Source organism: Notolabrus celidotus, chromosome 10 (genome assembly GCF_009762535.1).
Source record: "Notolabrus celidotus isolate fNotCel1 chromosome 10, fNotCel1.pri, whole genome shotgun sequence".
Classification (NCBI taxonomy): domain Eukaryota; kingdom Metazoa; phylum Chordata; class Actinopteri; order Labriformes; family Labridae; genus Notolabrus; species Notolabrus celidotus.
In genome coordinates this window covers 11621096-11685209 of record NC_048281.1, presented here as the reverse complement: position 1 = coordinate 11685209, position 64114 = coordinate 11621096, and the positions used below count along the sequence as shown (strand labels likewise).

At 41.1% G+C, this 64114-nt stretch overlaps 4 protein-coding genes and 1 long non-coding RNA gene across 7 annotated transcripts in view; 3 read left to right on the top strand and 2 right to left on the bottom strand.

The window, feature by feature from the left end:
* Nucleotides 1–802, bottom strand: part of LOC117820005 (serine/threonine-protein kinase Nek5-like) — a 17564-nt gene extending 16762 nt beyond the window's left edge. For both annotated transcript variants that reach the window (XM_034693611.1, XM_034693612.1), the window contains exon 1: nucleotides 667–802. The gene's annotated coding sequence lies outside the window, so the exon portion shown is untranslated. The remainder of the gene's footprint in view (nucleotides 1–666) is intronic.
* A 3065-nt stretch (nucleotides 803–3867) lies between these two features.
* On the top strand, nucleotides 3868–7133 carry LOC117820008. Its single transcript, XR_004632669.1, has 2 exons — nucleotides 3868–6435; nucleotides 6609–7133. It is a non-coding gene; the product is annotated as an uncharacterized LOC117820008 (long non-coding RNA).
* Nucleotides 3974–23074, bottom strand: LOC117820007 (integral membrane protein 2B-like). 2 transcript variants are annotated; one of them, XM_034693615.1, is made up of 7 exons: nucleotides 22841–23074; nucleotides 7986–8159; nucleotides 7263–7334; nucleotides 6266–6415; nucleotides 6065–6175; nucleotides 5356–5506; nucleotides 3974–4730 (listed from the first exon to the last, which is right to left on the bottom strand). In XM_034693615.1, exons 1-7 carry the CDS (start codon nucleotides 22922–22924, stop codon nucleotides 4642–4644), a joined length of 831 nt encoding a protein of 276 aa, XP_034549506.1. In that variant the 5' UTR covers nucleotides 22925–23074; the 3' UTR covers nucleotides 3974–4641. The 2 variants fall into 2 exon arrangements, with proteins under 2 accessions (XP_034549506.1, XP_034549507.1); XM_034693616.1 differs by having other exon boundaries at nucleotides 4203–4730; nucleotides 8028–8159; nucleotides 22841–23048.
* A 6442-nt stretch (nucleotides 23075–29516) lies between these two features.
* med4 (mediator complex subunit 4) lies at nucleotides 29517–32329 on the top strand. Its single transcript, XM_034694001.1, is given in 10 exon segments — nucleotides 29517–29578; nucleotides 29889–29954; nucleotides 30162–30174; nucleotides 30297–30467; nucleotides 30558–30615; nucleotides 30695–30781; nucleotides 30856–30911; nucleotides 30913–30960; nucleotides 30962–30989; nucleotides 31130–32329. Coding segments are annotated over 10 exon segments (762 nt in total). The 3' UTR covers nucleotides 31303–32329.
* Nucleotides 32330–33328: 999 nt separating this feature from the next.
* sucla2 (succinate-CoA ligase ADP-forming subunit beta) lies at nucleotides 33329–50274 on the top strand. The gene is made up of 11 exons (XM_034693622.1): nucleotides 33329–33458; nucleotides 37521–37716; nucleotides 38711–38810; nucleotides 39583–39745; nucleotides 41726–41854; nucleotides 43114–43252; nucleotides 43419–43580; nucleotides 43816–43958; nucleotides 46282–46402; nucleotides 47243–47331; nucleotides 47804–50274. Exons 1-11 carry the CDS (start codon nucleotides 33375–33377, stop codon nucleotides 47876–47878), a joined length of 1401 nt encoding a protein of 466 aa, XP_034549513.1. The 5' UTR covers nucleotides 33329–33374; the 3' UTR covers nucleotides 47879–50274.
* Nucleotides 50275–64114: the final 13840 nt, after the last annotated feature.

Sequence of the window (64114 nt, the reverse complement as noted above, 5' to 3'; positions counted from 1 at the left end):
ACAGCAGGAGAAAATTAAGGCAATATGGCAGGTTTATGAAGAAAATTTCCACCAGTAAAAAAATAAGTATTTAAAATAAAAAGTTAAAATCAGAATGTAAAAAGTTTATTCTGAAGAAGTATTTTTCCTATAATTAAATTGTATTTCATAATTTAACTTTTTTGTCATAATTTAGACCTACTATCTGAATATTTGTTTTATCTTCTTTTCTTACTCATAATAATGAACATTATCTTACATTTCTGATATAAATAATAATCTTAGCTTATAAATAAATTAAGTTCTGTAACGTGTTAGTTTAAAGCTGCAGCAAATTTCAGATATTTCTCGTGCATGAAGCTCATACTAAACCACTGTTTGACAACATGTGAAGATTATTTTCAAGTTAATTAATTTTCTGAATATTTTCTTCTCTGATGGGTCGATTGTTTTGGTCGTACAAAGGTTTTAAAATTTAACTTTATTGTAGAAATGTTTTTTAAGTTTTCGCTGTTTGTAAGCTTCCACTGTTTACTGAGCCTGAGTGCCCGGATGGAAGAGCCCGTTGCTATGGAGACAGATACACAGGCCACTAGCTTCCAATTAGCATGCTAACAAAAGTTCACAAGTTCTGCCATAACAAGCAGACTTCTCTCTTTAGAGCAACTTAAATCAGTCTTCTCTTACCTTTCACACAGCTTCCTTCTCTTCAGGGGTTGAACATCATGAAACTATGAAGCGGTGAAGAGTTTAAAGAGGGGGAAGCGCGTGAATACTGTTAACTCAACCGTTCGTCAAAGCACGCAGGCGCGAGGAGGAAGCGCAGGGCATGCTGGGAGTTGTAGTAGGAGCATTTTTTCAGACTTTATTGGAGTATCGATGAATACACCATGGAAACAGGTACGACCATTTGATGATGACAATCCTTGCAAGCTATCCTTGTAATAGCTTAACAATATGAAACAGAAAATTAGTAACAACTTTAAGACACTTCGTTGAATATTTATTGAGCAAAAATAAAAATATGATTTAAGTTTCTTCTTGTTATACTGAAATAACTAATCTGCTATATTGGATTTTTGATTATTTTGAAATACCTATGCTCTGAATTTAATATTTATGACTCTGATTTTGCCAAATAAAATTTAAAAAATATTTTAAAAGTCCAAAGTGGGATTTTTGAGCAAATATTGATCAAATCAGGTAACAAATTACCTGAAAATTAGCAGCTTCTTGAATAGTATTGATGTAAAGAAATAGTTCACAAAGTTATATTTGAAAGAAAAACTCTCAACTGATATTTTTGGGTCATGAAAACATATATCTGCATTTTTGTAATTTTTCTGATGAAAAGATGATCAGAGACATGCACATGTAGACGTGAGGGTCAGTGCAGTGATGACACTGTGTGTGTGTGTGTGTGTGTGTGTGTGTGTGTCTCACCTGTCGGGTCTGTAATCAGAGACAGAGACTTCACTGAGAGTGTTAAGTCCAGACCCTTATTTAAATCCTCAGAATTTATTCACACACACTGATCAGGTTTCTGTTGTCAGATTTTAGAGATCACACCCCAGAGGGATATGTCAGGCAGCCGTGTGTGTGTGTGTGTGTGTGTGTGTGTGTGCGTGCGTGTGTGTGTGTGTGTGTGTGTGTGTGTTTATTCATAGTGTTTGCTACGAACAGAGAATGATGCAAATGTATTGAGAAATATTTCCACTCTATTCTTGAAGAAGTATTCAGCTCCCGAAGAGAACTTTACACCGAGGTGCAAAAATACTAAAAATAAAAGTCCATTCAGATTTTACAGATTGAGATTGATTGTTAATAACTTCCACAGTTTTATGATATCTGCTCTGCTCTGATCAACCTCCTCTCATCCCTCAAGGTGACACTCCCACCCCCGTAACCACCTGGCCCCTTTCCCATCATGCCCCTGGGCGACGTCCCTCTGATTAGTGCTTTAATCAAGGACGAATTTCCACTGTGATCAAATAACATGGAGGCCGAGCGCCCGCTGTGACACCTGATCTGGTGTCAGTCCTCTGAGGGGACGGCTGCAGACACAAAGTCACATGATGACACAGCACCGTGACCGGGTACAAATAAACACATCACACTACACATAAGTACTGACACTGTAAACATCGCTGTAAATACACTGATATTAGCTTTAATCCTGCTTTATTAGATATACTGAAGCTCAGAGGTATTTATAGCTTCATGTGTCAACAGTATGAAGGTGTCTGCGCAACACATGAAGGTTTAAGTGTGACGGACACATTTTCCATCACACCATAAAGTTTGAACACTGCTCTCATACAGTGTGGTCATGGTTTCAGACAGGAAGTGGTCATGTGATTCAACACCAGCCACTCTCTGAACATCAAACGTTTCACAGGACCTCAAGAGATTAAAGTTAAACCACAAGAAACCGGTTTGAGCTCTGAGCTGCAGCTCTGCGATAAATGCTTTCATCAGCATAACAACCTGCATGCACCAGGTGCCAGGTCTTATTGCTTGTTTTAACGCCTTTGAGTCTTTGTTGCATGTTTTCTCCACTGGAGGTGCCCTCTGAGAGTTATGTTTTACTTTTTCTCTACCTCAAAAGCATCCTAAAGGTCATTTATCAATATTTTCTCCACTGAAAGAGACAGCTGGAGAGAGCTTCATCTACTTTTCTCGCTGTAGACTTCCTCGAGAGAAGTTTACAATATTTTCTCCACTATATGAGCACCGTGGAAACCACTTGTTACAGATTTTCTCTGCTGGAAGGATCCCTTTATTATGAATTCTCTACTTGATCATGTTTTTTGTTTGTTTTCTGTCATTTAAAACATATTATTAAATTAGGGGCATCTTGGAAAGAACCCTTAGAGCAGTAAACTACACCGAATCGCACTTTCTCCACTGAAAGGGTGCATTTTTAGGTTGCTTCTCAGTTTATTTGTGTTCTCCTATGAGATAACACCCTGAGAAGCACTTTATCACATTTTCTCCACTTGCAGGGCCCCCTGTAAGGTTTAAACTTCTCATTTCTACTGAAACAGAATCTTGAAGCTTTCTGCGCTCCCAAGAGAAACCTGAAAGTCATCATTTCAGGTTCTCGTCAATAGGCAGATATTTATTAATAATTTCTCCATCTGTTTTCTCTACCAGATTAGCTATTTACTGTAACTCTACCTCTGGAGATGCATCCCATCGGACAGGTTATTTCAGGAGCACTCTTGGGGGGCACTTCTTGGCATTTTCTCCACTAGAAAGGCGCTTATAAGGGTATAATTAAGAGTAGCTTTTCTAGTTTTCTCCATCTTTCCTCGTTGTTTTCTCTTTTGCAAAAGCATTTAAAGGCTTTCGCAACTCTCATATGACGCATCAGGGCACATGACAGTTTTCTCCAACAGAGAGCACCTTAATGGTCAATAATGCAAATTTTCTCCACTGGTTACACATCCTAGAGGAAAGTCTATCTAGCTCTCCCCATTTTATGTGCACTTAAGAAGCACTATGTTGAGTTTTCACTTCTATTAGACCTCAGTGTGTCGAACTTTGTTGTACTTACATGTCTTTGTGGCATTTGAGGGGGTGCTCTCACAAAGTGCTTCACATAGTCAGAAAAAAAACAGGCAGTTCATAAAAACACACAAGTCTAGATAAAGAAATAAAACACATTTTAAGACATAAAATTCAAGAACTCTAGAGGAATACAATTATTTTAAAATATATTTCTTAAGATGGTTAAAATAAAATAAATAAATAAAATTCAGATAAAATCAGGAAAGGCTTTAAGATGTTTCAGAAGAGATTTAAAAGAGCTCACTGACTCAGTACTTGTATTAGCGAGAGTGGTAAATGTCTAATATTCAATATAAAATCATTTATAAAGGATAACCTGACATTATAGTTTTCATTTTCTCACAAAAAAGCAACAGAAATATTCTCCTTAAAGTTTGAAGAGAAGCTAACAACTGAACACAGATGAGAACAAAGACTGGTCTCAGTTTTTTCTTTGTTTATTGTGTTGGTCTGTTCATATCTTTAAAGAGATTATATACACAAATTAGTACAAGAAGAGTTATCCAAAAAATTACACATTCAAAAAAAGACAGACAACCCTTGTGAAAAAGATTTGAACCAGACTGTGAGCCGTCTCTGCTGTGGAGTTTAGATTCTCACATTCTCTATCTGTTTTAAAGCTAAAGAAGTCCACGCGCGTATAAAGATCATTTCCAGTTAAGAAAGAAACAGGAGCAGTGTTTTAATCGCTACAGCAGACAACATACAAAAACAGGAAGTGTCCCTCGTCTGTCACAAAAGTGTCATTTCCTCTGAAATCTTTGATGTTTGGACTAAAAGCAAACTAAAGCTAAATTTATCATGTGCTATTAAACAAACGTCCATGCTATAACTGAATCTGTGATTAAAATAACTTACTGACTTTTAGCTAGTTACGTCTGATTCCAAAGAGATCCCGATCAGAAAGTGAAAAAATACACGCCTCCTCCTTTTTGTCAAACAATCAACAAATATTCACCAAACGTTCACATTTCACTCCTCTCACTCACTCAGACTACCTGAAGTCACGATAGAAAAAGAGACAGGGTTAACAACACAGATCTCACTGCAGACTTTAAGAGCAGACGTGAGGCGCTGCTGGAGGTCTCCTTAAGGCTCGCAGATCTGAGTCTCCACCACGAACTCGCTCTCGAAGTGACGGATCTTGAAACAGTTCAGAGCTTCGCGCTTCTGCATCCCTGTGAAACAAAGAGAGGCGGTTAGAGCAACGTCACTGGGGGAGAGCGGCTCGGGCCTGAGTTAGAGAGCTCCTGTGAAGCTCAGCGGATAACACGTAAAGATTAGATTCTTCTGGAAACATCGAGGAGGAGCTGAGGATGAGTTAACTTCAGGGGACAATGATTCTGAGTTCAACACACTCTCACACAAATACATACAAATCATGTGTTAGCAGTAAACTCAGTTTTCAAATCCTGCCTTCTGAACGCTGCTGGAGCAAAATCACTCCTTCAGATTTTAGAGGAGCAATAAAACAAAACACTTTCAAAGAACATGTGATTTTCTGGCCAAAAATTGAGTCTCTCGTTAAAAGTTTAATATTTTCCATCAGTTCATTGAGAAAGTGTGATACTTTCTAGGCTCTAAAATGTTTGATGCATTGTTCCTTTTTTAATTTTCGTATTTTATGGACTACAGCTCAAAAAAGCGTAAAAATAAAGCTCTAATTTCTCTTATAATAAAAACACTTTAAAGTCTAATTAATTCAAAATGTAAGATTATTTCAGTTCACTGCATGTCACAAACTTTGTCACGATGTAATGATTGTTTGAGATAACGGTGGAATAACAACAGAGCCCCCCTTACCCAGGATCCGGTCTCTGCGCTGCAGCTTGTAGGTGTCTTTGCCGCTGCACAGGTTGTAGATGAAATACCCGAGCTGGTCCACATGCTCCAAACGCTCCGTCACGATCATCTCCTCGTGGATCAGGTAAGACTGAGGCAGGTAGGTGCCGGCCTGACAGAGAGAGAGAGAGACATGAATGTGAGATATAACACGTGACAATGACTTAGAAAATAGAAGTCTTGTGTATCTGATCCGGAGGGCTCTGACCTGCCGGATCAGAGACGCAGCCGGAACTCAACGGAGTGGATCCAGTGGAAATTAACACATTGAGTAGAATAGAAACCTATCAGAACATCCGGTGTGGATGTTTTCAGTGTTTCTGATCAGAACGTGATTGTAACTTGCAAAGCAGCCATCAGGAGCAAGTTATTCTGGATTATTGATCTCAGTTTAGGAAAATCCATGTCATGCATTGTTAATCTGAGGCTCTGAATACATGTAAAACACACTGACACTGCTTGATGTGTTTTTAAATAATTTAATTTCTTGTTCTTTTGTCTCTGCAGGAAAACAGAAACATTTATCCTCCAAAAATGTTGAATTATTCTTTCAAATTTCCTAAAGCACAAAGTCAAAGCAAGTTATCACACACATCATGTTAATCATTGATCATCGCTCTCAGTGAGCTTGACACTGAAAGGTCAGGACTATTTCGTCGTCATGTTTCACCTTGACGTTGACGATCAGCTCCAGGAAGTCTCTGGGCGGCATGACGATGGAGGTGTTGAGCGGGATGACGTAGCACTTGTTCAGACTGAGATCCAGGTAGGCGGTCAACCTCTGAGAGACAAAACAACGATCACATGATAATTAATAACTGAAACTGAGGATTGATGATGTCAGATTGTGGGTGTGGCTTCTCCGTCTCACCCTCTGGAAGTCGTGCACGATGTCAGCAGGGTCTCCATTCTCAAACTCAGGCACGGGGACATTGATGAGCTCCACCTGCTCCTTCTCCAGAACCCTGATCCGCTCCTCGATCTGCCGCAGGTGGAACTGGTTCGGCAGCTCCACCTCCACCTGGAAACCAGTTCAACCAGGTCAGCACACCAGTAACAGATAATCCAAACTTATAATTTTTACTGATTGAATAAACCTCTGTCCGTGCAGTTATCTTAAAATGAAAGAAGGGAATGATTCAGGATTAAATCATCTCTGCTGTAAGATCGTCTGATTTGAATGGGTGTGTATGTGGCTTCCTGTGTTTCTGCAGTCAGCCTCTAGTGGAACACTTGAGGAACTGCAGCTTTTAACACTTCAGCATCAGCTTCATTCCTGCAGACCGGAGGCCGCTGCTCTCACTGAACATTGTTATTATCACTCTATGAAGTATGCTGCGCCATATTTGTTTGAGCTTTGATAAAATAATGTATGATTAAAGAAGCAGCTTGTTTTTTATTCATTATTATTATTATCTTTTTATTTGTTTTTATTTTCTTATTTAAGAATTGTATTGTCTTATTTTTGTTGTTATATGACATTGTCAATTACAAGTGTTCAAAACGATGGTCAAATTCTGTCACAAAAGTGCTAATGAACAAAGTTCATAAAAAAGAAAGGAGAGCAGCTGATTCTCAAATGTACTGCTGCAGCTCTTAACTCAGAGAAGTTCAGGGATTAAGGAGTAACAATGACCAGAGAAATATCTGATCGAAGCCACATCTGAGTTACAAAACAAAAATATAAAGTTATCATGATTTAAAGTTCATCCAACAATAAAATCCGGCACATAAACAGATTTCAGGTTGTGTTGTGTGTGTTGTGTTCAGGTTATTGAGCAATCAGTGACGTGTGCTGAACTCAAATGCTTTTATTCTGAAGGGCAGCAGGAAGTGAGTGTTTGTGTTGTTTTAAAATGGTATCGTACCTCCTCTTCCTCTCGGATCATGTAGTCTTCCTCGCGGTAGTTCACCCCACAGAAGAACACCTCGTCCTCTGGCTGAAATAAAACAAGGACACAGAAACCGTTATTGATCCTGAGTCTTCATCACTGCACTAGATATGAGGGCGAGTTAAAGTCAGCGGTGACACTGGCGAGAGTATACATGCAGCTGCTTCAGAGGAAACAGCTTTGTTAGATATTCAGGAGGCTTGATGTGACGTATTTTAAAGAGAGAATATTTTGGATGAGTGAAGGAGAGACTGCAAACATCTTGGTTGTAAATAAACACCAAGATATCTGTCACAGTAATCTCTGAATGCTGCCCAGAGGAAACTCACTTTAGAAGAAGGGATCTCTCTCTGTCTCTCCTCCTCTGGTAGTTATCACCCTCCTTGTAGTTATAAGGTTTGTTCTGTTTACCTCACACAGCTTTAAGCCCCGCCCTTTAAAGGTGGAGTGAGCTCTGACATTAAAAAACAGCTCACAGCCTTCACCTGCTCACCTGTCGAGCCCTGAAACTGACATCTACACCTTTGTTCTCTTCCTCCTCTCTTTATGTGTTTTCTTCCTGAACAAGAGAGTCTTTATTGTCACGTTTTATTCATTAACTCTGATCCTCCTTCACAAACAGAGCCGCCTGTTTAATAATCTACCTGTAAACGCCTTTCACTCTCAGGTGTTCATGTGTGAGATTCTGGTTCAGTTTACCTCTGTCAGAGGCAGGACACTCCCACCCCGCTGCCTGCTCACCTCCATGATGTAATAGCGGTACAGGTACGCTCCTCCCACCACCACTCCTGACAGCATGAGGGCCACACCCAGACACATGCACCAGCACCAGGGCCGGGATTGATGACGCACCACCAGAGCTGCCTCTGCATCCTAAAGGACAAAGAAGAAGAGGAAGATGAGGATCAGATTAAAAATGAATAAACACATTTAAGATAAATAAATAAATAAATAATAAGTACAAATAAAATAATAAAGTCAAATCAATAAAAAATATAGTCCAAAAAGTATGTAGTCCAAAAAGAAAAGTAAAATTAAAATAAAAAATGAATAAATGGATACATAAAATAAATGATTAATCAATAAAAAACACAAAATAAACCCCAAGTAAATAAAAAAAAGAAATAAGTCCATAGTCTGAACGATAAAAGTAAAAATAAAAAAAAACGAATAAATCAATTAATGTTAAATAAATAAATACTAATAGAATAAGAAAGTTAAATAAATAATAAATAATTAATAATAATAATCAATAAATACAATCAAAGTTAAAAAGTGCATATTTTGAAAAATAATATATAAACAAAACAAAAAAAAACCCAAATAAACACATAAAATAAAAATAGAACATAAAAAATAAATAAAATAAAAACCAATATATTTAAAAATGATAATTGAAAGAAATAGATTCGATTTGAGGCTTTATCTTGACCTTTAATAGACAAGAAGGATTGTGGGTGAATATTTCAGAGCACAAAAGAGGGAGGCTTAAGTTCAGGAAAACATCATTAATGTGGACTTTAACCCAAAGGACAAAGACCTGAAACTCTCCAGACAAGTCCAGACACATCGGTTTTATCTCATCCTGCTGCAGACCAAACTGGACCGAGAAGAACAAGCTTTACACTCAATGACAAACTCTCAGACGCTCACAGGACTAGTGACGTTGAGCCGCTCTGTTGTTAGAGTCAGCTCTTCTGATCCGTCAGACTCTGTGGTTCATTTAGAAAAACTCTGATCAAGCACATTTCAACATTTCTCTTAAATCCACTTCTGTTTAAACCAATCAGACCAGAACGATCCCAAAACACCCTGAATAATTATTAAATATCTTTAAACCACAAACACAGCTTCACGAACAAAACAAGGCAGCTGTGTCCTTAAAGGAAGTCTCATAAACTGTCAGACTGTTGGGACCTACACGTCGGGGAATACGAGAAAAATGAGACACCACAGAAACAAACTGATAATTTTTCAGACCGTAAGAAAAACATGTTATTTTAGAAGGTGAAGAAGAAACCAAGCGTGTAGGAGCGTTAAGAAAAGAGGAAGCACAGGACGAGGAAGTGAAGCTTTGTTGGACAGTGTGTTTGACACTCGTCCGCTGCGAGCGAGTCACGCACACTTCTCTCTGAAAGGGAACATTTCCTTCGGCTCTCTACATCAGCTGAAAGCAGACGCATGTTCCGATCACTTCTTCGCCTTTTGACTTCCACAGAATAAAAGAGGAAGTAAACAAAGCAGAGGAGGGAGAGGGAGACTGCTCAGTGAACGACAACGTCAACAACTCTCACAGGAGAATATTAAACAGCTTCTATGATCAGAGTCAGGTTGAATAAAAACAATCAGGAGATCCAGAATAAAACACAGGGATTATTCTGGTTTTTGCATGATGTATACATGAGGCACCAAAGGAGACAGGCAGGCGGGAATCCTAATGAGCAACAACACAGTTAGCCTGTTAGCATGAAGGAGATTCCTTGTGCTGTTTCTGATCGTGCTTTATTGCAGATGGATTTACTGAATCAACTCTTGGAAGGAGACGAGCTCTCGAGACAAAGAGGATTCAACACAGATTTAAAAGCCATGTCAGAGATGGACCGGTGTTCCAGTTTAAAGAGCGACCCTGTTAACTGGAGACTCTCAGTCGGATGCATCCCTCACAAACGTCTTTAGATGATCATTAAATATCTGATGAGGATATTTGGACATTTGAATAAAAACTAAACTAGGATGCGTTCCCGAAGACTCCAGCTGTTGTAAACTCCACAAACACTGACACGTTCAGCTGAAGGTCTCTAGTTTACAGGGTCACTCTTAAGATTGTAACACCGGGAGCTGACAGAGACACATTCACACTATCAGGCTCAGAGAAGACCAATGTTCAGGAGGTATTAAACCGAGTGAATCACAGGTGTATTGTGGACGGAGGGGGAGATAAAAACACTGCGGGTACTCTACCAATCAGAGACGTCTAGCACTGCAGGTCCTGCTCCGTAAGTTCCTCAACCTTTGGACACTACTACCCAAAAGCAGGAACCTTTCAGGGGGAGATTAACTACCCAGGAACTTAATGTTGGACCCTGGTTCGTGCTGTTGGAACGTGCATAGTTCCTCAACAGGTTCCTGCTGTGAAAGCACCTTTGCATACCCACGTACAGAGGCTACCATCCTCGCCGCACTGGTCATAGGATCCCCTCGCCATGTTCCTCTTGGCTGTGGGAAACAGACCGCTCTACAGTCAGCAGAAGAGAGCTTCCTGTTTCAAAACAAGCTTCTAAAACTTCAGCAACAAGACCAGACAAGCTCCAGACCAACATTTCATAGCCACACACACTTTGTTAAACACACTGGTATGTCAACACAGTGAGGTATGCCAGTGTCACGGCAGGAACAACATGTTCTGTCAGAAACATTCACATAGGGAATAAAAGTCACAGAATAGGCATGAGGCCGTGTGCACATTCTCATGACCGCAGCTTTTTTTAATCTCTGCTGCTTCCATCTACTTCCTGTTTTTGTTCCACGACCACCTCTGTCCCACTTCAGTGTTTCTCCTGCACACATGCTCCTGAACGTTTCTAGGTAAGAGGTGGAGAGAGGAGTCTGAGGAGGAAGGACACGACGTCAGGATCACACTGTGGAAGCTGCAGAGGGATGTTTGTAGCCCGATGGAGGACGAATCTATAGAGAGCGTCACTATGAGGAGAGTTTAACATTTATAGCAGGGCTGTGTGAAAACACATCACTTCACTGGTCTCATCCTCCTTCTTCAATCCAAGATGTTTCTCTTCATTCTGTTGCGTGTCACTCCTCTGGGTTTCATGCACGTGTGAATAAAGCTTCTGTCAAACTTCTGGTTATGTTAGGAATGATTTAAGTCATCTAAAGATTCCTTTATATCTCATGTGCTTCATGCAATTCTTGAACCAACTACAAGGGATGAAAAGGAATTTGTCTCTTTTCATTTACAACCTTAAGGTGGAGGAGGGTAGAAGATTTGTATCACACATGTTTTCATGCTGTGGAGGGACATAAGACTGTTTTCAGGAGTTGAACTGAGGAGTGAGACATCTCAGATCCCTACTACATTAATAATAGTAACTATAATAAAAAATAAAAATATTACTATTATATATCATTACAAATGACAATAAACACTTCTAATAATAACTAATAATAATAATAAAATCATCATAATAACAATAACAAAACTAATAATAAATAATAAGACAAACACTTCTACTAATATATTATAATATAAGTAATAATAAAACACTAAAAATAATAAATATAACACTAATTATAATACTACTACTAATAATAAATAATAAAATAAAACTACTTATAAAAATACTACTTTTAATATTTAATCATAATAAAAATTATACTAAGAATAAAAATACTACTACTAATAATAAATAATATTAATTTTAAAACGATAAAACAATAAAAATACTAGGATTCCCTAGGCGGAAGAATAATAACCCTTAGGGTTACAATAGGGCCTTCGCCACCAGCGGTGCTCGGGCCCTAATTAGTAATAATAATAATAATAGTAATAATTGCCTTCAGAATGAGCTGATAAAAACTGAGTCTATGTAAAGTCAAATTAATTCATGAGGATGTTTCATGAGTTTCTGTTGAGCATCAGGTTGCTGTTTGTGACACATTCAGCTGTTTAATAATTTCAGTCACTTTGACCCTTCCTAAGTCTTGCTCCACATTCAGGTTGGATCTTACCCGAACAAAACATGACGTCTACCTGCAATTTAAAAATCTCTGACAGCGGATTTAAATACTTCAATGGTTACTATCAGGGAAAAAAGTGTATCACGGTTCAGGGTTCGGTGAAACGTCTTTAGTGGATCAGCCTGCAGAGTCCTGAGCACCTGTCCACCTGAGCAGCAGCCTGTGTTGCGTGTTGTGTGTGTGTGTGTGTGTGTGTGTGTGTGTGTGTGTGTGTGTGTGTGTGTGTGTGTGTGTGCGTGGACAGGTGGGTATCAGTGTCAGGACCAGCTTTAGTTTCAGTCTGTCAGAGGAGACACGTGAAACTCCATCTCCTGCCTCTGTGAGTCCAGCTCTCTGAGGAGTCCGACATACACCTGAACACACACCTGAACACCCTGCTAAGCTGAACCAGGCCGACTCTCTGAGCTTTCTTTTGGAGACACTTTAAAAATAAAGAATGTAATTTCTCTGAGCGAGTTTTCATGTAGGCTGTCAGACTTCTATATTTAAGTATTCAATCTTTCTTTTTAATCATTGAACGAGCTGGACCAGAAGTTTAAAACGTCCAATGCAAAAGTGAAACAGAGAGAAGAGTAACAGCTGAAGTGAAATCACTGAAACTGGATCTACTAGCACAAAACTTTATAACTCCTGAATATAAGCATCCCATAAATCTCTAAATGTTCAGCGTTATTTACCTACACAGAGCCTGTGACTGTGCTGTAGCCACAGATCTGTGAAACATATTTAAAGGGGACAAATTAACCTAAGACTTTCTCACAACTGCTGCTCGGCCCACTAATCCTCATTAACGTCGTCTGTGAGCAGCTCTCTGCTGTCTTTGCTTTGTCGCCTGTTTACGGCTGCAAACCTGCTGTCGCTCATTTGCCAGAGAGCATGAATTATATGAAATGCTTTTTATTTAATCCAATGTTATTTATTTGTATTAATTTATATTTATTTATTTGTCACACCAGTGATGTTTTATTCCATTTAAATTGATTTATATTTATTTATTGTCGGACCAGTGAGTTTTTTTTTTATTCAATTTAAATGTATTTATTTTTTAGGGGCTGCTTTTTTTTTTTTTGGTTGTACTTATTTATTTTTCACAAATTAATTTTTTTAAATTCTATTTATTTATTTATTTTCACACCTGTAATGTTTTTTTTATTTCAATTTAATTTAATTTATATTTAATTATTTTCACGTGATGTTTTTTTAATTTTGTTTGTATTTATTTATTTTTCACACCTGTAATGTTTTTTAAAATACAATTAATTATTTGTTTTATTTTTTATTTGAACATTTTAATTTTTCATTTTATTTGTTTTTCAAACATTACATTTCTTAATTTAATTATTACATTGTATTTATTTTTCACAACTGTAATGTTTTTTTAATCTAATTTAATTAAACCTGTGATGTTTCATGAAGTGGATTAGACGTATGAGGTGTTGATTTGCGCAGCATCTTTTATTGCAACTGTGATTTCCAACGTCCTGCATGGTTAAATAAAGATCAAACGTATTTCCAATCATTTCAAATGTTTGTTTTACAGAAATGTTTTTTGAAATCAATCGTTTTTAACCTGAAGATATTTTCTGACCCTTACGGAATACGGTTAATCCTGAAGTTTAAGATTCTGGGACCGGATAGAGACGGATATTCCTGATTGAAAAAGGTCGACAACTGCAAACAGACCATGACTGATACACTTCGCATTGTGCGTTAATGTTTACAGACGTGTTTAACTCACAACAGGTGTTCAGAAACTAGTTTGCTAAAAGTGTCTGAACTGATAACCTGGTTGTAAACTTGCTGATTAATTTTGAAGCAACATGTTGCAGCTTTAAATGCTGTAATATGAATCTGTGTTCCTGCGTTACGTTTCGGTCAAGTCGTACGTGTCTTCTCTGGGTAAAGGGAGTCAGCGGCGCAGCAGGGGAGGAGCTCGACCCTCCTGCCCGGTTAATCTTCCTTCTTGTTGAGTTTAAGCTGCCGGCGCCCTGCAGGAGGCTGTGTAAGCCCCCCGGCTGAATCCCTATCTGACTGATTAAAGCGTAATCCTCTCCAAGCAGCCGCATGCCGACAACGACCACGACGAGAAGAGGACACACAAGAGGAGAGAGAGACAGACAGACAGACAGAGAGAGAGAGGGGAGGACGGTAATCTAATGAGGGAGGGAGAGAGGTGTGTCTGAGGGGAGGAGAGTTACGGTCGCTGAGACATTATTGAGGAGGAGGAGAAGAAGAACGTCACAGAAGAAGCTCTGTGGTTTACACAGAAAGTTTACTGCAGCGGGAAATCCTCAACGTCATCTCTGTGTCTCCGAATGAATCAGCTGCTGCAGCTTATACACACCTACACACACACAATGCATGAAAACACACCATTATATCAATCAGACTTTCTTATGAATTCTTAAAGTGGCTGCTATTTCTACCCGCTTCCTTTAATCCTCTCTGTATTTGTATATGATGCACTTTGTAGTCTTGTAAAGTGTCATAAAAATGAACTTTAATCTGTTTAAAGTTAAAGATGATTAAGTCTCCGTCCGTCTCGTTGTAAACAGTCAGAAATCAACTCTACGCCGAACGTGCCGTCTTTAAATAAGTCCTTTTGTCTGACCCGCTGTCCTCGATCCAAAGCCCTGATTTCATTTAAACATTGGAGATAAAGGAATGTAAGTAATCCTCACAATTGATTGGCTGAAATGGGATCAATTAATGGAATAATGAAGTAACCAGCTCAGCTCTCTATCCCGTTACAGAGCGTGGAGCAGCTGCTGACAGAAATGTCTCGAGCAGAGAAACGATCTGAAAACTGAAATCTTTGTTCCTCTTTGGTCTGAAGTTCCACCTCGACTCCTGCTAACGATGACTCGAATACAACAACCAATAAACTTTGAGCACAACACAGACGCTCACACAGGTGTGGCAGCTCACTGTCAAAACATCTCCACCAAATGTTGATCTTTATTTCCGTCATGAAGGAGAGTAAACAAGATGCTCACCAGAATGCCAATGTCTTCTAAGGTCCCACACCATCTCAGATCATGTTAGCTTTTATCTGAAGGTGATGTTTGACTGAGTGAGCGAGAAATGAACGACATCAAGACACAGCTTCCTTTTCTGCCTTGTTTACAGTCCAACAGCAACGTGAGAAGAAAGTGTGTTCAAAATAAACTGTTATTTATATTTATTTGGATTGTGCGAGGCTGCGATAGGATTGTTGCATCATTACACGTCATGTCCACGTGGCCGACCCGTGCTTGTTCCGTGCATGAGCAACCGTGCCGAAGCTCACCTCTTCTAACCGTAACAGGGCCCAGAGGCACCGTACGGATCGCCCAGTGTGTATGGAAACCAGGGCTTTTTTTCAAACCTCCTACTATACGAGCAGTACGTCCTGATGTGGCTGAAGTTCAGTATGTAGTATGTGAACAAGAGAAAAATCTGCAGTATGCCAAAACTACCCGGCTGTCGTACTGATTCAGGAACATGTCTCAGTCTGCAGCGGACCAGTCTGCCTCACGTACTGTTTCCCACAATGCACAGCGCTAACTTTACACTTTCTTTTTCTCGTATATGACTGGGGCATTAGCACATCAGCTTGGTCGTTGTTTACTTCTGCTTTCTGAATCTGAAAATCCAGCGACGCTGACCCAGCATCCTGCAGATCAGATCCAACAGAACAGAGACTACAGACTACCTTCAAACCAAGCGGCAAACTCCGGTCTAAAAATATGAGTCCAATGCAGAAGTGCTAAAAACTGCAGTTCATTCGCTTGAGGCTGGCTCCGGAAGTACCGGAAACCACATACACACCAATTGAAAGAAGCCGATCTTTACAGCAGAAATAAACATGTTTACAGCCTGGTACAAAAGACGAGTGTATTCTGGATAGCTCATTTCTTGATCGGCACACACTGTACGGGGGGCAAATTTTTTCAGAACACGGCAATTTCATAGATATTAAGATTACGAGTCTTCCAATGAGAGGCACAGCTGACTTGATTGACAGGCGGGAACATTGTAGCTGTTGGCTAGGAGGCTCAAAGCCCGGCTCTTCACGTTACAATCGTTTGACAGCAGCAATATGGCTGCCGCCAACGATTGGCCTCAAATCAGCGCTCCAGAAACAGATGGGTGACGTCATGGATTCTACGTCCATATTTTATACAGTCTATGCTTCAAAACAGTATGCAGGTAGCACTTGGAGAGCGCACCTCTTCCTCCTCGCCTTATACATCTCCTTTATAGACATTTTGTCAAGTCTGCAGACGACTACGCTCACAATATTCATTCGTCTACCCTTGTGTATTTCAGCGAATCACAGAGCAGTTCATCGATCATGTGGCTTGACAACGCAGTAATCTTTTAAAACATGCATTCATCTCCGATTCTGACTCAACACTTTTTGGAGTAAAGTCCAAACCTCTGAGCACAAACTAGAGTACATTCGGAGTCATAATTCAGTCATATGACGAATAATGACGTCAAACATGTGATTAAATGTTACTTAAAGGTCATAAATGAACTGGTTTTCAATGTAAGAGGATGGAAGACGAATAGATCACAACAAAACTTATCTTCTACCGCCGGCAGCAACAAACTGATGATTTCATAACCATCCACCAAATATCTTCTTAATGAATCTATCAATCATCAAGATTACGCAACATCAGAAACATTTATTGTCTCTCTTAAAAAAAAGAAAAATCTACATAATTTATTTCCTGTTGTGATAAGGTGAAGAAAAATGGATGAAAATCACATTTAAGAAACTTAAAACATCTAATATTTGACAGAATTATTTTGTAAAGGACTCAAACTTGAGTTCAGCGCTAAGATTGGAGTGTTTAACCCTCTTTAAGTTAACTTATGGATTAATCTGACCACTAAATAAGTTAAACTGTGTCATTAAAATGCTGCACCTGAAGATGATATCAGTGATGAGTCAAAATCTAAACAACGTGATATGAAATATCTTAAAATATTTAGTTTAAGGACTGTTATGACGAAGGAAAGTAGTAAATTCTTAGTGTCCTGTTCACAGACATGATATTGGTTTATCTGTAATAATCAATAACTAGTGGAACACCTGACTCATGGACTCACCTGCCCTAAACTCTCAGATCACCACGCTGCTGCTGCTGCTTCATTCAGCTGACGTAAATAGAAAGCGTTGGACGCCTCAGACGTTCTCGGGTTCTTTTTGAGTCGTTGTCTCATGAATACTCGTATAAATTAAGTTTCAGTCTAACTTTAACGACACGGCGTGCGTCAGCATTTCTTAATAAAGTTTACTTCCTGTCTGAGCTCAAGCTGCAGACGGTCTCTGCATGACGGGTCATTTATAGAGCAACCTGCGTCTGCAGACTCAGGAAGTCTGAATCTGTAACTGGATTTACCGCCATCTAATTTTGATCATCTGTTATTAACACAAATAATCAATCAATAAATCAATTCAATAAATAAAGGTGAAGCTTCATTATGTACAAGTATTTTAATAAGATGTCACAGATTCAACTGATTTTTCTGGTCTAGTCATAATATCATCGAGGTAGAGGTGGGTGATAAATCAAGTCTATCGATTAGTTTGCGGTTCAGGACACTTTTAAATATGAATTTCTGGACTTTCTCTGCTCCCAGGGCCCAACAACCCCTACAAATACAACTACAACAACAAGACTTGTCAGTCTCAGATTTTGCGGTGTCAGACCTTGATCTAACTTAGTCAGCTGCAAAGTTTGTTTGAAGGCTGTTGCAGGTAACACAACATGACTACGTTATTTCAACATCTTAATGCAACCAAGTGTGTCACACTACGAGACGCACAAGACCACTACAACCGAGAAACACCTGCTAAATCATCACAGATGATAAGAAAGAAACATGGTGGGACACTGTCACTGATGCAGCTGCGCGTATTTTGTGTATGTCGTCTCATCTGTCCACGAGAAAGATGGAAAGAGACGTGTAGGAGACTTGCTGAGCTCATCATGCCGGGGCTAAAAACTTGTTTTGAGTCATTTCTTACTCATTTGGTTTTTTTTTTTCAGGAAGAAATAAAAAATTAAATTAAAACTGTAAAAAAATTAAGTTTGGTGTAAACGTATCAGAGACTGTATTTAGACCATATCGCCCAGCCCAGTGATGGATTACAATGAGAAGAGGCCGTGTGTTCACATTTAAAGAGGGGTGAATTTAGCCCCCTTTAGACATGTCTGCTAAAGAAACATGCCATCATTGCTTGGCTCATTAAGTCCCCTGAAAAGGAATCTCAGTTTTACTGTAAATTGTAAGATACTCAGAGGCTTTACTCGGCTTACTTTAGCGCTATGAACCTGTGAGAAAAGAGATTATATTTCCAAGTTATTATTTGAAAGTAAATCACTTTTAAAGTTGTTTATTTGACTGCAGAGTATTGACAAGTATCACAATATATTTGGTACCATTAAGTCTTCACTAAAATCCAGGATCAGAGCAGGAAACAAAGTCTTGGCTGGAAGTTGTTTAACCTTAAACACTGGCTATATTTGATACCAGAGGCATTAGGTTAGTTTTCTGTGGACTTTGATCGAGGTGATAATTCCACACTTTGTCCCAGGGTGTGTTGTTGATGAGCTGCAGGTGATTTCTGTATAACATCATAAACTCTAACAGAAATAGAGAGGGTTAAATTCAGAGAGTAATCCTGCAGGGAGCAGACTCAGCAGGAGAGGATCCGTCCGTTAGATAAAGTCTGATTCAGTAAATCAGATCAGATCCTGATTACAGATTAATGAATGTTTCTGAGATAATGGAGCTCAAACTAACCCAACGTTCCAATCTAAAATCAGGGCCCGTATGCACGTCCAGCCATTAGCGATGAAAACGGGCTGTTTGTACTAATGGTGAAACAAAAAAAGATTAGCGGTATGCATGAGCCAGGTTAACGCCCCAACAAAGCACTACATTTAATGGCGTTAGACCCCACCATTACAGGTGCTAACGGCAGGATTACCACCTGTTAGGCTGTTTAAAGGATGGCGGACATCGTGCTTATGCGTTACCGTTTAAGAAGAAATATACGAAGACATCGGAAATTTAGGGATTGATCGAATCCTTTGGAAAAGTACGACAATGTTGAAATTATGCAGCAAATTTAGATTTAGGAGACGCAACATCATTCTAACCTACCAGCAATACCGTGAAGTGAATCCTTCCCAAACAACTCTGTTAACAAGTCCTCATCCTTCAATGGGGGGACAGGTGGTCCTTCACCTGGACCACGTTAGTGGTGGTGCTTGTTGCGCAGAGCCACTTTCATGTTGTTTTTATTTTTTAGGTCTTTTACTGTGCGCTCAGAAACACCACAAGCATTAACCCGGTTCAAGATCTGAAGCCAAACTTTCCCTTTCTCCTTGTTTGTTATCTTTGAAGATTGACTTGCTGATAACAGATGTTTGTTCGTTCTACATTCTTGTAATAAAATGTCCATTTATTCTTCCGCTGAAAATTTGTTTTCTTGATCTTCTCTCAGTCACACTGGTACTGCTTGCCATGTTTATTGTTGTTTATGCGTAGTAGGCATGCACAATTGGAATTTGTTGGATAGGAGTTTTCCAGGAGGTTCCCTGGACATATGACGTTTTGCCGTTCCATAATGGTACGTTAAGACTAATGGTCCCGTTTGTGTAATGGCTGGACGTGCATACGGCCCTGGTCTTTAACTTGTAACAGTGAACTTCAGTTTTAACACTTCTCCTGAAGTTAATCTGAATAATGCTGTTAGTTATTATCATGAATAGAGGTCTAGAGGATTGTGTGAGAGAGAAGCTAAACATAGCATAAACGTTCCTCTGGTATGTTATTGTTGCTATAAACGGCGTAGGATTGAGCTGATTAGTCTCCTCCCAGTTTAACCCGTTAAAGACCGATGCACGGACCGGAGAGGAGGACATCACGTGGACTGATGGAGCTCATGAACACGGAGATGATTGATAACTGATGGAGTCAAATCAGACATCTTCAGGAGCGAGATATAGAAACAAGTCCTCTGCAGGTTCAGAGTGTTTCAGGTGATCCACGCTTCATTATGGCCGGATGAAGTGATTACACCATGAAGCGGTGTTTAGTCGTCCTCCTGTAGGTCAAACTGTTTCTGCAGATGCTCACTTTTCACGTCCTTCATGCTGACATGATGGTTTGTGTGTTTGTCCATGTGACATAAAACATGCAGGTCTTCTGTTTCTGCTCTTTGAGAGTGCACTCTGACCTCAAATCACTCTTATTCCATCAAACATGGTTCAGAGAGTTTGACTACAGGTGCACAGAATAATCCTGACATGTGTCACTGCAGCGCTGAGTCTAAGGCACAGTATTTAAAAATCAAACTGAAGTATCGCAATGTTACTGTGTCGTCACGATTCCCACCCTCGTAAAAGTAAAAGAAGAAGGTGTGACAGTACGAGTAGACCCAGATCAGAGCAGCTTGTGTGTGTGTGTGTGTGTGTGTGTGGTGTGTGTGTGTGTGTGTGGTGTTGTGTGTGTGTGTGTGTGTGTGTGCAGGAAAATCCCTCCAGATATAATAAAGTCCAGAATGTGCTGCGTTCACTTCCACATCCATCCCCGGGAGGAAACATGACGGCCGATTGAGGAGATAAGAGTCAAACTCAGAGAGAGAGGGAGGGGAGTGAAACCAAGAAAGGGGAACCATTTACAGTCTGCAAGAAGACAGGAAACACACACACACACACACCACATCACACCCACATCACAGAGATTACGACGTGCTGACACCAAAACGTGTACATGTGCAAACGCTCTTCTTGCTTTTCTCTCTATCTCTCTCTCTCTCTTCATCAGACTCTCTGCAGAGACGTGGGAGCATCCTGACCTCCGCAGAAACAAACTTCCTCCTCGCGCTGAGAGAGAGACGCTCCTCAGACGACAGGGCGGAGACGCTTCACCCAGAGACCGACAACAACACGCCTCAGCAGGCCGCTTCCAACGCTCCAATCATCTTCTTTATTACTGTCATTGACTCTGACACACACTCACAGCTGAGACACACAACTAAACAACACTTTACAGTTTAACCAGGAGGTCCAGGACTCCTTCAGGACTTAAACACAGCGCCAACGTCTGGCCTGGAATCTCCTCTCCCTCTGGAGGCCAGGCTGATCAGGAGGTTGCTTGTTTGCAGATAAGATAACAGCGGCCATCACAGGTTTTGCATATCTGTGTTGCGTTGGTGACGCACTTTCCACAGGTAGCAACAAGATCAGATGTTTTTGCCCTGCTCTCACTCAAACATTAAAGATATGAAGGTTCTGCTCCTTCAGGATCTCTGTGAGCTCGACTCGCCTGACTGTGGATTATTATATCAACATGGAAGATTATTAAACAGGATTACAGATCATTGCAGCAGAGGGGGCTCATGTTTCTGTTCATTCAAGTGTCTGAAAGGTGAATAAAGTCTAAAACATGTGTCTATTAGAAATGAGTATCTTAATGAGGATAATTCTACTTAAATTAAAGTTAAAATTAAATAGAAAGATTTGAGGAAGCTGATAAAATATAATTTTAAGGATGAATAATAATAAAAAAAGTTTGAAATGTTCATTCAAAGTTGAAATTGACAATAAATCAGCAGGAACTTATCTAATTTTAATATTCAACGGTCAATTTATGGAGTCCTAATTTTATGGCACGTTAAAATAATCAGGGATAATCACTTAAAGCTGTTTTATCCACTTTATTTTACACTAAAAATTACCTTTTTTCTCATTTAAAGTCACTAAAACACATTATCACCTGTTTTTAGAGCTTTTCCAAAAGGTACAGAATAATAAATTAACCATTTAAACATTGTTTCTGTGGCTGGGGGGTTCACTAAAGTGTCTTTAAACCTAATAAAGTTTAAAAAAAAGTGTTTCTGTTAGATAATCTTCATGGGGTTAAAGGGAGTGCATCTTAATAGGGATAATCAGGATAAATTACAGTTAAAATTAAAATAAAAAGGTATGAAGAAGCTGTTTAAATATAATTTAAAGAATCAATAAAAAAAAAAAAAACATTCAATTTAAAAGGTGTTAAATGATCATTACAAGTCAAAGGTGACGATAAATCAGCAGGAACTCATCCAAATTTAATATTTGAAAGTTGTTTTACAGAGTCCTTATTGTATAACATTAAAATAATTAGGAATAACCACTTCTAGCTGTTTTATCCACCCGATTTTACACTAAAAATAACCTTTTTTCTCATATAAAGTCACTCAAACACATTATCACCTGTTTTGTGAGGTGTTAAATTGTAAGAATAGATCCAAATTCAATATTTAAAAGTGTTCATTACAGACTCCTAATTTAATGGTACATTAAAATAAACAGGAATAATCACTTAAAGCTGTTTTATCCACCTTCTTTTTAACTAAACACGACCGTATTCTCATTTAAAGTCTCAAAAATACATTATCACCTGTTCTTAAAGCTTCACCAAAGGTACAGAATAATTAAAGAACCATTTAAACACCAATATTTAAAGGAAAGGGCTTGTTTTTCAAAATCTAAGTGTTATATACTTGTGTTTTTATAAGTGAAAGTGAATGTTGAACACACTGTGTACTAACTCTAATTATATTACGTCACCAAAAACACAGATAAAGAGTTAAAATAGGGCATGAATATGTGTTTACAGGGTGAAAAAGTAAGAGAAGTAGAGTCATTTACTCAGATTTCAGTTAAAGGCAGGTTTCTGTGTCTCCATGTTTGATCAAACTGCGTCTGTTCGCACCGAGCAGGAGCTCACTGTTAGCCATCTTTACTCACTTTGTCCTCCTCGGGAATCAGAGTTTCAGCGTCCTTTTTCACATCCTTCTGTCCCAACGCGGAGTTAAAAGAAACTTTAACCATCCTGGAGAAGACTCGGTCACACTTCACAACCAAGAAAAGACAATAAAAAAGCTTTAAAGCAGAAAAGGGACAGATGTAAGTCGCTCCGAAGTAAAGTACGCGCACTTCTTTCCAGCCGAACTGATCTGTTGTGATAGCAGCGGCCGTGAAGCCGGACACGACCCAAGGAAACACACTTCCGGTTTCAAAATAGAAGCGCAGACCAACAGACTTGGCAACTTCTGTTTAGCGCTCGATAATATATTAAGTTATAATTGCGATGATTTACTCTTACTGAGAAGATTTACTTAAAGGAACAGTGTGTAGTATTTTAAAAGTAAAGTTTGTAGTATTTAAAGGTACAGTGTGTAGTATTTTCAAAGTACAGTTTGTAGTATTTAAAGGTGAAGTGTGTAGTATTTAAAGGTACAGTGTGTAGAATCTAAAGGTACACTGTGTAGAATCTAAAGGTACAGTGTGTAGTATTTAAAGGTACAGTGTGTAGTATTTAAAGGTACACTGTGTACAATCTAAAGGTACAGTGTGTAGTATTTAAATGTACAGTGTGAAGAATCTAAAGGTACAGTGTTTAGTATTTAAAGGTAAAGTGTGTAATATTTTCATCTGAACTTGGTAGAAATGAATATAATATTTACAAGTCTGTTAAATTTGTGTATAGTCATCTGAATATAATTTTGTTTGTTTACATAGAATGAGACTTTTTTTTTTATCTACATAGGAGCAGGTCCTCTTTCACAGGGGCAATGACTCAACAGGAGCACAGAATGGACAAACTGATAAGATTATCTATTTCACATCAGCGGGTGGCCTAAAGAGACCAAAGAGAGTAGACTTCAGGAGGAGTGAGAGAGCAGCACACTGGACCACTTCTCATGAACAGTAAGGAAACACAGAGTCTCCAGATTTAAAGGTGACATATCATGCAAAATTGACTTTTTAACGGTTCTCTACCTGAAATATGTGTCCCTGGCATGTCTACAAACCCCCCAAAAATGAAAAAATCCATTCTGCCCCTGTTCTGATTTCTCCACCTTTCTGTAAATGTGTGCTGAAACGAGCCATTTCAGACTTCCGTGTTTTTGTTACGTCACAACAATATCCGGTCTTTAACTGAAGTCAGAGCTCGGAGCTTGTTCAGCTCATAGACTGTATAAAATACAACTCAACCCCTCCTCTGTTTTTCATTACCTGCACACAACAAGGAGCTTAGGAGGGAGGCATGCTAGTTGTAGGCTGTCTTAATAAACACAAAGGTCGGTTTTACTCCCAACGTCTGCGGATTTGAAGATCTAGTGGATGACTTTTATTTTTCATGGTAAAGTGCTAGCGCTAGTTAGCATAGCCACATAGCTACATGTTCGTGGCTGTACCAAGACCACGTCGACATACTGATAAATAAACAACAAGAACACTAAATAGATCCTGCTGCAGGCGCCTCTCCGTCAGATCAGATTCTGGATTAGATTCAGAGGGTTGAAGTAACGTGGGTCTGTGAGCAGCCGTGTATATTCAGCCAACATGTAAACTCAACGTGCTGGAGAGCCGAGGGCCCATCCACTACCCGAGGGGGGCGTGGTCAGAGAGAAAACAGACCGTTCTGAGCAGGGCTGAAAAAGAGGGTTTTAAAGGCATGCCAAAATCTGATTTCAAAGTGTTTTTTTGAGCAATAAACTTTTAAAGACATTATTTTGGGGACATCTTAGACCAATATCTTTTGATGAAAAAGAGCGTAATATGTCACCTTTAAAGCTTTCGGGGTTTACATCACAGAGGACCTCTACTGGACCACACAAACATCCTCTGTTGAAGACAGCCGGCTCTACAGGTGCAACTGTGGGGAGTTTCCTAACTTACATGAATTAAAATATAAAAGGCCAGAGCACTGCAAGGATCAACCAGGACAGATCAGATCATCATTCAGACCCAGCTCTTCCAGGCCCCTTTGCTAAAGTGCATTTTCATCCTATTTCAACCCTCTTTTTTACTCAATACAAACATGTGACATTTTCGCGCTTTTATTTGAAGTCGAACACTGGAGGTTCCGGGACCCACCTGGCTGACTTTAGGTAACTTGATCAGCCAGCCCGCACAGCTGCTCCAGCAGAACACCAACAGAACTAAACAGAGAACCGGACATGGTTGCCATTAACGGGCTGAATTCCCCCGATTTACCAAAGATAAAAGTGAAAGTATGAAGATTAGAAAGTAAAAGACCCTCCCTATAATTACACTTTCACTTATTATTTCGGTGAAAAAGTCACGGTGTAAAGTAACCAGGATCCTTTTCTTAATGTATTTCAGTATCTATAAAAATAAAGGTACTTCATGTACTCTGAGCTTCACAGTGCAATACTGGCTGTGTTTTTAATGTGCAACTTGAAGTATAAAGAAAGAAACTGAAACATAAAGCTACAAAATTGTCAAACTAAAGTAGTCAAACACAATAAGAGCAAGAACATAATAAGTTACATTAGATTACATTTACAACGGATACATCTGTATTGATATCAGAACAGGAAAACTTTGTTAAACATCTGCAAATAAATGACAGAAAACAAAGAGTCAGAGTTTACACTGCCTGCAGTTATTACAAATATATAATGATACTAATACTTAATACAATTCTACAGAGGGCAGGAAGTCCCTGAAAATAAATGTTGTAAATAATGCTCACAGAAATGAACTTGTTCCCTTAAATAAGGCTTATTGTTTGCACAAGTTTTCTACTCATGAGAACAAGACATTTATTTTACCACTTAGTAAAATCACTATCATTTTATCTTTGTATATATTACTTTAATATTCAAGACTTTGCAAATAGCTTATTCCAAATATTCTGTGCTTCTGTACTTATTTCTATTCAACTCTACTTTATCCATAAAGCACCTTTCATACATTCAAGCATGCAGCCCACAGGTCTTTCAAAAAAGAACATAGCGACTAAAAAACAGCAGCAATGGTTGAAAAAGACTAAAACAAGATAAAAGATAGTATATTAAATACTTAACAAATAAAATAAAATAAATAAAATATGGTCAGATTAAAACAAGGACAATAAAATAAAATCATTATAAAGAATCAATAAATCAGATAAATACCAGAAAATAACAATACAATTATGTTAAAACAATGGTAATAACAGACTACTGGCAACAATGCAGTGCAGGGCTAAAAAGAAATCACTCCAAATTAAAAGTCAGATTAAAAGGGTTGGTCTTTGCTTTACTTAAAACATTTTTATTCAGTATTACTTCTTATTTCATTCTTACTTTCCAATAGTACTTTAATGTTCTTCTGATTCTTATTAATTGTGTATAAGAGCAACTTAATGACTGAATTTCCCCTGGATCAATACAATATTTCTGATTCAGATTATCTATGCTCACACTATAATCATCATGTGAGAACAAGTAAATTATCTGCACACATATAAATATCTTGTGGGAATAAATTGTTATCTTGGGCGCAAAGAAAAATCTAAGTTATTTACTCATGGTAACAAGTTACACAGATTACAGAGCAAACATCTGTTCAGAGAAAGGGACTTCCAATGTCAACACTATCCCTTCCTACAAGATTTCCTCTTAGCTCCCCACACAGATCGGCGTGTGCAGTCATGATAGTGACAGACCATAGACTGTAAAAAACAGACTCATAACCAGTCTGAGGACTTGGTAGGGGGCCGCCCCTTAACCAATCAGGACAGAGGATTGGAAGATTAGCTATGATTGGTCCATCATTACGGGAAAGGGGGATTAATAACATTGCTTGATACAAAGGCATTGGAAAACGTAGAGATTTGCCAATAGTCTCATAATACTCCACTTACTGATGAGTACCAAAGGGCATGATGACCTTTTCTCTAAACCAAGCAGAAAAAAAACCAACCTTTTTTTACACCATTCCTACCAACAGCAGCTTTAACTATCTTGTGTGCACCATAGTCTGTATAAATATGGACTTAGTATCCGTGACATCACCCATCCTGTTCCCGGGAGCTGTTTTGAAGCCAACCGACGGCAGCAGCCATATTGGAAATACAGAACTCAACCAGGCAGAGTATGACGTAGTTTGAGCCTCTAACCAATAGCTATGTGTTCCCGACCGGGAGTCACGTCAGTCATGTCCTTATTTGGGCAAAAACTCGGAATCTTAATCTCTTCTGAACCGTCACGTTAGAAAAAAATTCACCCCCCGTACAGTGTGTGCCGATAGAGACATTAGCTTCGTAGGGCCAGCCGTTTCTTGAACCAGGCTGTAAACATGTTATTGATGCTGCAAAGATTGTCTTTTTCCCATTCATATCTATGTTGGTTTCCGGTGTTTGTGCAGCCAGCCTCAAGCAGATTCTCGATGAATTGCAGTTTACACTTCCACATGGGCTTCATCGTTTGAGATGTGCACAAGCTACTATCTTGTATTACCTTGTGTGCAGAGGATACTCTTTATATCTTATGTGCAAATTATCAAACGTTTTACTCTTTGGACTTCATGAGCTCTGTGAAATTTCGAGAGGCACCCTACTGCAGGCAAGATGGCGCCGCCACAACATCCACACCGGAAGTCCATACCGGAAGTCCATACCGGAAGTGATTTCTTTAACCCCTCTCTACCCAATGCCGGATGCTTCGAACTGGAAGTTTCTTCTTCGTGTAGCGTATTGATTGCATTAGTCTGTCGCTGCTAAATCAATTAGCAGAAAGCTAATTGTGATAGAGAGAGTGAGTGAGAGAGATCCCGCTGTGTATGAAGAACAGAATAAGGTAGAGTGTTAGTGTGTGTGGGGGGAGGGGATGAGAAGGAAAAGACTGTAAGTAAGAGGGAAAATACACTCAAGCTGTACACAGAGATCTATATTCACCACAAAAACAACAGAGGCTCCCCAGAAATGTGTACTGTACATCTATCATCAGTGGCTGACAGTGGTGCCTCAAGTTGAAATATTTTAGTCCTAATATTCTATGTTGATTTGGAGTTTGTAATAGTAAAAGTTCATTGTTCTTTTTCAAGTACAACATTATCAATACAAAAGGGTTAAGACATCATACATATAACATTAAAAGAACATAAAATAAAGTATAATTCTACATTTCAAGTAGGGGTTGGATGGAAAGAAACAGTAGCTATGTATACATTTGCAGTTTTTCTAGTCATTCTAATTGAAGGTTCCAACTTCAATGTTTTTCATGGACGCCAAATAAAGTGATCTTGTTAAGACATTGGTGTACATGCATCAAGCATTCAATCTGAATAAACTGTTTGACAAGCTCAGAGTGTTTACGCCCATCTAATGGTCTCAAAATAGAAGGAGAAACCATTCCCTCCGTTTGTTCTTGTGGTTAATGAACACCCCTGTCACTGTGTCATTGTAACGTGTTACAAATTATGTTAAAAAAGAAACAGTCACCACACACCCTCTACATTTTCCTCCTCCACTCGCCCCTGCACCATAGATAACATTCTGCTCTTCTCTCGTGACTGTGGATCTACTCTGGATCTGTATTTCATTTCATTCATTAATCTATACATGTGATCACATAGGCAGACAGCATGCAAGGTAATTTGGAACAAACACTACAGCAAACTTAGATAATGTGACAAGTCCCCATGGAAAGAGACTCCTGCACGCTGCACAGTTATCATATTGAACCTGTGGGGAACAGCTGTGCAGGAAGGAAGAGGGGTCACTGGGGGAATCAGTCAAAGGCAAGCAGGTGTGCAGGGGCAGGACACACACCACAGGTGAGGTACAGTCAGGCTAACACAACATAAATAACATATGACCCAGACAAAACAAGAGAGGCATATGCAGATGTCATCATGGCAGCATCATAATCAGCTTTAAGTATTTCAACACACACTCGGAACAAAAGGCTGTGCATGGCTGAGACGTAACACTATAACTTAGTGATTCGTGCAGGCTTCTAAGTAACTGAATTCTCAACAGCCTATACACTTTTGGAGTCAATCAACTAGTCAATAATACTGATACGATTAAAATGTAGTGCAAAAAAGTTCATAGAATTACGCGTAAACCTACGTGTTTTTGAAGGCTTTTATTTTGCGTTCACGTTCCTGTTTTTGAAGGCTTTTATTTTTGTAACTTCTGGTATGGACTTCCGGTGTGGGTGTTATTGCAACGTTTTTAGCTTTGTAACTTCCGGTATGGACTTCCGGTATGGACTTCCGGTGTGGATGTTGTGGCGGCGCCATCTTGCCTGCAGTAGGGTACCCTTGGAAATTCTGAGATAAAATGATGTAGCACCAAACTGAAACATAAGAATGGAAATCTTATATTAGTTATTATTAAAAGCTCTGTGGGTCACTGTTACAATCCATCACTGTAAACCAAGTATATTGTATTACGTGAAGTTTTTGTTATTCAAATTATACCAAATAACTCTAAAGGTTAAGAAGCATCATATGTAAACACTCAGTGCAGCAGGACTTCTTAAAAAGCACCTGAACTACGAAAGAACCTGTAAAGTGAAAGGTCACCAGCAGATGACGGTAAAGAAGCTGCGAACTACAACCAACGAACGAGAGGATATACGCCACTTCCTGTCTTGCGCAGAGGACACGCTGAACAGCTATGGCGACGGCGGCGGAAAAGTCAACGAAAGAGCGGCTGCTGTCTGTCCTGGATGATTTAAGGTCTTATCCCGGTAAACTTTCAACTCTTTCAGTTCTTACATGATGTCGAAGTTACGAAGTGTCATCCACCTTTGATGTTTATGTGTGAGGAGTGTTATTACCTGTGAATATGATGCTGTTATTTATGTGTGCTAAGCTAACATTAGCCTCATTCTATCTATTCTCTTCTCTCTCTCCTCTCTCCTCTCTCTCCTCTCCTGCTCTCTCCTCCTCTCTCTCTCTCTCTCTTCCTCCTCCTCACCGCTCTCTCTCTCTCTCTCTTCCTCTCCCTCTCTCCCCCTTCTCCATATCTATGATTTGTGGGTTTCAGGGAGCTGATTGAGATGTTGGCTCTGTCCAGGAGTCAGAAACTGCCTCAGCCAGGAGAAGACATCAGGTAACAGCCAAACAGTCTGAGAGACACATGAACATGTCAAAGGTGTGATAAATGTGGTGATCAGGTTCATAACAGACACAGATGGCTCCATTCAGCAGCTGTTTTATACAGTTTGAGGTCAGCTGTCTCTGCTTTCACTGCAAGAGAGATCACATTTAAAACCTTAACTTTACACTAATATAATCTGATGAAACCTTATGTCCACAGAGGCTTGTGCAAAGTAAGAAGCTAAAACATCTACACAAAAGTCCAGTAATAAAGAGTTCAGGGGGTGTGTTTGCGTCTTCCTGCTTCTGTCTGCACTCGTCTGTACATATAAAACCTCTGTGTGTGTCCTCTCAGATCCTGGAGCTGCTCGTGCAGAGGGACAAAGAGTTCCAAGAGCTGATGGAGGTGGCTCTGCAGCAGGGGAAGGTGCACCAGGAGATGCAGCTGCTGGAGAAGGAGGTAGAGAAGAGAGACAGCGACATCCAGCAGCTCCAGAAGCAGCTGAAGGAGGCCGAGCACATCTTGGTAGGCAGCGCTTTTTATCAACACTGAGGCAGAACGTTCATTCTTTATCCATCCAATGTTGTGTGCTCATCTTGTGTGTCTCTGTTTCAGGCCACTGCTGTGTACCAGGCCAAAGAAAAACTAAAATCTATCGATAAAGCTCGTAAAGGTGAGTTAGCAGCACACCCATCTGTTGCAATGAGGCGTCTGTGTCAGTGTCTGATGTTTGTCTCGATTTGTCTCTGCAGGAAGCATCTCCTCGGAGGAGATCATTAAATACGCTCACAGGATCAGCGCCAGTAACGCCGTGTGTGCTCCTCTGAACTGGGTCCCAGGTAGGAACCTATTCCTGCTGCTCTCCATGCTTCTCCTGCTCTGTTCTCACTGATAACACACCTGCTGTCCTCAGGTGACCCTCGCAGACCCTACCCCACAGACCTGGAGATGCGCAGCGGAATGCTGGGTCCACATGGCCAACCTGCCGACCAATGGCGTGAACGGACACCTGCCGGGTTGACGCTCTGGCTGCGGGGAGGCTTCCAGGTGAGTGTGTCAGGTTCTCACTCATGTTAGTCTCTCTCCCTCTCTCTGTTTGATCCTTAGGTCCACGCTGAGAGCAGATTAATGATTTCATAATAACAAGCTGTTTCCTCTCTCCCTGTCTCCTTCCCTCGTCTCCTCAGACGTCCTGACGCCTCACTACCCCTGGCAGTCCTCGGATGTCTCTGTGGGGATGCTGCCTCCTCACCACGGCAACGACTTCGGCCTCGAACCCCCCGGTCACAACAAGGAGAACGAGGATGACGTGGAGGCCATGTCGACGGACTCCTCGAGCAGCAGCAGCGACTCCGACTGAGAGTGTGTTTATGAGAGAGTGTGTTTGAGCGTGTGTGTGAGGTCACCACTAAGCGTCGGCTTTAAAACACCTTTACCTTCAGTCCTTTCTAACGCAGCTCTGTACAGGACTAAACTTAAAGGACCAGTCCGTCTTTTTCCCCTCATGGTTTCCTGCGGCTCAGTCTTTGTGTGCTGCAGCTCGTCTCCTCTGCAGAAGCTCATTCCTACAACGGAAAGAAATGACTGTACAGATAAAAAACAGAGGCTCTGGTCTTCTTTCAAACCGTCATTTGTTCCTCTGATGTCAGCCGAGGTCACAGTTTCACACTCTGGTTCACTAAAACAGTTTATGAAGGCTATGTGAGTGTGGACCGCTTACATCAGCATCATGAGTTCTCTTCTGTGAGTCTCATCCAGAGGAGGAGCAGGATTTGTTCCAGACTGGGTTCTGGTTCTTGGCAGGGCTCAAGGATCACGGTAGACCTGCAGTCAAAATCATTATGATCATTATAATAATGAAAGGAGTCAGCTCTCAGAAGCTCGACTTCCTGCAGGATGATAATCTGGGTCATACTTTGAGGATTTTGTGCAGAATCAGAGCTCCGCATAGTCCAGTGTGAAAACAAGTCTGCAAAGTTTCTCCTGATGATATGTGAAGCTTTTAAAGATAATAATAGGCAAGAAGTTGATTTACTTTCATGCAGACGGTTTGATTAGAGAAGAGATACTTGTCATATGTTTGCATTAAGTTTAAGTTATCAGCACAATGTCTGGAAACATAAATCGCTGCTCTGACTCTGAGCTTAAGTCACAAAATCGTCCACCAAACTGACTTTTCCACATTTTTTAAAGACGTTCAAACGGTCAAAGTTGATCTCAAACTCTGAGCTCAGTGTGATTAAAGCTGAAATGTGACGTCTGCTCTGCGGTGACTCTTGTTTGAATTGAATGTTTCTGTTAGCTGTGGCATGTTTGTCTACGTTTACCTCTGTGTACATAAGCTTGTATATACTCCGCCCTGTAAATAAAACATTTTTGAGTAGAAACGTGCTCTGTCGTGTATTTGTGCTCAGAAAGCCTTCGATGGTGACAGGCTCGTGAGACAGAGGCAGTCTCACACCATCACATTACTTTACATCACACGTCAATCACATGTTCTGAAGATCCCTCCCCGATACCACGCCTTTCATACATTCCAAGTGTTTGTTTTTAGATTAAAAGGGGTAATTATTTAATCCACTTTTATTTTATGAGAAAACCTAAGAATGCTATGCTGCCCGAAAGCGTCACTTTGTGTTTAAATGTAAACTCTAAATTTAATTGTCCTCAGCAAGAAGATAACTATGGCCTTACTTAAGAGATGTATCTACAATGTTTTTTGCATAAAGTCCAGGAAAGTTTTGGGGCTCAAAAAGGAGTTTTAAAAAAAACTTCAGCCGACCTAGAGTTAAAACAGGCATGTTAAAATATAATAAAAATAAAATGAAATATGAGTAAACTTGTCTCAAAGTTAAGCCTGTTACACGTCTGTTAAACTTGACTTATGTCAGTTTCATGGGATTAACACTTATTATTTCACTTCGGTAATGATTGAAGAATGTAGGTTAAAGCCAGTTTAAAGCTATATTTACACCATGTCAAGGCCTTGACATAGATGCATTCAGGGACTCCTTGTAAACTCAAGTAATAACAAAAATAGATCTGTTAAAAAAAGGTTTTGTGTTGTTTTTTTTTGGTTGGTAAGTAAATCAACTAATTGTAACTGTTGTAGTATTGTTTTAAAATGTTTTAGTTGCCAATGCATGGGGCATAGATTATTTATTTTCCCTTGATATCTCCAGGTTATGCTCATAAAGGATGCCTCATCTATAAATAAATATGTTTTTCTTTCACATACATATCTAGTAATATGTTGGGTATCTTCCTTGTGCTAAAAATCGCAATTCCCTAACCTTAATCTCGTAAATTTTCCCGTTTTTCGCGTTATATTGATACGATGAGAGATTCCGACGGTACTTGGAGGCGGCAATGGGGAGCCCGACTTGGTTGAACGTTGCGCATGCGCGTTATAATTCTTCTGTAGAGGGAGACATGGCGACGTCCCTGATCTGTAGCCGTCTGACGGCTAGCCTGAGAAACTCAGGGGCCAGAAACACTCTCAGCTCCGCCTCAAAGGTGAGTTATGGTCTACGTAAAGTGAAAAACCTCAGCTTTAAGAGGAAGTGTTTGATTTAGTGCTACACCCTCCCTAAAAGCGGCAGTTTAACCAACACCGACAGGGTCAAATGTGACATTAGCTCTTCTCCATTGAGTTCCTGTTGTTTTTGCTAACATGCTAACTAACAGGAGCTGGCGGTGTTAGCATTGCTGCTGCTGTCACTGGGATCAGATGAGGTGACCCAGCAGAAAATCACACACACCACACAGTCATCAGGCCTCGGCTCACCCTGCTACAGCAGTGTGTCATTTGAATATGTGTCTGTGGAAGTGATAGCGCTCCGCGAGCACAGCTAGCCGCAGCTCGGTGACCTCCACACCGGGCAGCTGGTAGCCTCCGCGGAGGAGAGCTGAGGAGCATCGCATCTGTCCCGCTGTGTCTCTGAAAGTCAGCAAATCCGCTCAGACTGAGAGCTTTCACTGCAACGAGACACAGCAGCTTTCACTGTGCAGAGACCCAGCAGAAGGTGTGCTAACATGTTGATCTGCAGGTATTCAGAGGCTGTTATTAGCTCACATGTTCCTGCATGCAGCAGCGGGAGGAATATCACAATCTGATGCTTTCACACTAAATATAAACCTAACTCGTGGATGTTACTAAGTTAGAGCTCTGATGTGAATACTTCTTAAACTAGGCACGGTTGTTGTGACTTGTTTATATCTTTAATGAGTGTGTATCTTGTTGAAGGCTGCTCTCTCTGCTCTCATATCATTTATAATCAGGAAACAAAATCTTTAATCACAACAAACAACAGATTAAACGGTGTCAGAGGTCCTCAGAAAACACAAATATGGCATTACACCAGACAGAAATGAGATGTTAATGTGATTTAATTTCTATATTTCAGTTTTATTTGTTTTGCAGCCAACTGAACTGATCCATGGAAAAAAAACTAACTATTTTGTTGATTTTGTTTTCTACTAAAAGGGTTTTACAATCATGTAGCGCCAGTCAGTAAACAAAAGAAGCCTGCTATAGGCTTCTGTCTTACTTTAATGCCACTATTCTATCATATAAAGGGATAATATTATTTAAATATCTATGCAAAGTTTGTGCATGAATTATTTATAAGGAAAACACAAATGTGTTATTGATTTTGAGAAAATTGTGAATATTCCTGCATGAATTTCATATTCCTGTATACCTTTCATCTCCCACAGTGACCAAGAGAATGACAGCTGTCTCATATGATTGATGATCTTCATGTTGAAGGTTCTTCATTGATCTGCTGTATTATTATCAGGAGGACCCCCGCAGTAATAAATCTGTTTATAAGTAAATAGTAAAGCCATCAGTTTTCAATAATTAAAATGCTGTTTGGATCAAAGTCACGATGTGCTGTAAAATTAAATTCTGGTTCTTGTCGTCAAACAAATATCCATCTACTATCCATCGAACATCAAAGATTTGTTCCTGTAAAGCGCCCGGCCTCCCTTGACCTCACACATACAGAGTATGAAGGGGCGGGGCTTACACAGACAGACATCTTTCTCATCTGTGGTTGATATTAGGATGAGGAACGTGCTTCTAAAATCTACAGAGAAACAGCTCACAGCTTGTTAAATGAAATGAACAACAGGAAAAGTATCTGACTGTAAGGGAGTGAGGAGTTGTCTGTTCATCTGACAGCTGGTGCTTCTTGAATCCTCTGTTACTGACCGTCCTCCTCTCTCTGTCTGCAGAGACTCTGCCGTCAGCACTTATTCCTCCGACCTTCATAGTTTGTTTCCTGTGAGATAATTTTCAGAAATAAACAAGATGAGCTCATATAAGGGTTTAGAGGAGGACAGACACAACCCTCTTTAACTGAGGCGTGTGTGTTTGTTTGTGTGTGTGTGGTGTGTGTGTGTGGCGTGTGTGGTGTGTGTGTCGTGTGGGTCGTGTGTGTCCTTGTATATTGTAAGAAACATGACCTTCTTCAGAATCAGACAAGCTCCGTCCTCTTATTTTCATCATCACTGTTGGCTTCAGACAGGAGTGAGATAAAACATCATTCAGCAGTTTATTATATATATCTGTGTGAACCCAAAAAACTGATTGCTGGTGCCTGAGGTTTAAGTTTATTTATTTTCTATAGATGTTTTAAAGCAAAACAAGTTCTGCACCGAGGTTCTTCACAAGCTCAGAAATAGACTGCACACAGCCAGCATAATAACATGATATACAGTTCAGAGGAGAATAATACAAGATTCAAATAGCGACATGTTTAAACAGGTTAACACATTAAAAGGGAATAAAAGAAGGTCTGAGTTTATCTGTTTGATGACCTCAAGAACAGAGGAGCCGCTACAGAATTCATTATATATATAATATACATAAAAAAAAAAAAAAAAAAAAAAATATATATATATATATATTATATATATATATATATATACATCTACATTTTAGAAGTATTACGGCTAATCAGATTTCCCCTTCAATCTGACTCACTGTCTCTACTTCATGACTCCTCAAGGTGGCACTATTGTTATACTTCCTGTTCTTTACTTTGAAGGGGTGTTTTGTATTCTTTAGATGATCAGATAGCCAGCATAATAACATGATATACCGTTCAGAGGAGAATAATACAAGATTCAAATAGCGACATGTTTAAACAGGTTAAACACATTAAAAGGGAATAAAAGAAGGTCTGAGTTTATCTGTTTGATGACCTCAAGAACAGAGGAGCCGCTACAGAATTCATTATATATATAATATACATAAAAAAAATAGAAAAATGAATAAATAAATAAATATATATATAACTATATATATATATATATATAACTATATAAATACATCTACATTTTAGAAGTATTACGACTAATCAGATTTCCCCTTCAATCTGACTCACTGTCTCCACTTCATGACTCCTCAAGGTGGCACTATCGTTATATTTCCTGTACTTTACTCTGAAGGGGTGTTTTGTATTCTTTAGATGATCAGATATCTTTATGTATCGGTATTTGATCGTCTTCGGAGGCTCGTATCAAGAGTTAACTTCTGATTCTCTCTCCTAACGTTAGCCCTGATTCTCTCAGATCATTAGATTTAATATATAACACCTTATTCTAAACCTGTCCCCTCAGTCAGCAGACTGTAACAGCTGTGTGTCAGTGCGAGCTAAATCAGGAGCTACATGTTTATTTCAGACTCTTCAGGAGTCTCCTCTTCTGTTTCAGACTGACCTGAACTCAACCTGAGGAGGCTTTTAGTCTTTATATCACCCTGAGATACATGATGAAAAACCAGGTCCTGGTCTAAAGGAAGTAGGATAATAGATAGATTAGGAGAATATGTCAGAAGGACTTTAATAAACATATAGAGTCCAAATAAAAAGACCAGACATTAAATAAACTCTCATCCAGTGTTTGTTGCAGATTTTCCTGAGAAACCAGAATCAACTAATGTTTGCTTTTGTGCATCTTTACGTTTTGTCGGCGTCAGATCAGCCGTAGCTCAATAGCACTTTACTTAACAAGATTACAAAGTGCTTATAATGACATTAAAGGCAGTACTAAAGAGGTTAAAAATCCCTTTAATCCCTTTATAATGCTGATGTTTGAGAATTTTTATCACGTAAACAAACTGTGATGCTTTATCAGAACCAAACGTAAACACAAAACAGCTGTGTTTGTTTGTGAATATTTGAAAGAAATAGAAGAATAAAACTAATTATCTTTGGTGTGACATTTAAAGGGTTAAATATAAAGACATGTCAGAATATCTGACCTTTTTATTCTGCTTATTTCTCTGTTTTCCTCTCAGTTTGAGGCGCTGCAGTTTGTTGTGTAAACACTGATTCATGCGCACGATCCTGAGTGTGTGTCGCTCCACAAACCAGCAGCTAAGGCGTCTCTAGGTTTCCATATAGTGAAGGAATATGTGTGTGTGTGTGTGTGTGTGTGTGTGTGTTTCTCCTGCTGCCTGCAAACCCTCGTAACGTGTTGTAAAGATGAACTCAGGGAGGTGAAGCTCTCCTCCCTCTCTCTGTTCTCTGTCTGTAACTGACCTCCTTTGTGTTCTCCCTCTTGCAGGTTCTGGGTGGTTCTTCCGGTCTTCTCGGAGGCCATGTGTCCCAGCTGCAGACCCCTCACCTGCAGCAGCAGCAGAGGAACCTCTCCCTGCACGAGTACATGAGCCTCGGGCTGCTGAAGGATGCCGGCATCTCGGTCCCTGACGGCATGGTGGCCAGCTCCTCTGATGAGGCATACAGCGTGGCCAAGCAGATCGGTAACAATCACATCATATCATCAACATTTACAGCTGCAGATCATTTCAGGGTCATGAGGGTCAGCTCAGCGTGTGATGTCTCTGTTGAAGCTAAAAACGTGATAAGTCAAAGTATCGGGATGTTCGTGGCAGATTTCCAGATGCTGTCATGGCTCGATTGTATTCATGAGAAGAGCCTTCCTCCCTCTCAGACTCCTTCTGACCTGTGTGTGTGTGTGTGTGTGTGTGTGTGTGTGTGTGTGTGTGTGTGTGTGTGTGTGTGTGTGTGTGTGTGTCTCTGTGTGTGTGAGGTTTTAAATATCTAAAGCTGAGGCCGACACACACCCACACACTCACTCGGTCTAAACTTAGCCTCCTGCTGCTTCTCTGATATCAGTTTACACCTCACGTCTTTGATTCCAGCGCAGACAGTAACTTCAATTAAACAGCATGGCCTACTTCAATGTTGATTTTAAACTGTTTCTGTCACGGTTTATTAACTTTTAACCTCAAACTCGAGGGTTAAACTGTGACACATAAAATGTCTCAACTTCAGAAGTCTGTGACAGAGTTTAAAGGTCACAGTGGAGAAAGAAAAGAGGCAGACATATCAAGATTAAAGTCTCAATATGTAAGGGATGATGTAGATTTGAATCCCAACAGGTTAAGAGTCTTAAAAAGTAATATTAAGACATCCTCTGTGTTGTTTACTGAGGTAGAAAGCCACACGTTTTTGCCACAGTGTCAACAGGCAGAGGTGCAATGTGCTGGACTGAGAAATTAAATTTGGTTGTTACTGGTTTGACCAATCAGTATGAAGTATTTGACATAAGAATAAAGTCGTAACTTTGTAAGAACAGGGCAGAAATAGTCGTGAGAAAAGTCAGGATTTTAGAAATGTTTTATTTTGAAGGGTAACATCAAACGAGCGTTGAGTAAAGTAATGTCAGTGTTTTATTGATTTACTAATGATTGTGTTTCTGTGCATGTGTGTTTGTGTGCCTCTCTCTCTCAGGCACAAAGGACCTGGTGGTGAAAGCTCAGGTGCTGGCCGGCGGCAGAGGGAAGGGAACGTTTGAGGGCGGCCTGAAGGGAGGAGTTAGGATCGTCTACTCGTAAGTCCTCATACAGACCTCTCACACGACGTCCTGTCTGCAGGGGGTCCTGTTTTAACATCGCTCAGCATTTTATTTGGCTGATTGTTGATGAAACTTTCTCTTTCTCCGAGTCTGTTTTCTCTCCCCGAAGTCTCTACAAATAATCTGTATCGGTATTGGCTCTGATATCAGTCGATCACTAACTCCAATCACAAAAGACCTGAATTAAAAATAAAATCATGAAATCTGGAGGACTCTAAAGTTGGATCAACTCGACGTTTTCAATCAAATCTGTTCTCTAAACTCTGACCTGAGCTCTCCTCTTGTCAGCTGTGTGGATCATTTCTAAAGCCCAGAGAGGTTTCATTTCTCAGCTCAGATCAGTTTGAAGAAAGAAGAAAACAGAAACAAGTTTCTTCTTCACTTTTCTTCATGAAGCTGCAGAGTCTTTAAGATATCTGCTCCCCAGGGAAGGATTTTTAACATCCTACCTCTACTTTAAGTTGTGTAGGAGCTGCATGCTCGTGTGGAGAGCTGCTGAGGTGTTAATTAGCACTGTTGGCTCGCTGAAGCAGTTTTTATTGCACCTCCTCTACAAATGTCAGCGGTGTGACGGGAAAAAGCTGCAGAGAGGCGGGAAGAGGCGACGGTTATCTTCAGGACAGAAACGGACGCTGATAACGACTCCTTCCTTTAAATATCAGAAAGTTTAGATCAGATAGAAAACTCCTCTCTGATTATAAAGTTGTGTTTCTTTAACCATCCTTCCTCCGCTTCTCTTCCTCTTCAGACCAGAAGAGGCTCGAGACATCTCCTCTCAGATGATTGGTCGAAAGCTCTACACCAAGCAGACCGGGGAGGCGGGTCGTATCTGCAACCAGGTGTTCATCTGTGAGCGCAGGTATCCTCGCAGAGAGTACTACTTCGCCATCACCATGGAGAGGTCCTTCCAGGTGAGGAGACACACCTGCACACACTGCAGTTACAACTCTGCACAAACAACAACACGTGTATAAGGGAACATAATGACGAGAACTTCAGGAAACCACACATCTGACCTGTACTGAAACACAGATCATGCACAGGTGTGTGCTGTGCCGTGTTAAACCACTAGATGGCAGCTTGTTCATTCTAAGGTCCACTGAGTCCTGCTGGAGCTTCATTCAGGTGTAGAAAGGATGGTTACTGTACATATGAAGTCTATATGAGGGAGACGTTGCACCATCTTTCATTTGTTACCTTACTTTGAATTTGAAGGAGGAAGTTTTTAATCTTAAGAACTCATTTTGAAGACAGAATCCTCTGACTGCATAATCCTGGAGCTAAAAATCTCACAAAATATACCAAAACCCTTAAAATATTTATGAAGGCTGCTCGAGGGAATCAGAATAACTTTTCTCAAACATGGGGCTCGCCAAACTTTGACAAATTTACTGAGACTTTCTGGTAAAAGTGTAAATTTCAAGCATTGATCAGAGGAATTGTGTTATGAGTCCAGGCATGGGTGTAGAGTTGATTAGAGACAGTGCGGACACATCTCTGCCAATAATCAGATTCTTAAGATCGTCCATATTAGTAATTTTGTGCAAAAAGCTAATTAAAAACGTACATCAACACTCGCTACAGCAACATATCATCATATACTCCTTACTGATACTCACTGTTACTGAAAGGCTTTAGTAAATGCTGGAAAGGCAGCATCGAAAGACTTTTCCCCAATTTATAGAGGAAGCTCTGCGTTACAGCTGTGCCACGCACTACGCAGGCTATACGTTCCCATATTAGTCAATGCACATGTGTACACAAGGTGCTCTGCGGCACGTCTCTGCTCCGTTCTGGGGAGCGTGCCCCCTCGCCACTCCGCCAGAGATACACTTCGAGTCTATTTTCGACGGAGCCCGCGCCCGCACGTGTCAATCTGCACAGAAAAGACCGACCTGGACAGGAAGTCAGGCAGGAGGATCGCATGCAACTTCTGCCAATTTCAAAATAAAACACCATATACATATATATGTTGTTTGTATGTAGTTCTCTCTATGCTGGACCCAGATGATCCTAGCTGCTCTGAGCTGGCACTACGCTCCAAACGTCCTGTGTAGCAGGGTGCAAGCCCTCGGACTGAGCAAACACGCTGCAAAGCCGTATGGCAATGTGGCGCATCCTGTGTAAATTGAGGGGTTAGTCTGTGGTGCAGTGTACAGTACAGATCACTAGGTGACAGTGGAAGTCACACCTCATGATGCAGCACGTCTCAAGATCAGACCAAGCATGGATGAAAAACTCTTCCGGCCATCAAGAAAACTGAAATTGATGCATTTTGGATTTTTGCAAACACCAGGACGTCATGCGATAGGCAAGCTCTGCAAAAATGAAGTGAAACACTGCAGCAACACGACGAACCTCCGTTCTGATCAGCTGCTAAACGTCAACAGTTAGTTCTGCCACACAGAGCCAGAGTGTGACGTCCCAACAAACACTGCATAGAGTTTCCCTCAGCTGGGGCACTGGTGGCCTTGTGGTCTAGCTATAATCCTCGTCGCAGAGGCCGCTGGTTCGAACACCGTCTTCAACAATTTGCACCCACACTTCCTGTCTCTCTTCAGCTGTCCAAGCAAATTAAGGCAAAAATCCCCCCTCCCGCCTGAAATGCAGACTAAACTTCAGGGAGCAGAGGAGGCTGTGGGCAGGCAGAAACATTTCATGGTCAATATGTCAAATGATGAATACACAGAGTTATTATCTGAATTTGCAGCTTCTCCAGGCTTTACAGAGTGTTTCAGATCATTTTTATTAGCCCACGATGTCTCTGGACATCAATTTAACCTCCAGTTTATGGTGTGATATCTGCTATCTCTGTACGAGCAGCAAACGACCTCCTCAGTTTACAAACCATTTCTTATTCAGACTCGTAATCTCCTCCTCCTCCTCCTCAGGGTCCCGTGCTGATCGGCAGCTCCCAGGGGGGCGTGAACATCGAGGATGTTGCGGCGGAAAACCCGGACGCCATCGTGAAGGAACCCATCGACATCGTGGAGGGGATAAAGATGGAGCAGGCTGTCAGGGTAAGATCAATAAGAGACGAAGCAAGTCACAAACAGACGTTCCAGCTGTGTGGTTCAGAGAAATCAAATTTGCTGCGTGTGCGTGCGTGTGTGTGTGTGTGTGCGTGTGCGTGTGCGTGCGTGTGTGTGTGTGTGTGTGTGTGTGTGAGATTATTTCTCAGTGGGCAAACTAGTTTCTTAACGACACACAGGTCCAATCTCTTTCCGCAAATCAAGTTTGAGAATCCTTCACGTCTCCTCCGCAGACTTCATTCCTCCTCCAGTTATTTTCTTTTCAATCTCACAGAAAGATTTTTGAAATAATGCAACTTTCTTTTTTTTTTTTAAGTTATATTTTTTGGGCTTTTTGCCTTTATTTGATAGGATAGTGAAGAGAGACAGGAAATGTGGGGAGCAGAGAGGGGGGAAGACATGCAGGAAATGGTCGACCAGCCGGGAATCGAACCGGCAACCCCTGCGACGAGGACTATAGCCTCTATATGTGGGGCGCTTAGACCGCTAGGCCACCAGCATCCCGAAATAATGCAACTTTCATCATTTTGTTTTATCACACCAAAACAGTTCAAGCCCACAGAAGACTTGTTTCTTATTTTCTTTTGTTTGAAGTCTGCAGCTGCTTCTGAAATACTTTTTAGATGTTCAGCTTTAAAGGTGTTAAAGCAGTGCAGCAAGAATCAGGACAAACTTCCTTTAACAGGCAGAAACCTCCAGCAGGACTAGACTCATGTTAGACACACATCTGCTTAGACAGTGTTGGATGGAGGGATAGAGGGAGATGAAGAGAGAGAGAGATGATAGTGGTGAGACGGATAGTAGTAGTTGAAGCAGCTGGAGTCTGGCATGTCCACAGCAGCAGAGATCCAGAGGAACCAACGAGACAAGGGAGCTCAGGGACTCCAGAAAGGTCTATGGTTTGTAACTTTAATGGGACAGGAAGAGTTAAAGTAAGAGATATACAGACAGAGGAGAGAGACGGAAAGACAGGATCCCAGTGTGTCACTCTAAGCCTATAGTAGTCTAGGCCTACAGCAGCATAACTAAGAGCTGGTCCAAGCCTGAGCCAGCTCTAACTATAAGCTTTATCTAAAAGGAAAGTTTGAAGCCTACTCTTAGAAGTAGAAAGGGTGTCCTCCCGGACCCTGACTGGTAGATGATTCCAAAGGAGAAGAGCCTGATAACTGAAGGCTCTACCTCCCATACCCGAATCCTGAGCTTTGTTCTGATACGTGATGTAAATTAAAAACTCCCTTCTCCTGCAGCTGGCGACAAAGATGGGTTTCCCTCCGGCTCTGATCAACGAGGCCGCAGAGAACATGATCAAAATTTACAACATGTTCATCAAATACGATGCCTCCATGGTCGAGATCAACCCTATGGTGGAGGACTCGTCTGGGATCGGTACACACACGCACGCACACACACACACACACACACACACACACACACACACACACACACACACACACACACACACACACACACACACACACACAGGTACATTGGAATTGATCTTTTCTTGCTCCTTGGTCCTCTGTTATTAATCTTCTCGTGTGTCTGTCTCTAGTGATGTGCATGGATGCCAAGATCAACTTTGACTCCAACGCAGAGTACCGGCAAAAGAAGGTGTTCGATATGCAGGACTGGACCCAGGAGGACCCCAGAGACCGGCAGGCTGCCAAGGCCGACCTCAACTACATCGGGCTGGACGGGACCATCGGCTGTCTGGGTCAGAAGATCACAAATACTGAGAGATAGACAGAATTATTTTATGTTTTATTCATTTTTTATTATTTTTTAAATCAGTTGGACACATTCAAAGCTCACCTCACACCTCACTGTCAGAAAATAAAACCTATCTCTCCTGTGAATCACGTCACTTCCTCTGTTTGGATCCATCCTGAACCTGGTGTCTGATTGGCTCTCGGCTCTTTGTCTAACCTGGTCTTGTTGTGTTCTCGTAGTTAACGGAGCCGGTCTGGCCATGGCCACCATGGACATCATCAAGCTGCATGGCGGCACGCCTGCCAACTTCCTGGATGTAGGAGGCGGAGCCACAGCTCACCAGGTGACAGAGGCCTTCAAACTCATCACCTCTGACAGGAAGGTAAGAGAACACCTGCAGGTCTTTGGCTTCTGATCACACCTGTGTTCTTCAGGCTGAATTCAAACTTCATTTATAAGCTGCTTGTGAGCATAGACTGTATATAAAATGGACGTCATCTCGCTGGGCTCAAAATGAGGCTGCCACAAAAACTGCTCCACCTAGTGACTGGCTGCAGTATAGGTCAAAAACTCTGTCTCCCCCATTCATTTGAATGGGGCTGCAGTCAAACTTTTAAAAATAAATATACGTCGTATGAATGTTTCTCACATCCGTATGCTGTGGTGATATGTAGTTATTATTTGACTGTTTTGTGTTCAAGGCCTCTCTTTTCTGAAAAGTTTCTTTTTCGTTAGTTATCGGAGATTAAAAAACTGGGTTTTACTTCTGGGTTTGCTTTGATGGACAGCTGCTATAGAGGGAAACTCAGTAGGACTTTGGGACGGTACGCTGTAGGGCGGAACTTGTTACCGTGGAAACACACTAATTCCCCATTGCGCAGACTCTGGCTCATAAACTGTATAAAATATGGACCTAGTATCCGTGACGTCACCCATCTGTTCCTGAGAGCTGTTTTGAAGCCAATCTACGGCGGCAGCCATATTGGAAATGTGGAACTCAACCAGGCAGAGTGTGATGTAAAGGGGCGGAGTTTGAGCCTCTTAGCCAACAGCTATGTGTTCCCAACCGGGAGTCAAGTCGGTCATGTCCTTATTTGGGCAAAAACTCTAATAATCTTAATATCTTCTGAACCGTCAGGTGAGAAAAAAATTCACACCCCCTACAGTGTGTGCCAATAGAGAAATTAGCTTTGTAGAGCTAAGCCGTTTTTTTAACCAGGCTGTAAACATGTTAATTAATGCTGTAAAGATCGTCCTTTTGAATGGGCGTCTTTGTGGTTTCCGGTGTTTCTGCAGCCAGCCTCAAGCGGACTCTCGATGAACTGCAGTTTATAACACTTCCGCATGGGCTTCATAGTTTGAGACTGGAGGTTGCTTTTTGCTCTGGCTGCAAAAAATGTGCAAGATGTCAACGTTCTGGAATGGGATATTTTGGCTTCAAACCGTACAATGGGAAAAGGCAGAGCGACGCTATCCATTATACAGTCTATGCTTGTGACACATAAATATAATTTATGAGAATCTATAACCCCTGAAAAGGAAGGAAGCAATATATATTAAGGGATGTATATCTTTTGAGATGTATGTCCTAAAGGCATGAAACATTTAAAAGTCTAAGCAGATGTCTTAGTTTTTGTTACTGGACCTTTAAGTAAAAAAAATGTGGTGCTTTTGGCGCTGCCCGGAGCCCCTACAAGAACTAACATATGGACTACAATCTCACCGTTCCTCCTCTACTCTGATAATATGGTGCACATTTTTTACAGTCTATGGGTGCACCATAGACTGTAAAAAATATGGACGTAGTATCCGTGACGTCACCCATCTGTTCCTGAGAGCTGTTTTGAAGCAAATCGACGGCGGCAGCCATATTGGTAATGCGGAACTCAACTAGGCAGAGTGTGACGTAGTGTGAGTCTCTTAGCCAATGGCTGTGTGTTCCCGACCGGGAGTCACGTCAGTCATGTCCTTATTTGGGCAAAACTCATAATCTTAATATCTTCTTAACCGTCACGTTAGAAAAAATTTCACCCCCCGTACAGTGTATGCCATTAGAGAGATTAGCGTTGTAGGGCCAAGCCGTTTTTTGAACCAGGCTGTAAACATGTTTATTAATGCTGCAAAGATCGTCTTTTTCCCATTCATATCTATGTGGTTTCCGGTGTTTCTGCAGCCAGCCTCAAGCGGATTTTCGATGTATTGCAGTTTATATCACTTCCGCATTGGCTTCATCGTTTGAGACCGGAGTTTGCCGCTTGGGGTGCACACAGCGCTGCAGGAGCCTCATTGGTCAAAACAGCTGTCAATCATGATGTTGATGATGTAATTGAATTCTGCCTGTGACATCAAAGGCAGAGTTCTAGAATTCTGCTTTTGATCTCAGAATTCCGAGAAAAAGTCAAAATTCTGAAGAAAAGTTGGATCTAAAAAAGATGTGATTAGCCCCTCCCCTCTTTCCTGCTTCATCCCTCTTTTTATATCATCGATAACTAATTCAAAGTAAACAGAAACATCAACACTCAGACATAAATCAGCATGAAAAGAACTAACCATAATGAAGGAAGCCATGTTTGATGAACATTTATTTGACCTGTGTTTGATTTTACACTTTGACCCATGTCCCATCTGTCAATATGCGGACTGATAATCACAGCATTGGTTTGTTTGTTTGTTTGTTTACTGTGTGTTTTTCTCAAACTCTTCAGGTTCAGGCCATCCTGGTCAACATCTTCGGCGGCATCATGAGGTGTGATGTCATCGCCCAGGGCATCATCATGGCAGTGAGAGACCTGGACCTCAAGATCCCCATTGTAGTACGGTTACAAGGTACAACATGCACGCACACAAGCACACATGCACACACACACGCGCGCGTGCGCGCACACACACACACACACACACACACACACACACACACACACACACACACACACACACACACACACACACACACACACACACACACACACACACACACACACACACACACACACACACAGAGTAAGAGTTATCTCACATTTTGGGGTCGCCCTGCATGATGTCTCACTATGTGATCCTCATGTTTCACTGTGAAGACCTGGCTCTGTGCTGAAACAGACGCTCTCTTTCACACTTCACACTTCCTCCCTGACGGTTTTCACTCGTGTGTGAAAAACGGAGCAGAAACTGGATGAGGTGTTAAATCTGTAGAAGGAGTTAAAGAGGAGCAGCTTCTTTTCTTCCTCAGATTCCCAGACTGCCTATGTCCTGATCCTCTGAAATCTGAAAACACTTTGTTTGAGGTGGAAGGGAGCTCACCTGAGAGCATGTCTTTTGTAACAGCAGAGCTAATTAAACCTCAAACAGCGAGAGGAAGGTGTTAGTGTTTGGTCTCCTTACAGAGCTGCAAAGAAGACACACACGTAAAGTCTTATATTTATCTGTTATCAAGTCTTCTTTTAAACTGCTGCTTCGATGACCTGATGTAGACTCATATGTTGGACCAATCCATGTTTGTCACATCACACAGATTTCTCTTTTGCTGTGAATGAACTAGCAAGACTAAAAACTCATATTGTTAAAGCTTCTTTTAAGTACAAACAACATGAGTGAGAGTTAAAGATGCTGACAGTAAAATGTGAGCAGACACGTATCAAATGTTTACCTTTTTGTGTTTTGTCTCTGAAGGAACGAGAGTGGACGACGCCAAAGCTCTGATTGCCGCCAGCCCGCTGAAGATCCTGGCCTGTGACGACCTAGACGAAGCCGCCAAAATGGTATGCCGGACAAACTCTGAGGCTCGTTAACATAGAGAGGGGAAAGGTTTCCCCAAATGAGAGAGTAATCAATCAATCGATCGGCTTTATTTATATAGCACCTTTCATGCAATTCAAATGCATTTTTACATTAATTGAAAACAAGAAAAAGCAGAAATCAAATATTGGCAAAATAACCTACATATAAAAAAAAAAGTAGAATATCTTCGTAATAAAAATAAGTTATAGCATCAAAATAAATTTAAGAATATTAATATGTTAAAAAGGGTGAGGATAAAAATTGAAGATAAAATAAAGGCACTAAAAATAAAAATGAGTTAAAAATGATAATAACAAACATTAAAATCAAAATAAAACATTAAAAGAATAAAAATTATGAAACTCTACATAAAAGTCTCTATATCTCTGATGTCTCTCTCTCTCTTCCCCCCGTCTCTCTCTCTCCTCTCTCTCTCTCTCTCTGTCCTCCTAGGTTGTAAAGCTTTCTGAGATCGTCTCTCTGGCTAAAGAAGCTCAGGTGGACATCACCTTCCAGCTGCCCATCTAAACACACCTCCAGTCTGGACCTACTCCCCAGCTCCGTCACAGTGGTCCACCACTCCACCCCCCTACAGACTGCAAGACCCTCCTCTCCCTCTCTCTCTCTCTCACCTGAGCGGAGACACCTGGGAGAGCGTTAGTTTCTTTTCTTCCTCTGTGGCATGATGGTACGAGCGCACACAGGCGTCCAATCACAGCGCAGGGTTTCACTTCTCTCCCGTCTCTAACCTCAAAACGACAAACTCATGATGCACTTGAGTCGATACGCACAAACCTCCACCTTTACCCCTCCTCCCTCTTTTATCTCCTTCTGGGAGAGCTTCCTCTGCCCCGTTAGGACGAGCTGAAGTGTTTCAAAGTGTTCAGAGGGATCCTGGGGGGGCGGGCTGCAGAGCGGAGCTGTTACATGTAAAAAGTCAGAGCAGCGTCATGATTAAGGACTCTTCCTCTCTCTCACAGTTTTCATGCATGTCTTTTCAATGTGTTGTCTCAAACAGAATAAAGAGCAGATCTAATCCTCGATGCCGAGCGTTGAAGTATTTCATCAAACAGGAAACAACTTGCAGCGAGAGAGGATGTGTTTCAGCGAGCTCTCTCTGCAGCTCATGAAGCAATACGATTTCTCCGTTTGTCCTCCAGAAAAGTGTTAACCAAACTCTCCCTTCAGGTCGTACATCACATCTCCTCCTCTCCTTTAGAGTTAGCATTGTGCATGTTGATGTTAGCATTTAGCACAGAGCCGCCAGCGTGATTGTTTGCGTCAGATTGAACATGTTATTCCTCGTTTGTGTTGCACATAGATCGAAGAATGTTTACAGCTTCTGTGGTTCTTAAGGTTCTTTTAACACACGTCCTAAAAATTGTACATTTTTGGAGTGTGTGTGAACGCAAACGGACAACATTTACACCCAGACTTGATCTGGACTTTTCCTGTGAGACCTCCAGGAAAATTTCAAGAGCTGATGTGAGAACCTTGTCATCTCCAGCCTCTCGCTTGCATGATGACATTTATATCGTGGCCACTACAATCCTGGAAGAGCGACACGTAACAGGATGCACAAATCTGTGAGGTTGCAGGAGAATCATTTCAAGAAGATGCACCTCTTTGCACGTTGCATTGATAGAAACGTAAAAACCGTTAGAGTCGGTCTCGCTTCCTCTCGATGTCATATCCTGCCTCCAGGATTCGTCTCCTTCTTGTTGTGACGTGTGTGAACAAGCAACTTTGGAACATTTCGAGGGCCAAGCTCCAGACAATTTACTCTAGCGGTGCGTGCGTGAAAGAGGCCGAAGTAAGACGCTCAAGAAACAGATTTCTCAGCTTCTTCTGTCTGAAAAGATAAATGAAAATTTCAGCTTGAAGATATTAAAATCTGGACTCTAAGGCTTGAAATCAAGTGGAGTTTTCCTCCACTTGATTGACCCTGTAGTCTGAACTCTGAAATATCAGATGTGACGCCTGTGGACTCTGCAGCATTGATCCTTGCTGTAGAGTGCACAGTGCTGGTATCGATGAGCCGTCCTCTTCTCTGCTTCTTTTCCTCTGCGGCTCCGATGCGGTCAGGTCGGACAGCGGCTATGCATCTCTGCTTCATGTTTCTTTATTTCATGTCAGATTAATTATTCAGCATTCTCATACAGTGGCTTGGGGGGACACAAGGAGTAAAAGTTTGGTCGACTGAACTTAACTGCTTTGATTTTCTGCGTCCCTCGCTCCGTTGATTTCCACAGGAAGGAAAATAAGAAGCTTTTTCTGCAGCGTGAACACGTGTGCGTCCTCCTGCTGTAAGCTCTGTGATAGAGCGAATACTTCCTGACCCTTCCCTGCCTCACTGAAGAATGCATCATGTCTAGAACTCAAGAGGGTAGAACCAGAATCTGAACCAGATCACATTTACACCCTGGCCATGCTGGACGCTGCTGCTGCAGAGCTCCTTGTTGAATGAACTGCTGCAGAAACAGTTCACATTATTCTCTCTTCTCTTTTGGATGTTTAAAGTCCCGTATGGTGGCCTGCTGGAGACACTGGATGTTTGTGTTTCTGTGTATTTATTGCTTTAACATGAATCAGGGACTCTGCAGCAGCTGCCTGTGTTGTTCTGCCGTCATGCCACTCAGAGGAAGACGTTTCTCTTCTTTTGTTTCTGATGCAATGTAACTTTGGGCGGCTGTGTCCTTTCAGAAGAACGGTAAAATGACTGTAGTAGTTTCTTTCTCCCCTCCCTCCTCTTCCTCGTCCTCGTCCTTCAGCGCTCCGAACACAAGCCGACATTGTGAGTTGTACGTCATTTATTATATCTTGTAAATAACCAAATGGATGTTCTCGCTCTGTAAAATATTTATGCTCTTCACTCGGGGTACTACAGAAAACGTAGAAAAAAATAAAAGCAGAGAACACAGAAACTTTGTTCTGTTTTTATTCTTCTGTGGACAGATGTTTCTCCACTCCAAGGTTCCCTCTCACCGTTCCTCCTCTACTCTGATAGTCCAGTGTGTGCAGCGCTGCAGGAGCCTCATTGGTCAACAGAGCTGTCAATCATGGCGTTGATGATGTAATAGAATTCTGCCTGTGACATCAAAGGCAGAGTTCTAGAATTCCGAGAAAAGTCGAAATTCTGAAGAAAAGTTGGATCTAAAAAAGACATTTGATTAGCCCCTTCCCTCTTTCCTGCTTCATCCCCATTTTTGTATCATCAGTAACTAATTCAAAGTAAACAGACACATTAACTGAGATATAAATCAGCATGAGAAGAACTAACTATAATGAAGGAAGCCATGTTTGATGAACATTTATTTGACCCGTGTTTGATTTTACACTTGACCCATCTGTTAACATAAAGGAGTAGGGGCTTATGAGCTATACTACAAACAGTCAGCATGAGGAGCTCTAAGTGTCATGGCTTCACCTTGATCCAAAATGACAACGTCCTATTTAATATTCAGTCTATGTCAAGTGCAAAAAATTGCCGTTCCCCTCATGTCCACTAGAGCAGGGGTTCCCAAAGTGTGGGTCGGGAACATAGACTGTAAATAAGGATGGGCAGCGTTGCTTCGCCTTTTCCCGTTGTACGGTTCTGAAGCCAAAAAACCCTGCTCCAGGGCACAGCCATTGTGCAGCCAGTCTGCGAAGCCACAGAATTTCTGTGTTGCCACGGTAATGAGCTCCGCCCTACAGCGTAGCGTCACAAGATCCTGTGGAGTTTCTCTCTACAGCAGCTGTCAATCAGAGCAAACCCATAAATAAAACCCTGTTTTTTAACCTCATTTTTGGCACCTATTTTGGGGGTCGTGGGCTGAAAAGTTTGGGAACCCCTGCACTAGAGTGTCTCCTGCAGTGCCTCCAGTGTCCACTAGAGTTTGTCTCCTGCAGTGAGTTAGTCCCCATAGAGCCCCTCGTTTAAAATGTTACAGCAGAAATAAACATGTAGGGTCACTGTTGCTTTATAAACTCACCTCCTGTAAACAGTCTACTGTCTGACTTCTTATAAATAATGATAAATATAAGAGAGATCTTAATCTTTTAAACTCTGAGACAGGAAGTAAAATGTTCCCTAACCTCATGTTCTCTCTCTCAGCCCAGTTTATCTGCTGTTACCTTACAGGCTCAGTAAGGAGGATGTAAACGCATCCCTAGCACACTGAACGTCCTGTAGAATAACGTCACACACTCTCTCTTTAATTATAACGTTGTTAACCTTCAGTTTAGTGCCTCTGTCTCACCCTGATAGAGCTGCTCTGATTACAGGGTGTGCTGTCACACACACACACACACACACACACACACACACACACACACACACACACACACACACACACACACACACACACACACACACACACACACACACATGGCGGCGGCAGTAATTGCTGCTTGATTACTACAGTGGGTGTTTAGTGGTTTTATCAGCCGCAGCAGGTTGAGATGTTGTTGACTGTGTTTATGTAAATACACATCATGAAGTCTTAAACACATAAAAACTGTTGTCTGAGGAGCCGCCATGATCGCTGTTATTATCTGAAGCTCATCTATGATTATTGTACATAAGGTTCTCTGTACGATTTCTGGGCTTTTCACAATAAAAGGTCCATTATATGAAGAAGTAAGACTGAGTGTTAGAATCCCTTATAGGACAAAAAGAGATTAGTTATACATTTAGGAGAATAAACTCGTACATTTACAAGATTGAAATCATAAATAAATCAGAATGAAGTTGTACATTTATAAGAAGCAGGTCATAATTTTCTTCTTTTTTATCCTAATATTATTTGAAGGTAAGATCCGAAGAGCAATCACTACACTAAAAGGAATGTGGAACTTCTTGTGAATTTTAAGTTTAATAAAAAATTAAGCACTCATTTTTTATTACATCAGCTCCTCGCTGTGATTAGTATGAAGATGTTCAACTCGAGTTTATGCATAAACTGAGTCTTTTATGAAGAAGAGCAGACTTGTGCATGCTTCAGTTTGTCCTCAGTTACTGAGATTAACTTCATAAAATGATCCACGTTCTTTATTTTAATGCAGACAGTCAGCTGCTCTTCTGATATTCCCTTATATGACATGTTATGTTAGCTTATATATAGGTTAATCATAGCCTGTAGTTACGACTTCTATCTCATAAAAGAACAACATCTTTATCATATGTCTACAACTTTGTTCTTGTAAATTTAAGATTTTATAATTGTAAATAAGCAGCTTTTTTTCTCACGACTTTATTCTCGTATTATTCTCATAAATGTACAACTTTTTCTCTTCTTTATGTTCTTTTAAAATAAAAACTGAATTATCCTGAAATTAAGACTTTATTATTTTAATATTCATAACTTTAATCTGTTAAATTTCTATGTTTTTTAATCCTTAATTTACGGCTGTATTCAAATTCTCATGGATTTTTTGACTTTCTCTCTTCTGATTTTATTCTCGTACATTTACAAATTTCTTCCTCAAAACCATATATTTTGATACTCCTTAATGTGACTGTAATCCTTCCTCGTGCAGTACGTCTGGGTATCAGTACTCAAAACTCTTTAAGCTGCTGACCGATCCAAAGCAGCTCACAGGTTACAGAATCAGTATGATTGAAAATACTTTGATGGCAAAAGACACACTGCTGATGTATGATGCAATGCATAATGAAACCAACAGGGGGCGATGTCCAAACCATTAAAGCACTTTAATGCTTTCACACAGTTACAGCTGCTTCATTATCGTGAACCACATCGTGCAATCCTCACCTTTCGTTAGCTGTTTGCAGAAAATAGAGAAGAAACCAGATTATTATTGTTGCACCAAAATAATGAAATTAATAGGGACAACCGAATGTGAAGTGTTTTCAATGCAGGATCCTTAAAACAAAGCCTTTGCTGTTAACCAGGATAAGGATCAGCTTTTCTAGTAAAGTCCGTGTGGACATATTAAATATCTGAAACTAATGTGCAGTGTGAGTCGTACGGTATCGTAACGTATGATTCGTACTCAGCCCTGACAGACGGACAGATATAGTTGTGGTTTGACCTTTGTAACCTCTGACTGCGGGACAGTTGAATCTCAGCAGATCAGAGCTGAGTCCGGTCCTCAGGTAAACCCTGCTGACTCCAGACTCACCTCTCTGTTAAACTTCTTTCTTTCAGCTCTGAAGTCTTTGTCGAGTCGTTTTATTCCTCGCTCTCTCGTCCTCGTAGGATGATTTAGATCGTACACAAGACTTTGTTCTTTTCTTGTTCCTCCAGAGATGAAGAGGCCGCTCAGGCGGAAAGGTTCAGATGAATGAATCTCGTTTGTGTTTGCAGAGAGGTCACAGCTGAAGCCAATCTACCGTCGAGGTGGGGGATCCGGGTACAGGAGGGGGGTCGAGGTATCAGCGGGGGGTCCGGTGCATGCGGAACCAGGTTTTCATGTTGTTTTCTCCTCTTTGGAATTAAAACATGAAGTCTGCTGATATTTCTTATCTTCTTAAATATGTGTCTGTGGGCGTCATGAGGAGAACTGAAGTGAGCGTGTGTCAGGATTTAATTTAGCTGTGAAGGGAAAATATGGTATTGTCAGAGGCCCTTAATTAAAGAGCGTTTAGCAGTGAAGAGAGAGGGACGGAAATAACACGTCTCATTACAGAAGAAGAACCCACAGTTAAAGCTGATCTTTGTTTGCTAAGTTTGCAGGAGGAACTCTGCTCTGAGGATTCAGTGATTCTATAGCTACTTTTGACTGGGGTTCATCCTCAGGAGAGCGTGCAAGAGGATGATAACTGAGTGATAAAGTATTCAAAGTGTAATCATCAGGGTTTTAAGTTTCCTCAAGTTTCCTCCCAGATCGTCTTCAGAGCTCTTTAAAGCTCTCTGAAGATCTGATGTCAGAGATTTATTAAACGGTGAATCAGGGCGAAAGTGATGATCCCTGAGAGCAGCTGATAGAATTATTAGGTCAACTCTTCCTCGGCTCTCCCTCTCTGTCAGGCAGCCGCTCCTCCTCCTCCTCCAGCGTGCAGACAGTGATGGAGGTCCTGCAGGTGGAGGCAGGTTTTACTCTCGGCTGGCTCAGGCTGATAAGGTTCAGGGTTTAGGGAGTGGAGCTGCAGGTTCATTTATTCTGGTCCTGATAAGATGGCTCAGCCTCAGTGAGGAGGAGGAGGAGTAGGAGGAGAAGTAGGGGGATTTGTTGTTGGTCAATTTAGCTCATTTAGAAAAAGTCAACAGGCTTCCTGAGCTGAAGACAACAATAATGTCTGTCAGAGTTTACAGTGAAGCAGAGAAGAGAGGGAAGAACATTTGAAACACCTGCAGAGGGAGAGGAAGTTCCTTTAAATATAGAAAAGTAACAGTTATGATGAAGTTACAGAGACGCACAACACTTTTACCCTGTAGTAAAGAGCTGTCTGTCTGTGGTGAGTCTAAGCTTCACAGTAAACAGCGCGTTCCACAGAGGTTTCACTCTGGCTTCCTTCAGCGGTATGAACCAGACACAGAAACTGATGTTCTTGTGATGTTCTTGTAATTAAGTTTGCTGAAATAACAACATCATGATGAAGATTAGTCAAAAGTCAAAAGCTTTGTCAGGTCTGTCCTCAAGAGGAGAAAAAAAACTACTTTTACAATGTTTGTTTGTTGAATGGAGGTCTATGAAAGAGGATTAGAGATGACAGAATTCTAGAACACCTGCTGTTGCTCTCCATACAGACTGTTTTTCCTGCTGACACCTGATTGGTGGATACTACTCGGACTACAGACAGAGACCAAAACCCTTCTCAGACTGAAGTCAGGAGAGCCAGTCTCTGATGAGTCAGGTATCATCAAGTAAGATATGATTAACTTTAAGTGATTCCAGCTCACAGATGTCTCATGTTTTTGTTAGTTTTGTTGTTTTAATAGGGGTTTTATCTTTTCTTGTTCTGGCTTCTTTTAAATGGTTTATTCTTTAAATCTTTTACTTCTAGTCTCAAATCTGGAAGACATGCTGTATAAATATAAATAATTATTTTCCTTTTTATTTCTCTCTTTTCTCACCCTCCCCTGCTTCCTGCCTCTCACTCCTCTCTCCTGAGTTAAATTAAAACACTTTGTTTTCATCATTTCCAGCTCACAGATTATGAGTGACATCTTATTTCTGCACTTTTAATATCACCACCAGCGGGTCCAATACTCTCTGCTAATATCACAACCTGACGCCATTATTGAGCCCTGCGGGAGTCTGAACTTTGGAGCTTTGGCTTTTATTAATGGAGGACTTTTTAAAGGGTTGAGTAGAAATATTTCATGGAGATGTAGGGACACGAGTCACTGTCTGATGAAACTTTTTATACCATATCTAGCTGTCAGGGCGTGATCAGTGATCTTAAAACATGTGTTACAGAACAGGTAGGGAGGCAAGGTGTCAGGTAAAAGGTGCATTTCAACCAAGAGTTCCAGGTCTTTTAGCCCCCAGAACTACTTTACCCTGAACTAAAAGGTTCCTGTGCCCCCATTGTTGTCTGCATTTCGGCTGGGGGCTGAAGTCCCGGGTAGATTGGGCAAATCAGGCAGTGATGTATGGAGAAAAAAAAAGTAAATGCATAATGCGGCCGGTGTTTTGGTTTAAACAGCAACCTTGTTAACTGCCGACTTTCAGCCGGATGCATCCCTCATAAATGTCTTTAGATGATCATTAAATATCTGATGATGATATTTTGAAATCTTAATAAAAACTAAACTAGTTTGCATTCCCAGGAACTCCCTCTGTGTTTCAACAGCTGTGTAAACTGCAGGCGAAATAAAAACACTGCGATTAATCTACCAATCAGACACGTTCAGCATTGCAGGCCCTGCCCCCCGAAAGTCCTGGGACCTTTGAAAAATACTACCCCCCCTAGCAGGGGCTTTCTGAACTAAATTTAGATCCCGGTTCCTCTGGTTGGAACGCACATAGTTCCGGGGTAAAGATCTGCAAAACACCTAAAGGGAGTAAGTGTATGATGCCTTTTTGATGTTGTCAAGAAACTCAAACAACACATGTACTGGACAAAAAAACCTTTGTCCACAGGGGCGCCAAAGTTAAAGCATACCCAAAGTCCCTTACAGGAGCTTTAATTTAGTTTGAATTCTTAAAGGAAAGCTTAGAAGAGCAGGAAGTCTGTTTTTATCTCCAATGACTCACACTATAATACACTCAGAGATTAAAGTAACGTTATCTCAACGTGTGACGTGATGAAAGTTAAATATTAACTCTGAAAACACTTGTGAGTTTCGTCCTCAGACACTTTGATGTGAGGCGAGGGAGAGGGGAGGTGGGAGCACAGAGTCAGGATGACATCTGCAAACAGCTGCTCAGACAGATGTTCACACCTGCATGTGATGTGTGAACAACCTGCAGCCTGGGGTGCACACACACACACTTTCACACACACACACTTTCACACACAGTTACAAATATATACTTACACACAAACAGCGTTTCATGTGAAGATGACAGATGGTCAAACTGACACTTGGGGCGTCTCTCATGTTGGCACAGCTCCTCCTGAGGGTCAGTGGGTCTCAGAGCTCATCATCAGACTGAGGGACAGGTTAGAGAGACGCTCCTGCTCTCCACAGGAGCGCGTGAATCAAAGTTTGATGACGGAAACAGAAATATTAAATATTAAACTCTTTCAGTTTGTGCTTTTAGGTTTTACTCGCACAGAAAGAGAAGGAGACGTCTGAGGACTGTTTGTCTCTTAGTTAAAGACAGCCCAGCACACAGCCCGTCTATCCTCCTCATCCTCAACTTTACAGTCCTGTTACTAATCTAGAAACAGTCTCTGTAGTTTGGTGAAACCCTCCTTACTCCGTGTCTAAGGACATGAAGTCATGGACACCCCCCTTCCTTTCATCCTCCAGGTGACTTTAACGTATGAGAAATAAAGGAAAGAAAGAAGGATCATCCTTTATCGGCGTGACTAATCCCTCGACTCCCCAAAATAGTCCTTCTATATCAGTATTCATCCCTCACACTGTGTGAACCTCAGTGAGTCAGTGGTCTGGATTACTTCCCTCCTCCACGCTGTGTCTCTGTCACAGCTCCTCAGCAGGGCTCGGCAGACACCTTCATTTTGGACCTTTTTAAATTCTCTCGTTTTCAGGGGGGTGAGAGTTAAATTTAGCGCTGTGGCAGCCGGCGGCTCCTCGTTCAGGAGTTATTACACCCTGAAGCAGCTCGGTTCAGAGAGTCGACGGAGCGTCAGGAGCAGAGTGATGCTGACACAGAGGATTTGTCACAGACCGGCTAAGAATGAAACGTCTTAAAGACCTGATTCATGAACACCTGAGCTCAGTGGGAGGAGACGGACGGGTGTAGCGGGTTTATTAAGAACTGTCTCTGCAGGAGTCCTGTGAGGAACTTCAGGTGGTTGAGTTTGGTGCCCCCTATGGACAAAACTGTAACTCTTATATCTTTCCTTTTATATGTCCGAACATGTGAGCATCATGTTCACTAACAAAGCGTCTTACACGGAACTTCCACCAGATCCACGTCTGGTGCGTCTCCAATCCACTGCGGCCCGGCTCTGTGCTATCGTGCAACGTAGCACCAAGCAGGACTTCGGACAGCTGGAGTCATGTGACCGAGGTTTTCCCGTGGTAATCACTGAATCAAGGATTCTCCTCCTCCTCTCCTCATCCATGTTGTCTTTATGGTCCTCTGAAAACCTCTGACCTGTTGACTCCAGGCCTGGCTCCGCTCATCATGACGGTTTGTTATTGTAGTTAAGGGAAATACGATCTGGTGATAACACAGAGTGTTTTATTCTGAAAATGAACCGGATGTTTTCATTTTGTTTTGGTACCTGACTTCCTGTCCCGCTCAATCTGCTCTGTTGAGATTGATGCGTCGTGCTCCGGCATCTGGCAAAAATAGAAGTCTTGTGTATCTGATCCGGAGGGTCCGACATGCCGGATCAGAGAGGCAGCCAGAACTCAACGGAGCAGATCCAGTGGAAGTTAACACATTGACTAGAATAGAAACCTATCAGATCCGGTGCTGTGATGGAGCGGAGACGGAGTGGACACGGATCTGGTGGAATTTGGCGGTCACACTGATTCATTTGAAGTCATTTACATCTATATTCAGTAAACATCTGTGACGTTATATTTTCTGATGTTCTAGCATCATGATATTTATAAAATGTTATTTCTAATGGACTCGGAGGATTTATAAAACTCACTGACCCGTGTCTTTCTCGTGTTGATTATCTGAACTCTCTTGTTTCTCCTTCATGCCTCTGCTGAATGACACACCTGTGTATCCGTGCTGTATCTATTTCCAGCATCCGACGCTGAGAGATATTGGGGGTATGATGACCTGCAGCTCCCCGCCTGACTCTGTGTGATTTCTTATTTTGGGATCCTGTTCCTCTCAGCTGGTAAGAAATGTTCCAGCTATCACGTTCAGTTCCTCTTTGCTTGGTCTCAACTTTTGTTTCTGTAAAACTTAAATAAGATCAGAGTCAAACATGCACGTTCACATCCTCTGTGTTATTAACGACAGATAAAAACACCTCAATTTGACTCTAAAGACTTTCATAAAAATATTAAAACTCCGTCCTCTGTGTCCCCCGATTCCTGCACAAACAGGACTCGCTCTCCCAGAATCACCTGAGGGCCTGTTAGGTGGCATTAAGCTCACTTTCCTGTGTGCTGACCTTTATTAGTCCCCCTGCTGTGTTCTCTCACTCCAATATTTAAATCTTATTCTCTGAGAGTACATCACGCTGTGTAATAAGGACTCTGTGTCTCTGTATAGATTTATATTTAGCATAATGGGCGAATAGTTCAGGCCACGTTTAATTAGAGAGATGAATACCTTCATGAACAGTTTATAAAAACGATGTAGTGATTATAAATGCTCAGAGACGTTTTTGAAATGTGATCTCTCTGATTTCTTTAAAGGCTCTTAAAGGTTCAGTTAAATCATCTTATATTAGACTTTATTCAGATCTTTTTGTACGTCGCTCAGTCAGGATGTTTACTGAGCAGTTATAGAGGATTTACATTTACTGCAGAGACTGAAACCAGTTGCTTTATTTCTAAAGACATGTTTTATCTTTGTTTTCAACAGACAGGTTTCAGGACATTTCTGTCTGCAACACAGAAATAGTTAAAAACGGCTGTATGAGCACGCCAGACCAGTAAGTGGCGATAATGTGTAATCAGCCGTTCATGGCAAACACCCAAGAAGAACTCTGTGCACGTGTGTGTTGAGACCAAGCGGCAACCTCCGGTCTAAAAATATGAGTCAATGCGGAAGTGTTAAAAGCTGCAGTTCATCGAGGATCCGCTTGAGGCTGGCTCCGGAAGTACCGGAAGTCACATACACATGAATGGGGAAAAGACGATCTTTGCAGCATTAATAAACATGTTTACAGCCTGGTACAAAAGATGAGTGTAGTCTGAATAGCTAATTTCTCGATGTCCTCTCACTGTGAGGGGGGTGAATTTTTTTCTAATTCGGCAATTTCGAAGATATTGAGATTACCAGTCTTCCAATGAGAGGCACAACTGCCTGTGGGAACACTGCAGCTGTTGGCTAGGAGGCTCAAAGCCCGCCTCTTTACGTCACACTGGCTCGACAGAAGCAATATGGCTGCCGCAGCCGATTGGTCTCAAAACAGCTCTTCAGAAACATATGGGTGACGTCACGGATACTACGTCCATATTTTTTACAGTCTATGGTTGAGACCAAGCGGCAACCTCCGGCCACAAGAAATGAAGCCAATGCGGAAGTGTTATAAACTGCAGTTCATTGAGTGTCCACTAGAGACTGGCTGCAGAAGAAGTGAAGACAAAAGATATTAAAGTTACGAGTTTTGTGTAATTAGAGGCACAGCTGATTTGATTGCCTCTTTACCTCACACTAGCTTGACAGAAGTTAGGTTGAGTTTAACATTTCCAATATGGCACCCGCCGAGGATCAGCTTCAAAACAAGGCTTCAGAAACAGATGGGTGACATCACGGAGACTACGTCCGTTTATTACACAGGATATGATGAGCGTCTGCTTGAGTTAGCGGTAATTCTGATCAGTGGTCCTGAAACTGAGCACAGAACGGAGAATTAAAAACTATTGAGTGTGATAGATTAATTCACTCTTACATAGTGGTGTAATGATGAAGAGCAGACAGGTTTCCTTCTAGACATGCAACTAGACCAACAACAAACTCCTTCAGGCTCGTTTGTGTTTCGTTTCCATAAGAAATCAGCCGTTACATGCTGCTCACGTCTGCTGTGTGAGGCGGACCTGAGGAGACTCTTATTGAGTTTGGTTTTCAAACATTAAAGATGAAATATTCAAGGTGAGAATGAGAGATCATGTCTTGATGCAGTTCTTCAACAAACATCAGCAGCTCTGATTTGGGGTTTTTGCTGCTTTCAGGTCGGAGTAACATCTGGAACACGGTCCCTGCTCTTCAGTTACAGAACAACCCTACGTGATGATGTAGCAGTGTTTCGTGACCATGTTGACGTTCGTCCTATAAATATGAAATCATACCTGCTCTGTTTTAGAGCGAAACTGCAGGAGTCACCATGACAACCTCTCCTCCGCCGCTCCACTGAACAGCAGAGCGGCATGTGAATAAGATCCATCAGATCCAGATCCACAGTCTCTGGAGCAGGACTCATCGTTCTGTCAGCTGACCTCTGGGTTTGTTGTCTGTGAGAGGATCAGGGTCTGTGGAGGTCCAGGTCTCTCAGGTGTGTGCTGTTCATGACACGCTATGCAGGTTTCTGCAGGACTAAAGGTCAAAGCGTGCTCGCTGTACTGACCACATTATGTTCTTATTATGATATCACTGTACGTTTAGTAAAGGTCACGCTCTCAGAGAGGCAGCATGAAGCAGCAATGAAGCTCAGTGACGTTACAACATGAGTCTAATATTTTATATACATCTCATAGGTGATGATTTGATTCACAGAACATGCCCCGCTATTTCAATAATATGACAATACAGTGATTTTACAAATAATAATCATACGACACATCAGGATATTAACCGAAGAACTCTAAATGCTCCTAAAGGAAATGTTAAATAGCAGGATTAATATATTTATTAATACACTGTAGTTTGATTCACTTAAAGGAACTAATCTATGTTAATAGTCTGTAAAATTGAAACATAGAATTTCTGTAAAATTTGTGTAAAAGTACATTTTTCTCTAGAAAGGGTAAGTTTAGGAATAAATACACATTTTAAGGACTTACAGTCATAACCTGCCTGTGTCTGCAAGTCTGTCCACACTTAATTTAGGAAACCTTATTACCTGGCTCTCTTATTGATCTTCCAGCTGTGTAAAATGCTTCACTCTGATTGGTCGAAACCCCTTGACGACGGTTATTAACTTTCACTAACATGAGCAACACCAGAGGCAAACTGATCACACGTCATGTCAAATCAATCCATGGAAAAGACTTCAGACACATTTAGCTTCTGCTTGTTGACACCATAGACCGTAAGGTCAGGTAAAACCGTTAGCTTACGTTAGCCTCATAACAATTTGGCTAGCTTCTGTTAGCGGCTAAATCCTCAGGCTACGGACATTTTCATATTGGATCCTGTCCAGCAATATGATCAACGAGCGGAGCAGGTGAGAGAAACTTTAGGTGAGCGATCTCTACAAAGAAACTTAAACCGTGAGCGGTGGTGATGATAGCAGCAGGGTTCAAAGTTGTGACATTTGTTTATTTTTAAAGGTGTGTGAACCGCAGAGCTCAGAGAAGAAGGAGAGCTGAATTAGGACAGTTTCATGTTAAGATAAGAATCCATCACCATGGAACGATAACTGCAGTCGAATCACTGGGACTATTTTTAAAAACTGTAAACATAAATCATTTTAGATCAATAAAATCATGTTTTTAACAACGTGTTTGTATTTTAAGTTAGTAACCTGGTAAAATGACCCTCTGCTTCTCGTCAGAGTCTTGTCTCACCCTGTTGGAGTTCTTTTTCCCGTAATAACCTGCTAAACATACATTATCCCGTACTTAACTGTCACGATGGGAAGAAATGGTGTCGGAGCCATGTGCTGAAAAACAATGATTTTCATAATGAAAGAACGAAAAGATAAAAACAAAACTTACAGATGTCTAAGAAACTAAATCCAAAAGAAACACGGTGAACACAAGGAAGACATAGAAAGATCCAACACAGGAAAGGGGAGACAGAAGAGCTTAACACAGAGTGATTAACACAGGTGTGAGCACAGGACAAAGGTGAAACTAATGAGGGTAATTAAAAAGGAGGGAAACACCATAGACTGTATAAAATATGGACGTAGTATCCGTGACGTCACCCATCTGTTCCTGAGAGCTGTTTTGAAGCCAATCGACGGCGGCAGCCATATTGGAAATGCGGAACCCAACCAGGCACAATGTGACGTGGTGTGAGCCTCCTAGCAAACAGCTATGTGTTCCCGACAGGGAGTCACGTCAGTCATGTCCTTATTTGGGCAAAAACTCGCAATCTTAATATCTTCTGAAACGTCACGTTAGAAAAAAATTCACCCCCGTACAGTGTGTGCTGATAGAGAGATTAGCTTCGTAGGGCCAATCTGTTTTTTGTAAACATGTTTATTAATGCTGCAAAGATCGTCTTTTTCCCATTCATGTCTATGTAGTTTCCGGTGTTTCTGCAGCCAGCCTCAAGCGGATTCTAAATGTATTGCAGTTTATAAAACTTCTGCATGGGCTTCATCGTTTGAGACCGGAGGTTGCCGCTTGAGTAACACACAAGGACAGGAAGTAAAACTATACTGGAAACAGAGGGACCAGAACTAGAAAATAAAACAGGAAACACAACAGACAAGACTAAAACACATGACACGGATCACTAAACACAAGGAACACATTGGATAACTAATCCAGAACACAGACAGGGAGGAAACAAGGCAAAAACACAACTAAAGATCAACTCATGACAACTTGTTTTGATGTCAGACTGTACCTGAAGCAATAAATTGCAGACAGGTCTTTATCAGTCAGCTTCCATTCCTCCTTAGCCTTCAGTTGTTTTTTAAGTGCATGCAAAAAGGCTTGTGAACGGGCGGTTAAAGCCGTGCTAATGATTCTGATTATTTGATATAAAACAAGAAAACTGTTTTAATGAAGTATGATCTGGTTAGATCATCTGTTACATTTGTTTTCCAGATTTATTCGCCTCTTGTTTTCTCGTTTCCTTTCACCTGAAAATGAAACAAATATCTTTAAAATGTCAAACTTCTGCATCTCATGTTGGAGTCGAGGGCTCTTTGACCTTTCATGGAGTCGCTCTCAAAGTGATGTGCCGTGAGTCATGAAGGTGCTCGCTGACCCGTACAGGTGAGTCATTAGAGAGTCAGAGTCCAGGTGAAGTTATTAAAACTAACGACTCCTGAGTGAGTCATCAACAATTACTGGAAACTTTCATCCTAATGTGGAGCTGTTTGTTATTTTCAGTGTACTTAAATCTTATCTGCCCATCTCTACGGTAGTCCAGTGTGTGTGTGCGTGTGTGTGTTTGTGCGTGTTACAGCTGGAGTTGTGTCTCAGGTGTTCTCTGGTGCTTCGTAGCACCTGTTACCTTGGAGACCTCAGTGAGCTCAGGAAGAAGGCAGAGTATTTTTATGAAGAGGAATAAAAAGTGAGGAGGAGGGTGAGCGTACTGCGAGGAAGAAGAGGTTAAAGCCGACATGCTTCTTCAGTTTTTAGACAACAGAAAACAACATTTAATAATGTGTTTTTTCGTTCTTGGTTAAGTCGACACAGC

What these genes read in the sequence shown, in the direction of transcription:
- sucla2 (XM_034693622.1), top strand. Translation starts at nt 33,375, where the DNA reads ATGGCGACGTCCCTGATCTGTAGCCGTCTGACGGCTAGCCTGAGAAAC. An exon ending in CAGCGTGGCCAAGCAGATCG is followed by an intron (nt 37,717 to 38,710) that starts GTAACAATCACA and finishes TCTCTCTCTCAG; the next exon opens with GCACAAAGGACCTGGTGGTG. An exon ending in CGGGACCATCGGCTGTCTGG is followed by an intron (nt 43,581 to 43,815) that starts GTCAGAAGATCA and finishes GTGTTCTCGTAG; the next exon opens with TTAACGGAGCCGGTCTGGCC.
- LOC117820007 (XM_034693615.1), bottom strand. Translation starts at nt 22,924, where the DNA reads ATGGTTAAAGTTTCTTTTAACTCCGCGTTGGGACAGAAGGATGTGAAA. An exon ending in TCGTGCACGACTTCCAGAGG is followed by an intron (nt 6,176 to 6,265) that starts GTGAGACGGAGA and finishes TTTGTCTCTCAG; the next exon opens with AGGTTGACCGCCTACCTGGA. An exon ending in AGCTGATCGTCAACGTCAAG is followed by an intron (nt 5,507 to 6,064) that starts GTGAAACATGAC and finishes TCTCTCTGTCAG; the next exon opens with GCCGGCACCTACCTGCCTCA.